The sequence below is a fragment of the Sarcophilus harrisii genome, chromosome X (assembly GCF_902635505.1).
Source record: "Sarcophilus harrisii chromosome X, mSarHar1.11, whole genome shotgun sequence".
NCBI lineage: Eukaryota > Metazoa > Chordata > Mammalia > Dasyuromorphia > Dasyuridae > Sarcophilus > Sarcophilus harrisii.
In genome coordinates this window covers 57,149,722-57,210,046 of record NC_045432.1, presented here as the reverse complement: position 1 = coordinate 57,210,046, position 60,325 = coordinate 57,149,722, and the positions used below count along the sequence as shown (strand labels likewise).

Here is a 60,325-nt window from a genome sequence, read left to right as displayed (position 1 = left end):
GTGATGAGCAGGATGCTCTCATGAAAAAAAAAACAAAACATGGAAATTCCTCCATGAACAAAGTGAAATATACTGTATGCAATGTAATAGCAACGTTCTGGGATGTCCAGCTGTAAATGACTTTGTTATTCTCAGGAATACAATCATCCACAACTACTCTGAAGGACTTATGATGAAACATCCTATCCATATCCACAGAAGGAACCGATTGTGCCCGAGTACATATTAAAGAGTTCTCTCATTCTCATTCTCTCTCCCTCTTAATTTTTCTTGAGAGATTTTGTTTTGCGAGGGTAGGAGATCTGTTTTCTTTCACAATTTGACTTTTATGGAAATGTTGTGCATAGTTTCACATGTGGTTTCTTAATTGCGGGTGGGGATAAGGGAGAAAACATAGAACTCAAAAATCGTAAAACCAATGTAAAAAAAGTTGTTTGGAATGTAACTGGGGAAACTATTAAACAAATAACTTTAAAATTCAACTATGTGACTACTAAGATGCAGTCCAATGTAGAATATTATTTGCAAAAGTCTGCCTGTTTTGTTCTCAAACCTTTAATGGGGAATGACTGTGATGCCATGTATAGAGTTCCCCTAAAGATTTAATAGAAATGGGAAATCACAGGTATATGGGTTGATATTGATTATTTTCTCAGTCATCTATTTTTGGTAGTAATCTCTAATAAATTTAATAGCAAAAATCTGTTATTTTCCCTTGGCAATTGCTACCCTCTCCTCTCTTTCAACCATCTTCAGAATCAATCTCTGTGTGCCCTCGAAATTGTGTCAGCTCCAGGATGGAATTTCTCTATCTGTACAAGACCTAGTATGCTCCCATCCTTATTTTCTTTCCTGTTATTTTGACTTGAGCATATAGAACATCAAGGATTGTGATATTCAAACACAAGGAGTACACACACTGGTTTTGAAGGGGAAGAGAATCTTAGCAATCACAACCCACCTTTTTTCATTATTCGCAGCTTGCTAAACTCCAGGTTTATCCACAAAAGCTCTCAGGATGTTGGATCCAATGGGGAGGCATCAATAGGCTGATCTGAAAGGGTGGTGCAGCCCAGGCACTGGCCCAGGCTTGAACTACTCAGCATTTTCTTAGTTATTTGGATGAAGGCACAGATGGAATGCTTATCAAATTTTCAGATGACGAAAAGCTGGGAGGTGATGTTGTTAACACAATGGATGAAAAAGTCAGGATGCAAATAAATCTCAGTAAGCTAATATGATGGGTCAAATCGATTAAGATGAAATTTAATAGAAGTGTAAAATCCTACACTCAGGTTCAAAGAATCAACTACACAAGTGCAGGACGAAGACACTGTGGCTAGACAACACTGTGTGAAAATGTCAGGAGGATATTCGGGGCTATAAATTCAACTTGAGTCAAAAGCTAATGATTTCTTGCTGCAATAAGACCATTGGAATGTCTAGAAAAGGAGGTGGTGATTATCCTGCTATCCTCTTTATCACATTACACATTAAGTACGGTATTCAATTTTGGACTTCCTATTTTAAGAAGGCCATTGATCAATCAGAAAGCCTCCAGAAGAGAGCAACAAGGAAGACAAGCAAGACAAGACAAGCAAGACAAGGAACCCAGAGGTTATACAATACAAAGATGGGATGAAGGAATAGCCAGTAGGGATGCTGGAGACTTAAAAAACTCTAACAGTCTTTAAGTATCTCAAGGATCGCTATGTGGAAAAAGTCTTACACTCCTTTGGCTTGGCTTTTTTTTAATAACTTTTTATTGACAGAACCCATGCCAGGGTAATATTTTACAACATTATCCCTTGCACTCACTTCTGTTCCGATTTTTCCCCTCCCTCCCTCCACCCTCTCCCCCAGATGGCAAGCAGTCCTAGACATGTTAAATATGCCACAGTATATCCTAGATACAATCTATGGGTGCGGAACAGAACAGTTCTCTTGTTGCTCAGGGAGAATTGGATTCAGAAGGTAGAAATAACCCGGGAAGAAAAACAAAAATGCAAACAGTTTACATTCATTTCCCAGCGTTCTATTGGCTTGGCTTCTGAGGTCACAAGTGGGACTAACGGGTGGAAGCTGCAGAAAGGGAGATTTAGATTAGCTGCAAAGAAAGACTCCCTAAAACCTATCAAGTAGAATGGGTCATGTCCAGGGGTAGTAGGCTCCCCCGTCCAGAGAGCTGGGTGCCTGCTTGTCAGAGATGGGGCACAGAGGTTTTGTGTACCTGCTCAGGTACAGACTCCAACTGTTAGTAGTCTGTACCTACTCCTGGTAGGAGTAGGAGGCCCCCTTCAACTCCAAGATGTCACAGGTGTGCAGAATTCACAGTAACAATATCATGAAATTTCAGCTAGAGACCACATAGTCCAAACGTCTAAACTTCCAGCATGGCGAGGAGAAATGATTTGTGCAGTTATACAGCAAGTCGATGCCCGGTCCTGGTTACAGACCCAAACGTAGCCAAGGTTTCTTAAGCGACTACACTACAGAGAATAATGTGCTAATGTCCTGAGAGAAATAGAAGTCTTAGCTGAGACACATTCCCTGTTCTCAAGAACCTTAAAGTCCAAGAGGACAGAAAGCCAATACAGCCAATAAAATACACGATATTTTAAAAGTGAGTTACAAAATCAAGCGTTAACGTGAGGTCTGAGGGGGGAGGTCCTTAACAACTAGGGCATGGGGGAAGGTTTACAAAAGGAATTCCTGATTAGTTACAATTGTACCGATGCCGATCCTTTCCTTGCCCAGTGTCGGGGTTATGACCTTCATACTCCAGACAGGGAATATGGAGAGGATCTACTTACATGAGAAATCCTTAAGAAACCTGTTCTCCGTGATATAATCTTGGCTCAACTATCATGCTCCAGCTGCGAGTTCCCTGATTTATGGCGACAAAATTGTACAAAGATCCCTTTCACTACCAATGCAACTCAAAGCATTGTCTTGCACAGGATATTAAATGTGAACGTGCTCATATGACAGGTTGGATGATATTAACAGCTGACATTTAGGGTCTGCGAAACACCTGGCACAGTGCCTGACCCGGAGCAGATATTTAATAAACTGCTTGCTAATTAACTGAATGATTATAGAAGCAAGTAACGATGCAGGCATCATAGGAATTATTGTCTCTATTTTACAGATAAAGAAACTGTGGCCCAGAAGGGCTAAGTGACTTGGCCAGGGCCATACAGCTAGGCAGCATCTGAAATACTGTTCAAATGCATGTCTTCCTGAATCTAATCCCAACTCTGCTTCCATTATTCTAGCCCCACAGAGACTCTCTTTTGCCACAAAACCAGTTTGCCTCACTCATTTCTTTCAGAGATGGGGAAGAGAATTTGCTTTATTCTAGTGACTTTTTTTTAGGTATAATTGTCATGTTATTATATTAGCACAGTCCACCCATGAGTAACTGCTATTTGTCCAGTTGTTTAGATCTGACTTTATTTGTGTGAAAAGTGGTTTGTGATTGTGTTCATACGGTTCCTGGGTTTGTCTTAGCAGGTAGACACCCAAATATTTGATTTTTGTCTACAGTTATTTTAAATGGAATTTCTCTATCTCTTCCTTCAGGGCTTTGTTAGTAACATACAGAAATCCCGAGGATATTCTAGTGACTTGGTGCCACTAAGGTTTAGTTAGAGGAGTATAAAGGAGTCCTAAGTGAGGAAATCCCTTCACCAGTATAGCTCGGCACTATCTCTGCAATTTACAGTCTTCAGAAAGCTGCCTAGAGCCCAGGGAATTAAAATGACTTGCCAGAATCACACCGCAGTATCTGTCAGAAGCAAGACACATCGGAGTTTCCCCGTCTTGGAGGCTAGCTCAATCTATCCCACCATCATGTCAAAGTGACTTCCTGGAGCTACCGGTTGAAGCCACATTGTTCTGCCACATAGCTAGGAAACAAGTTGCCCTTTTAGAGATACACTTGCTATCTTTCATTCTGTTAGAGTATTTTTACTTCTTTAAAAAGTAGCTACTAGTTACCTTCATTTGTGTCGAGCTGGGTAGAGAATATGGTACCCATTCTTTTTAACAGCTAAAGAAACAGGCTCTGAGAAGGGGGCTGATTCCTGAATTCAGACAGCTAGGAAGTGGTACTAGCCAGAACTAGAGTTTGGGACGCCTGACTCCCTAGTGTAGTGCAAGTTCTATTATACAAAAATGCAGAATAATTTATCATCCATGAGATGAGAATTTGCGGTAAAAAAAAAAAAAAACAAAACTGCAAGTCTAAAGAACACATACATCAGATTCTAAACCTGGATCCAAAGGGAACATCTTGACATTAGAATTCTAATTGTGATTGTTAAAGTACATCTTCACCTTTTAGGAACAACAGAGAGAAAACAAAAGGCAAGATTTTCAAGGCTGTCATACATTTTTGCAAAACTGAAACTAGAAAAGAGAAATGCTGAGATTTTAAAATTAGTGTGAAAACTGAATACTGAATTTTACTCAAAAGGTTAAAATCTAAGGCAGAAAAAGGTCTTAGCTGTTTAAAGATTTATCCAACTGTCAACATAAAAACCTATCGGAGGCATTATTCCTGAAGCCAAATGCAGATAGATTTTTCCATTCCTCCTTTTGAACCCTTCTTTCTGGTAGGTGTGTTTGCAAGTAAACAGGTGCTGAAGTGAATACGGTTCTCGTTGCACATGTGGGGATTGAATAACTTAATGGCATTTTCCCATTTCTAGAAGGATTCCTCAAAATTGAAATGATGCAACCTTTACAGAAAAGTTATGAGACTTGTGGACTGAAATCAGGCTTTCTAATCCCAAAATAATATCATCTACAGCTGGAAGAAACCTCAGAGATCAGTCTCAAGGGTTCAAAAGTAATCACTGACTGTGGTCAGGGAAGACTTTGCTTTATACTAACAGTTGGCATTTATTGAATGTTTTAAGGTCTGCAGAGTGCTTTACATAAAGGGTTTTAATTTAATCATGCCGTGTGGATCCTATGAGCTAAGGAGGTGCCTTGGGCACAGATCTCCTCATTTGCAGATGAGGACTTGGGCAGTGAGAGAGATTAAGAGATTGCTCTGGGTTATTCAGCTAGGGAATATCTGAGTGGGATTCAAATCCTTATCCCATCTCTCACTTTTGACACAGAGGTGACAGATTCCAGATGCAGAATGATACATACATTTTTGGACACGACTAATACAAGAATTTGTTTTGCTTGACTGTGCATATTTGTTACAAAGTCTTTGGTTTTTTAGAATTCCTAATGGCATGGCCGGGGGGGAGGAGAGAGAAAGAAGGAAAACCCGAGAACTAAAAAAAGATAAGTTTTTTTTAAAAAGTACGATCCCAGAAAGCACAATGAAACATACCCAATTCCCTCACAGCAAAGAATAAGATGATCACAAGGGTAAAATACTTAAATATTTAATCTGTTGTCAGATGTGGTCACTTCTGATCGGGGTGGGGGTTGTAGTCTACTTTTTCTTTATCATAAGGGAGGATTTGGTCTGAAATGGCGTGTGTGAAATTACCGTGAGGTAGAGTCAACAGATCTCCATAAGACAGAAATATATGAAAATCTAAAACAGTAAATTAGAGGGGGGAGACAAATTAACATGTTGAATTTGAAACACATATATGAAGTCCATGAAGATCTGCGTAGCAAGCAGGTGGCGATACAGGCTTGGCGCTGCAGAGAGAGATTTGGGCTGGTCCTATTGATTTGAGGGTCATGTGCAGAGATTGTAATTGAATCCATGGAAACTGATGAGATCACCGAGAGAAGGAAGCAAAGAGGTTTCAAGAGGACAAAACCATGGAGGATAGCTCCATTATGGAGGCAGACATGGATAACAATAAGCAAAGGAGACTAGATAGAAACGGTCAGACAGACCCAAGAGCAGAGATTATCCAGGAAGAGAGACTGCTTGAGAGGGTCCAATGCTCTAGGGGATAGCCTAAATTTATGGATTTAGGAACGAAGAGATCTTTGGAAAGCTTGAACTGAATGTGTGTTACATTAAGTGGAATGGCAGAAGTTGTTGGAAAGGGAGGGGAAAGATGAAGGACAGACTCTCTCTCTGTGCATAGTTACAGGCTAATTATATTTATATGAACCTCAGTTTATTTTTAGCCCCAGCAGGCTCCACCCACTACCTTCTCTCCCTACTAAGCTACCTCCTTGAGACATTCTCTAGCTGCTGGTTATAGCAGCGGCCTAAGGTCCCAAAGAGCAGGGTGGGGACCTATTGACTGGACCCCTTCCATATCTTTGTCCTTTCTAATTTCAGGCATGGAGTCCTGGAACATCCACTGCCCCTTTAGGCAGAATCAAAAATAAAATAAAAAATATTAACAACAAAGGGGGAAGAAGCCATCTCAATACTGTACTAGTTTAAGGTACAGTACGACTGTCCCAGGAAAAACCTTATCCTCATTCTACCATTTTGAACAATAATACAAAGCCAATGTGACGTGCCATGTAGGATGTCGGGGTGAAGTTTCCGAAAAGGAGGTGATGGGACACAAAAACCCCAGAAGATCATGAGGATGCTCAAGTGAAAAACAATCTACAAGTTCTTAGTCAATTCTGGAAGAAAATTTCCTTCTGTGGATCGTCTGCGTGCACAATCCTGTGCGTATATTAGAGACAGAGATACATACACATACGTGCATATATAATATATATTCTGAGTTTTATAAATATACACATATGTAATATATGTATATTTATTCTGACTTGAGGGTAAGCGATGGTTCTAGATGACTTCTACGGCCCCTTAAAATTCGATTCTGTTTTGTTCAATTGCACAAGCATTATTAAGGACCTATTATGGCATTGGTTATTGATAAGCATGGCATTAAGAAGTTGGCGAGGCAAAAACAGAAATGAAAGCAGTCCCAGCTCTCAATAAGCACATATTTTACTGCAGAAAAAGGATAAACAGTAAAAGGATAAATAATACAAAGAGTCTACCAAAGTCTACCCAAAGTCAATATAAAAGCAGGGGAATTCACTACAAACTGGGATTGCAGTTCTGAGAGCCTTCTGGCAAGAGGGGTACATGAAATGATGCTGAAATGGAGGGAAGCAGGAGAGCATCTCAAGCATGGGGCCGACAAGACGTCCCATTCTGCCAGGAGACAGAATGGAGAGGAATAATATGGAATAAATCTGGATTAATGGGTAGGAGACATTGGGAAGAGCTTTAAATGCAGATACAAAAAGGAGTGTATAATTTTTCTTCCAGAAGGAATCTGTCCGTCTTTGCAAAGCTCGGAATTCTATGAGGTTTTCAGCTGCATTGGAACTGCAGATCTGGGAATTTAAAAGCTTTTGGTTTTGTTTTGTAATTTGCAGAGCTGCCAGAAACAAAGTGCTGTGTGGGTGGCAGAATCCTCCTCCTGCCTCTAGTTTGCCCAGAGTCATTACAACATCTAATAGGGACTGCCTACCTAATCAGCAGTCACCATCTCTTTCTAGCCTCCTCCAAGCTTCCTGGAGTTAGTTCCGAGCTATCTCATTTTCTCCAGGGAGAACAAACTTCCTGGGATGCTCTTGAATAAAAGCAGATGATTATTTTCTTAATCGTGTCCTTTTCTATTGTTCGTAATAATAATTCCTTTATCGAAATGCCTAACGATTCCCATTTCCATAGCATCTTCAAGGTTTCCCAAAGATTTCCCCTACAGCAAGCCTGCATTCTAAATGCGCAGGTATGATTATCTTCTGTTTACAGATGAGGAAAGGGAGGCTCTGATAAGGGAAAGTGACTTGCCTAGAGGTCACACAGCTATGAAGGGTCTGAGACAGGATTATTCTGCCCCAGGTTTCAGCACTCCAAGACTGGCATTCTTGACGTAACACTACACTGCCTCCACTTTCATCGACCATCAGCAAAAGAAAGAGAGTTAACATCTGTAAATACCCATTTTCAAGCGTAGGTCCAGGATCACATACATATAAGTGATGGAAAAAGGTGGCAAGGACCTCAGATCTGGTCACCAAAAGCAAAGCCCGAACTTCTGCCTGTCATCGATATTCTTTGCACAGTACTACACCAGTATCAGTGTTCCTAAGTTACTGAAATTACCACTGTTGTTGGACCTCAAACTTCATACCAGTAAGCAGGATGAATGGGAGGCGGGCTTCGGGATGGGTTTTTTTTCAAAATCGGGATGGGCCAGAAGCCCCTCTGGCTTCCACCTGTTCACACCAACAATGTTCCGTGAAATCAGCATTTCAGAGTCCAGTTGGTAGAAGGCATTTAGAAATCTGGGAGGCGAAGAGGCTGACATTCCAAAGAGGAGGGAGACCATTCCTATCCGTATCATAATTTAGAATGGTCTTTGGAATTTACTGGCTTGGCTATCTGATATTTTAAAACACCATGAGCCAGAGCACAAAGAGGAGTAACGAACAAAAAGTCTAAAGAGTCGGGAAGGCTTCTGGCCCATAACCGTTGCATGAGCATGAGGAAATCCCCGAACTCAGGAGCTGCCGATCTGCAGCAATGGACTGACATTCCATACCCAGAGTTTCCCAAAATAAGGAAAACCCAGTTCTGGATGATTTATAGAGCTCCATAGATTTCCAGGGTGTCCCCAAAGTCTTAGTGCAGTGTAAAGCTTTAATAGTTTATGGTTATTTTACATATCTATGGATGGATGTGCTGTAGCAAACTACAGTACACATATGCAATATGTGCTATTTATACAGTACACAGAAGCAATAAGATACTGAAATAATGCCAGGTGTTCTCATCACCCATGCGATGATTAAGCAAAATTAAAACCTTAAAGAGCTCTCAAGTTAAAATTTCAGAAAAGTCATTTTCCCTTTGTTAACCACCAAACCAGAGCACATACATAACAGAACGGTCCCTCCCTGTCCTCTAATGCTTGGGTGAGATCTGTTCTTCACGCTCTTCTCCGTGTACTTTATTAAGTCATCGGTAAATTTCAAAGATCATACTGAGAAGTACAACGTTCAAATGCCCAGGGCCACTTACTTGCCAGGTAGTTCTCTCCACCATCCTCACAGAACCAACGGCGGCGACGAAGAATTCGATTTTCGTGGAAACGCAGGTCACTACTAGCTCAACTAGAAAAGCTTTTAGGCAAGCTGAGAATGAAAACAACTGTTCCTTGGGTCTGAAACATTACTTCCTATCAACCTGGAGTTGCAGTTAGGAGATTCCCAACAAGGACTTTCAAATCATGACCTTCAAACTTCTCTCTGATCACAGCATGGGTGGAGTAATATCATCAGCTTAAAGGCAATCCATATTTGAGCCTTCATTTGCTGTCTGCACTGCTGGTCTCCATATTAGGACCTGTTCCAGTTGTCCCAAATGCCTGCTGGACTTGGTTGGGGGTCTGAGATTTACTTTGGGATCTCATAGCATTACTGCATTTCAGAGCTGGAAGGGACCTTCTAGAGCTAAATGGTCCAATCCCCCCATCTTATAGCCAAAGAAATTGAGAATCAGAGAGGCAAAAGCATTTGCCTAAGGTTACACAGGAAGAAAGGAGAACTGTGATTTGAAGAGAGGTCCTTTGACCTCAAATTCAGTGATCTTTTTCCATTCCATGAGGTGTTAAGTATGGTATGCTTTAAAGAAATTCCATGAAATTCCAATTAAGTGAAAAATAGAGGAGAAAACTGTATCCCTAGCATTTAGCACAATATCCTTGTACATAGCAGACATTTAATAAAGGTCAAATGACTGAAATAAAGTGCAGTACAGAAATATTTAAAAGTAAATCATGTGACAAATTGCAAATTTTGTTTTCTTCAACACCACAGAATCCGAGTTAGAGAGGAACTCAGAGGCATCTAGCCCAAACTCTACCTAAATAAAAATACCCTCTGCAAATCCCTGCCAAGAAGTCGTCCAGCCTTCTTCAAAAACTCCAAGGAGAAAAATCCACTACTTTCTGGTGACATGCTACTCCTGAATGCCTCTGATTGTTGAGAAGTTCTTCCTTACACCAAGCCTAAGTTTTCCCCTTTACAGTGTAATGCTCCTAGTCTTCCCTCCCCGTTTTACTAAGCAGAAAAAAAAAATCTCTTCCCTCCTTCCAAATCTATTCCTCCTTCCCCCCTTCACAAACTTTAAGCATATCCCCTCTGAGTCAAATTTCTCCAGGCTAAACACCCCCAGTTCCTTCATCCGATCCTCTCATGGCAAGAAATCAAAGACTTTTACTATTTGGGCTGCCCTCCTCTGAGGGCTCTCCTGGGGACATGGCGACAATACTCTAGTCTTGGTCTGAAACAGGCAGAATACAGTAGAACTCTTAACTTCCCTCTTCTTAGATACTATACTTATCTTAATGCTGCCAAAGATCATTTCGCGTTTCTTTGGCTCCCAGTTATCACACCACCAACTGATTTTGATATTGCACTTACACTGTCTCAAATTCTCAGATTATTCTTCACGCGAAATGCTTTTTAGTCATGCCAGATCCCCCCCTTCCCCAAATCCTATCCTTCACCTGCGAAGTTGATTTTTTGAACTGCCTTGTAGAACTTTACATTGAGATCTGTTAAATTTCACCTCACTCATTTCAGCCTAACATCTGAGTATGTTGAGATATTTTTGGATCTTAACTCTCCCATTGAACCCCTCCCTCCCTGGTCTATCCTTCCCAGCTACATACCTACCATCTGTAAGTCTGACAAGCATATGCTATCTATGGTGATCTGATGAAAAAGTTAAAGCAGTGAGCTTGGAGGTACTCTCCTAAAAGATCATGCCACAGTAAGGCTTCTCAACCCCAGTTGTAAACTGCTTTTTTAAAAAAATTCTTAAATAGTTATATTTCAATACAATTGGTTTCCATTGTAATCCTATCTATTTTATTTAATGAATTTAAAAACACAATTCTGAAAAGGTCAGAAAAGGGGCCAACTGGCTTTACAGGACTTCCAAACAGATTCATGACACAAAAAAGGAGAAAGCCACTGGTCCTACAAGTTGACAAGATCCATAAATAACTATTCTTTGGTCTGATTATTTAACCAGTGATCACACCTAAGTGCAGCATTATTTAGCCCACATCTCTACATTTTGTATACATTGATAACAGCAGTCTTTGTCAAAGGCTTAGCTAAAAACTAGTTATAAGAAATTTACAGCATTCCTTTTATCAACCAGTCTAATAACCCTGTCAAAAAAGGAAATGAGGTTAGTCTGGCATGACCTGTTCTCGACCAAAGTGGGAAATGAAGAGTTTGGTTCACTAGAAAAGCAGAACACATGGATAGAAGAATAATCAATTCAGCAATAGTTGATTAAAAATTGCAAATACCCTTATATATCGCTTTCCCCAGAAGGTCGCTCTAAAAGTCACTTAAAAAAAATCCAAACCAAAAAACAAAACATTTAATATTATTTTGAACTACATTCTGGTAGACTGCGGCTACTACCAAATAGGCATATGAAAGAATTCTCAGAAGGTTCCCTGGCTATACTTGAGACTCTTGTGTATATGACCGAAGGTTGGAACAAGTATGCAAAAAAAAAAAAGTCTGATCAGATAAATCTAAGACTGTCAAGAAAGCAGCAAAAAAAAAAAAAAAAAAAAAAAATCACCAAGGCTAGGCTTAGAGGAAATCAGAATTCCAGCAAGATTATACTTTGGGACAGTCTCCTTAGATTTGTCTCTCCAAATAAGAAACAATTTGGCCTCATTCAAATTCTTTTGTTTTTTTTTTTTATGAACTAAAGAGGAATGGAGAGTGGGGTGCCACTGCTTGGAAATCTTGAGCCCATACATGCATGGCCACTTCATTAATCTACCCTAAGGAAGAAATGGATTTTTATACCTAACAATAATAAAAATGGACATTTCTCTACAGCTAAGTTCACAGTTCTATGGTTTAAAAAGCGCTTTCCTCACAACAACCCTGTGAGGTAGGTAGATAAATTGTTATAATCTCCATTTCACAGATGAAAAAAGGGGGAGGTTCACTTAGATGAAATTACTTACCTTGTCGTCACAGCCAACAATTCTGAAAACCTGGGATTTGAACCCAGGTTGGGCTCTGTTGTCTCCAAAACCAGCTCTTTCCACTGTATTCTTCTGCTAAGTTAAGAAAAAAGCGATCGCTCCTTTGCTCATTTTCTTATAGCTTCCTGAGAGAAGCTTAACTGGAGTCTCGGAACAAGGAGCTGTTATACAAAGTGACGGCTGCTTCTACTGACTTTGGTCAGCAGCTATAGATCTGATTTTAAGCTCTGGTTAAGCATGTAGGGAAATAGTTAAGATGGTTTCTATAAAGATCAAAACCCCACTCCAAATTGTACCCAGAAATAGACAGGGTGCTGCTCTATGTAATCTGCTGACTAAGGACGTTGCAAAGCTCTGGAGTAATATGGTCTATGATTATAGCCTGCAGTATTTCACAGGTGGGTCGTGTGACTTTTTTAGTACTGAAGTCAGAGGCTTTTCAAAAGTAGTTCTAAAGCAGTTCACTGCAATCTGAGCAGGCTGCTTTAGGACTACTGACAGGGTAGAGGTCCCTTACAAGGGAAATTGCTTTTGGGGTACAAAAAAGACACTTGGAAATGACGAGTTAACCAAAACTCACACTTTGTCCTTATTATGGTTAGGCTCGGATCGAGCACCATAGCAGGCCACTCTTCAAGGTTCCTAGAAACCTAAGCAAGCTCTGCCCGTGATGCACCGGGTCCCTCCTCTTTTAGATCAGGGTTCTTAGAATCTGACCACCCTAGAAAAACCTGGGCCCATAGTTACCAGCTTCCCAGAGCGAAGGGGAAATAACTGGTGTACACATTCTGGTGGGGAACGTCCCGGCGATAAATGAATCGGGTATTATTTTAAACTTGGATAGAGTGGGGTTTAGATTCTTAGCATATTAAAGCTTCTTTGGCTTATAGCTGGCTGGGTGTTTGGGGCACAGACTTGGTTTTTAGGTTTTAAACAGGCCCTCTCTTGTCTTAGGTAGTAGGGCTATTTATAACCCCCACATACTAGCACATCCTAAACAGGGCGAACCTCACGTAACTGAATGCTGTACATGTGCGACAGAGATAGAGAGACCATAGAAAACCAGTTTTTTTTGGTGGGGGGGGGGGTTCTCCTCATATTTTGGGGGGGAAAAAACGAAGGCTTGCTTTACTTTAAACAAGACTCTAACCAAGCGATTTCTCCTTCACGGTTTAAGTAGGTCTCCGCTTTTGGTCTGGAAAATTACGTTCCCCCTGAATTTTTAAGCTAAGTGAGGTCCTGAAGTAGAGTGACTATAAAAGAATTTTCAAGTTAGCGCCTCGTCTTAGACTTGTGCTTTTCCTTCCTTCCCTGCTTTGCTCCTTTCCTTCCTTCCTTCCCTCCCTCTCTCTCCCAGTTCTTCCAACTGCTTTGCATCCACCCCCACCCCAATACATAGCCTCCCTCCACCCCCCCCCCAGCACACAGGCACAGCCACACACATACCCCTGCCACCCAGCCCCCGTGGGAGCCAAGGGCTCAGCAGTTGCAGGAGGGGAGGGGGGAAGGGGGGACTCAGAGCCTGGGGTTTGGGATTCTTCGAGTGTGGGGGAGAGAGAGAGAGGCGGAGGGTGAGCCCTAGAGAGCTGCTAGACGTCCCCTTTCATTGCAGAGTGGCTCGAAGCCACGGTGGCCATTTGGATGACATTTGGGGAGTGGGAGTGGAGTGGGGGGTCCGGGCGAATGTGTGCGGGTGCGCGCGCGTGTATGATGTGTGTGTGTATGTATGCGCGTGGGTGTGTGTGAAGCTCACAACTCACGTCGCAAGCCGCTGGGGGCCAGCGCAGAAGACTTGAGGGCTGAAGACTCCAGGCCAGGCCGGGCCGGGCCAGGCGCGGAAGGCTACATGGCGCTTTCTTCGCACTTGGCCCCGAGCTGCGGGGTGCAGGGGGAGGGCGAGCGGAAGGCGGAGGCGGTTCGGAGGCGATTGCCGCCAGGATGGACTGAACGACGGCGGCCGCGCCGACGGATGCTGCACTGCCTCCCCTCCGGCTGGCTGGCTCACCGGCCGGCCGGCCTGCCTGCCTGCCTGCCTGCCGGGAGGGGGCGGGGCGAGCCAGGCCCACCCCTGCGTGCAGGCCCCGCCCCACCCCGCCCCATTTCGCACCCGGCAGCGGGCCGGCCTTAACTACATCTCTCTAGGTGGAGGCGGGAGCCAGCCACTTGCGGAGGTCGGCTCGGAGCTGCGAGCAGCCCTCTCCCGTCCTCTCCCGCCCCGTCGTCCTCCTCCCGTCCTGTCTGCTCATCTCCGTCCTCACTCGCCTCGCCGCCGCCTCTGCCCACCCGCCAGTCCCTCGCAGATCCGCGTTCCCGGTCGCAGAGCCGTGCCTTCGTCGCCACCGCCGCCACCGCCGCTGCCGTCGCCAGCCTCCGCTGCTGCCAAAGGCGGAAGATTCATCATGGTGAAAATCTCCTTCAATACGCCCTTCGTGCAGAAGCCGGGCCCCAAGAAGGACGTCGAGGCCCTGGTGGCCGAGAGGGTAAGGCCGACAGGAAGCCCGTGGGGGGCGTGGGGCGGACCGGGGCTGAAAAGGGGCACTTGTCGAAGGACAAAATGGAGACTTCCTCAGAGCGCCTCCCCCCACCCCGTCTGGCGGGCATGGGCACGGGCACTCGCCAGCTCCTGCCTTTGTACCCCCTCCAACCCCCTCAGGGATGGGGAAGTGAGACGGGAGAGCCCCCGGGTAGGGACCCGACACCGTTGTCCCCTCCCTCTCGCAGGGCCCCGGGGATGCTTTGAGCTCTTGGACCCAGGTGGGGGGGGGGGAGGAGGAGAGAGAGGTAAGGGGGTAGAGGGATGGAGGGGCAAGAGGCTCAGCTGGGCAGGGATGGATGCGGGAAGATGCTGGCTGGCCTCTCTGCCCTTGAGAGACTTCAGACTCTCCGATCCTGCTCCCCAGGTACGGCACTGGGCGGGCTGGGGCACTGGAGGGGCATCCTGGACACCTCTAACTTTGAAGACTTTGTGAGTCTTTTTCTCTTCCATACAGAAAGAATCCCCTCCCTGAGGAGAGGCTCTCAGACCATCCAGTCGAGGAGCTGTTAGAGTTAAAAGTTTGTCTTGATATAAATTTGGGGTGTTTACTGTTCTTTCTTCCTGCGGGGAGCCTTGCATGTTTTCCTTGTGGCGTTTCTAAAAGAAAACACTCTTCTTCCGCAGAAAGGAACTTGAGTTTCTCCGCTCCCCCTCCCCAATAGCCATCCTTCAATCCCCAACTCAGGTCCAAAAACAGGTCTTATTTTCAGCTTTCAGTCAGAGGATTTCCCCCAAATCTTAAGATATTATTATTCTACTTTGTTTTTCCTGTAAACACTTAAAGGGCACCTAACTTCCAAAACACATATTCTGTTCTTAGTTAAAACTTTGTTTTACTCGAGTAGGTGTTCTCTCTCTCCCTCTCTCTCCCCCTCTCTCTGACTCTCCCCTCTTTCTGATTCTCCCTGTGTGTGTGTGTGTGTGTGTGTATGTGTCTCTCTCAAAATCGTTGTATTCACGGATCCTTGTAAATTCTAACTTCCGTATTCAGCAACTTAGGTTAGAGAAGCGAACTGGCCGCTCGCTAAGATCAGGTCCTCTGAAATGTTTAGATGCTCCCTACAGAATTCTCATCCACAACCCGCCAGGGCTAGCATTTTATGTGGACCTCAGTGAAATCAGCACAAGTTCCTGAAAACATTCTGAAATGTTTTCAAAAACATCTTTTTGCAGGTTTGGAAGTTTTTTGATTAAACTACAGCTCCAACATCTAACTGTCACCAAATTTACTATGAGTGAAACTTGGCCAGATCTTGGGAGGCCTAATGGGACTAGTTAAATATAGTTATATACTAAAACATATCAATAAATAACCATATACTTCACTATAGCCACCCAGCAATCCTCTTAAATTTTTCCCACTCCCTGAAAGCCTGACTTGTTTTTGGCTTAGCCGAATATACAAGTAATTTTCTTAGTCCTGTAGGAGAACAATGAGAAACAAACAGAAGTAACCCTTTGTACAGTGACTGTTTCTATATCAGGTGTACAATCATCTCCCCAGGGATTCTGATCTGGCCTCTTTGGGAGACGACTGACTTAATACCTGGCAACATATATAGCGATGTATTCAACCTCTGAACAGCTTTCAATACAACTATTATAAAAACAGTCCAGAGGTTGTGACTTGTAAAAACAGTTCAGAGATAAAATAGCAGCCAGTCAGCCCAAAGCTCAACAGATTGAAATGTAGGCAAAAATCATGATTCCTGGGTTGCAGAGACCCAGGGAGGAACTGAGAAAAAACAGTAGAGTTCTATAATATGTTTAGTAATAAGTTTTGAATTATTAGAAGGAGAACTGAAAGTGAAGGGAAGTTTTGTTGTGTTTTTTTCAGGAGCAATAAAGGAAGGTTCCCTTGTCAGTTTCCAGTTTCCTAACTTATTATGTTATCTTAGACCAGTCACTCATCTTTCCTGGCCCTCAAAGAATCTTTCTCTAAAACCATCCTTTGCTATAAAATTATGTGTGTGGGGGGGGGGGGGGGGGGGGGGGGGGGGGGGGAGACTAGAAGATCTCTAAGGACCTGGGTTGGTTGTGATTCTAAATCTCACTCCACAAAACTTGTTTATTAGGATTTATATACCTGAATTTTGATTTTAAATATAACTGTTTAAGTTGGATAAGTAATCATTCAAGATAGCCGAGTCTATTAAATGTCTTTTAGCCATGAACATATAAATCCCAATTCCTTGAACTTTCTAGAAAGAAAAACTTATTGTTTACCCTTTGTCAGAGGGTAAAACATTTGATATGTGCCGTCTCACTCCTCATCCCCCTCCACCCCTATAATCCCTCAGACTTATTTTCATAAAGTTGTCAAGGTAGGTACCTCTTACAGATGTTATCTTGTCGTGGCAAGTACCTAAATGAAAGAAATCTTTCAGATGAATCTATTGAGACTTAACAGCTTGAATGATTTACTCACCGATTACCAGTAGCTAGATTTGCTGACTTCATACTTCTATCCTCATGTCATCATACTGCTACGGTCATATTGTGACATACAGAACGGGCAGTGAGGGCCTCCAGGTCCTCTGCCCTGGGAGGTTACTTTCAGTTAATCAGTTACTCAGTTGCTATGGACCTTTGAGAGTAATTCCTAAGAAAATGATTGATTTCACTGAAATATAAAAGTCACTTTATGCAATTAGTTTTATAACTGGCCATCTTAAATATTCAGATTGGAAAAAGAGAGCTCTTCCAGACTTAGAATGCGTTTCTCACCATCGCAGTCAGCAAAATAAATTAGCAGTCGCATGTCCTTGTATTGGTAACTTCTGTAACTGTGAACATTCTTGAGTCTCTATGAAAGATACATAGGTAATTTCCAACAAAAAGAAAAAGAAAAATTCCCTGTCATGGTATGGGGAAGGGAATGGAAGAGAGGGAGAAGGATAAAACTTTTACTTAAACAAGTATCAATATAACTAATATTCTCTTTTCCTTTTTCTGAGGATTTAGGACAAAAGAATTCCTTCCTATCCTTAAGGGAGAGATTACTAGTGGTAAAGCTAATCTGGCTACCTTCAAATTTTTATCTATAAAGTGATCTCTAGCCATCGCAAAAACTTAATAGTTAAAAAACAACTCTTGAAGGAAAATCAACAAATAGACTAAAGGATGAGTATTTTCTCATGAGAGCCCAGACAAGTTTGATTTTCCATTAAGAGAAATTTACTTCATCAAACAGTGATTAAATAGCTACTACTGGGCTAGACAGAGTTCCCATCTTCCATCCCCCCCCCATAAAAAAAATTAGGTGAGGTGAACTTTGCACTCAAGGAACCTATATTTTATTGGGCTACAAAACCACTAAAGAAGCATAGTCATTTCTAGAAGTGTCACAGAATCATAGATTTAGGGCTGGGAGGAATTTCAGAGGCCATCTAATCCAATTACCTCATTTTATAGATGAGGAACTGAGACCCAGAGAAGGTAAGTGACCTGCCAAATGGCACACAGCTAATTTCGGGGGTGGGATTTGAATTTACAGCTCCCTGACTGTAGTTTTAGCACTTTAACCACCACATAGTGCTGCCAACTTTGACAAGCACTACCTCTTGGGGTACTCTTGGGTAAGGTAATTGCAGACCAGTAAAATGAGGCTGTTAGACTAGGTGACTTCTCAGGAAGGCTCTTGCCAGCTCTAAGTCTGTGAGCCTATCAAACCCAAAGTAATCAGATAGAGCGGATAACCTGACGTACAGCCACCACCAATACTGATAGGACTAGTGAATGTGATTGCTAATGTATCTCAACGTGCTTTCAAAGATCTTGGCAGGAAGAGAGGAGGAGAAGGGAAAAATCTTCTGATTTTTCAATAAAAAAGAAGAGTAGGGTGTGCAAACTCCAACAATTTGACTTTGATTCTTGACAAAATTTGAGAATGCATTAAGGAGCTAGTGAAGGAACAGCTAGAAAACAAAGTGCTAAACACAAAAGGCCAACTTGAGACTACCGTGGTATGCCAGACCAAGCTTTCGTTTTTTTTTTATTTTTGACATAGTTATTAGATCAGATTACAGGAAGGCGTCATGTGTGTATAACTGTAGCTACATGGGGCTTACATCGATTTGATTTGTTTGTTTACCTTAGCAAAACATTTGACACAATTTTTCATGCTATTTTTGAGGACAGAGTGGAGTACTGGAGACTAGATAATAATTAATTAGGTGTGTTCATAACTGGTTGAACATGGAAAGAGAGGTTAGACTTGTTTGGCTCAGTATCAGAGGACCAAACTTGTCTTGATGGGTGAACACCGGACACAGGCAGATTTAGACTTGAACAAGGAAGAATTTTCTGATCATTTGAGTTATTCAGTAATAGAAGGGGCTGCCTTGGGCAATTGCTAGTTTCCTTTTACTAGACATTTTCAAGAAAAGACCAAGTGGCCTCTTGATGATTTTATAAGGGGAAATCTGGAGTCTGTTATGGACAGATTGGACCAGATGGCCTTTGAGGTTCTATAGATGTTCAAGAAGTTAGACAAAGGATTTCAATAATTAATACATAGGACTCAAAAGCTGGGAGATGCTTAATTGTCAAATGGACTGCCTAGACAGTATCTGCTGCAGGAACTCAGAGGAGAGCAGCTTCTTTAGAGTTGGGATAGGCAGGGAAGGAGTGGAGATCTGTATTGAATCTGAAAAAAGAAAGGACTGATGGGGTTCAAGAGAAGTGGGGAGTACATTCCCCTCTGAAGCAGCTTCTATAGAAAAAAGCATAGACACAAGGTGTGTTTTAGAGGCACTAATTTTCACCATTCTGGTTTCGTGCTGAAAAAGTATGTTGGGCCAGACTGAAAGAGGTTTCTCAAATACCACCTTAAAAAGCTACCGAAGGCTTCTAAGCAGGAGAATGTAGCATGAAAAGAAGAGAGAATTGGCCTTTGCATTTAGGAACTATGGGTTTGGGTTCCAGCTCTGTCATTCAGTTAGCAGTGGGATTTGGGGCCAGACATTCTGTATCTATACCTCAGGTTCCTCCTTCCAAAAAAAAAAGGGGGCTAGCTTAGATGACCTTTAAAGTCTCTCTTGACGCAAAGAACAATTCTCTGATTCTCTGACCAGTCAGATGACTTAAGAGAGAAGCTTGGGGGAAAACATCAGAGTGCCCCGGGAAGGAAAGTGCTAAATAACCTCAGAACAAAAGAATGATTTATATCTAAGGCATGGCACTTTGGGACAAGAAGCCAGTCATCAGAAGCCCCCAAATCAATCCATGGCTTATATCACAGTAGCCTGCTCCCCGAGACCCTTTTATGTGCAAACAAGTAGTTGCAAAGAGCTGTATGAAAAATAACTCACTCCCTTTGTTAGAAGAACCTGAGCACTTTGCTGATGCTGACCTAAAAGGATCTCACTGCATCTCTTCAGAGTAGGTAGTGGCAAGAATTATTCCTCTAGGCAGCTTCTTTTCAAGTAAAAGTATGTCCAAAGGCTTAAATCCTAGCAGATGTATGGATACAACTATTTAAGAGAAGGCGCTGATAAGAATTGAAAAAGATAAATCCGTGTGCTAGGAATGCGTACACATTTTCTCAATGATGATGAGCTTGGGAATAACTAGAAAAGGCTAGAGAAACAACACTGATTGGAGAACCACTAGGAACATCAAAAACATCTACTCAGTACAAAAGTTTCTACTGTCAGCTTTGCTGGCCCCATCTGTCTCTCCTCATAAAACAGTTTACACAGACTTGGGGTAGATTTTATGAAGTGTGCAATATGGCAGCAACACTATGAATGCAATAGATTCTTTCCTTCTCCAAAAGACGCTTAAAATGCCTGGGTGCTTTCTTGAATGATTTTTCCCCCTGTCACTATTTGGAGACTGGTGAAATTCTATGGGCTTTTTTTTATTAACTAGGCTGATATAAATTGTAGATGGTTAAAGATGGCAGTTTTAGTTCAATTTCAGGCCTCTGTGTGTGTGTTCACAATAACCTAATATCTACATTTAGTAACTTAATACAAATTTTTTATCATTTAGAATTAAAGGTAAGTCTTCTACACAGAAGCATCTAAGTTTGTTTTATTCCTTTATCTTCACAGGAGCTAGAAATTCTGACACATGACAGTTCATCTGGAAGATGCTTGCTGACCCTCCTGGGTCTTGCATTCATTTTAACAGGAGTTATTGTTGGTGGAGCTTGCATTTATAAATACTTCATGCCAAGGGTAAAGTCATTTTAGTTTTTTAAAGTTTAGCTGGTTTAAGGTTGTTTTTGTTTTGTTTCGTTTATTTTACTAGGACTTAAATCAAATAAGACCTAAAGCAAAACTTCATATAGTTCTAAAAGGAGCAACTTGTAATTTCTCCATAATATAAAGGTTCATTATAACATAATTATGAAATTTAAGATTACCATCCAAACCGACTGCCATAAAATTGATTTGTGCCAAATGTCAAGCCATTGTCTCAATGAGGCCTAAGAGATAACAACAATGTAGTGAATTGATAGGAATTCTAAGTTTTCACCGTTTTAAATGTTGGAGGGTTTTTTTTTTTCTATTTTTAGCACAGAGTATTCCGTGGAGAAATGTGCTACTTTGAAAATGATGATAATGGCATGGATGGTGAAACAGAGCCCTATTTCCTCCCTGTTTCTGAAGAAGCTGACATCCGGGAAGATGAAAACATAGCGATCATTGATGTACCTGTTCCCAAATTCTCTGATAGTGACCCCGCTGCTATTGTTCATGACTTTGATAGAGTAAGTTGGATATTCAGCATTTACTCTGATACTAGCTGCTTTTTGCTTTGTTTCCTTGGTAATCATTTACATCTTTTCATCGAGTTCACACAGTAGTTCGTTTCTCACAGCTCCTAAATGTTCATTTGCAGCCAACTGTGAGCTCAGGACTAAATTCCACATAAATAAATTTGGGCTTAACATTTTGTTAGGCTATTTGTTACGTACCTTAGCTTAAGTCCTTTCATGAAAATAAAACATTTGCCAATAGCCACTAGAGAGCTCCTGTGATCTCTCATGTGACACGCTAATGACAAAGCTATTTCTCCTAAAAATGATTTTAAGTTCTGATTTTTACATCTAGAAAGCCAGATGAGAACTTTAACAGAAACCAAGGACACATACAGAGTCCACTGGTTTTGTTCTGCTTACAAAATCTCTGCCAAAATTGGGGAAATAATTCAAAATCGAGCAAGATTAGTTTATGACTGCTAATACTTATGGTTTTGACCAGTACCTGAAGGAATTATAGAATTTAGCTCGGCAGAGTGGATGTTACAGGCAGAGAGAATTATGTGAGCAAAAATCAGAGAAATAGAAATGAATTTTGTGAGTACAGGACGCAGTATATTGGGTCTGTATTTGATAGGGAGGCACAAGGTAGGATGGGACAGTTGATGAAGCACCTTGAATCCCAGAAAAGTTTGAATTTGAACCATAGTAGGTCTTTAAGCAAGAGAATGACATGAAAGCGACATAGGCAGTTTGAACTGATGAGGATATCCTAGGTGATACTTAGGAGGAGAGAATGGAAATCACAAAGCTTGTTAGGAAGCCAGCTTTGTTTTCTTTAAAAGAACTTATATCACTGGCGTGGGCACTTCTCCACAGACACAGATATCAGCTCCTCCATTCCTCACACATTGGTTGCTGTGACCAAAACAATATTCATCACCTGGTGGCCAACCTTCTCTTTTTAATGAGCCTTTTGGAACTTAGTATTTTTCGGCCAAATCTCAGGTGACAAACATTGTTGGGTCTCTTCTTGAAGTCTTTCCTTTTTGACAGAAGCTGCATTTTGCTAGCATAGTCTTTTAAGAACCCATGGATCACCTTCACGTCTCAATGAATCATCAGAGTAGTGTTTTGGTGGGGGATTCAGAAATCACCACTGTAGCTGGGAGGTGGTGAGATGAAGACTCCATATTGGAGTTTTTAAAAAATCCAAAAAAAAAAAAAAGATTTAAAGGAGGAATCGATATAATCCACGTTGCCTAGAAGGGTTAAGAGCAAAGGGGAGGGGATGATAAAGAAAAGGAAAGAGTCAAGGACGCTTCCAGGTCTCGAGGCTGGAGAGTGTTGCTCCAGTGACCTGAAATTATCCCTGACTGTTCTTCCCCCCTTAACATTTCCCAAATCATCCCAAGGAAGAAACAGTTGAGTTTATCAATTAAGAAATACGTTCTCATGGTTTCACCAACAATTTGAATGTTTTACCTTGACCCACAGCTTAGTTGACTTGGGCTATAGCTGTTTAGAGTTAATAACAGAAATTTCATTGTCAGCACTCTGATGCATCATTATATTGATCATGACTAACTTTTTCAATAGCTTCTGACTGCTTACCTAGACCTGCAGCTGGGCAACTGCTATGTAATCCCTCTCAATACTTCCATTGTTATGCCTCCAAGAAATCTTATGGACCTCTTTGCCAAACTCTCGGTATGTACTTTTTGGATAGAAGTTTTGGTGTAAGTATAGTTTCAAATTGATTTGTCACCATTTTTATTTGGAAATATGGTAAGAGATCCTTAGAAAATAGATTAGATTAGAGACATGATTTCTAACATGGCTTCTTGAGATCATTTTGAAAATTATCTCTAAAACATTATTTTTCATTAGAATTTCATTGAGCTACATGACGAATATGAAATAGGCTCTTCTTAATTACAGCTTATCAGAACTGGGAAGGACCCTCTTAGAAATCATTGAGACAACTCTCTAATCTTACGTTTGAAGGGAAATGAGAACGCTAGAGAGCATAAATTGACTTGCCCAAGATTCCATAAATAATGGCAGAGCACGAGGTCCAGGAATCAAGCTGTTAAGTCCCCAGGTCACCACCCTTCATTGGTCAGTGTTGGTAAACTTGCTATTTCCCTGGAAAGCTAAAGCTCTGACCTTTGTCCTCATCACAGCCTCTAACACCCCGACATTCTTTTTTTGCTTTACGATTCAACACTCCTAAATTGTTCATTCATTTCACCATACGTTTGTGTTATCGGAAATAGTCACACATGCTCTCCAGAGCATACTTTGGACATTTTATTACCTGGGTGAGAGCCACCTAAGATGCTTTCCCAGCAGCAGTCAAATACTGTACTGGAAAGCCTGTAAGTCTCCTATTTTTGGTAGAAATGTTAAGATGATAGGTAGAAAGGACTTCCATTTTTTTTATAAAAGTTCTTGGATTATGGAATCTCTAGCCTCAAGTGATTCAATGACATCTAGGATTTCATGAATTCTTTCGACCACAGAGTAATACACCAGGATGACAGAAAGATCACTGAATTTTAGATCCAAAAACCCATTTTCTGGAATTCCTCCCTCTGCCACTCAAGCAGCTCTGTGCCTTGGGCAGTCCTAGGCTCTCTGAGATTCATTTCCCTCATCTGTAAACATTGGGCCAATAGTCCTTTATCATCTACCCCATAGGGTCATTATGAGGATCAAATGATAGAATGGATGGAAAGAAATTGGTTAAGAGCTTTTGTTTTTAGAGCTGCTTAATGACTAAAGATTAAACTTCAGTTAATTCATGAATTGGGTTTTCATTTAGCCTATTGCCAAAGCTAACTGGTTAAGGCCTGCTGCCTTGGTTTTATTCCATAGGGAATAAAAACATGCTTGAATTTCACAAGTTTTCTTACCAGGGAGCCAGACTCTGCACTTTTCTCATATGCTAACAGTTCTCATTAGACAGAGGGGCTTAAAAATGTTTGGCAATAGAAATGAACAGTTCATGAATTGGCTATATAATTATTGTTCTTGTACAGTGGTCATAAACAAAACAGAGACCGGCCCTCCTCTGCAAACAGGCACTGCTTCAGTTGTGGAGAGGAAATAGATCAGATGAGGTTGTAATAACTCTTGACAGACACAACCAACCATATCGTTAGTCTTGGGTAACTAAAGTTAGATGGTATGTAAGTAGCACGATTCAAGTGTGCCGATGGCATCTGGTGTTTTTGTTGGTAAAAATCATTTAAGATAACTTAAATGTCTATGTTCCTAATACTTTTACTGTATTTGGTATGCTATAAAGTTCATATTAACTGTATTGTATATTTTGCTGTCCATTACCATTCCAAGAAACCATGTGTTTGGTAACCAATCCAAAATCTAGTCATAGCTATGCTTATCGTTGGGGTGAATTTTCTTGCCTTTGTAAACAGTGATGCACCCCTGAAACCTTTAGGCTGTTTCTTCCGGCCTTCACAGATCAGAGTAGTATCTCTTCTGCTGCTTGCCATTCATTCCAGGGCCTTCCCCATTTATTATTTCTTTGACCGCAACATTGGCTTCAAAGGTTGAACCCAAGGCAAGCCATATAGACTTTGCCCCTTCAGTAGCAGGTGGTATTGCTAGCTTCACTGGCTTGCCTTTTTTGGTGTGGATGAGGCTGTGACCTAATCAGCCTGTTTTTATTTAGTCTGCTCAGGGTAGTCATGAGGAATGACAGAACAGAGAACCTAGTATTTGACCCTCAAGCTCTATTTCCATCGATTCTACTTCTTTTTGCTCTTTCATTTCTCTAGATTAAGACCAGTAACAGAAATTGGTGGCTTGACTAATCCCAGGAATGAATAAATATTGAAGATTATGCCCTCAGAGTGTATATATATATATATGTATATATATATCCATGCATAACTAGATAGCAGCTGACTGATGCAAGAGTAGAAAATAAATTTGCAAACACCATCTTGTCTTTTAAAAGACTGGCAATTGATCAGTAGCCATCAAATAGGCAAGCTGGGTTTACAGAAAATGGGAGCAAGTTTCTTTTAGAGACAAGAATTCATACAGATCACAGACCTGAGGCAGAGTAACAAACATTAACAGGAGTAGCATCAAGAGCAACTACAAATTGGTTTCTGAGTGTAGGCAGCAATTAAAAAAAAAAAAAAAAGACCTCATACATACAATTGGCAAATCTTTCTTTTGGACAGCGGCCATTATAAAATAGTGCCCTCTTTAAAAGTGAAGGATCAAAACACAGATTCCTTGCAGAACTTAGATAATAGGTAAAAAAAAAAAAAAAAAAAAAAACTCTAAAACATCGCAACTGGAAAGGACCTTTGAGATCATGTACTCCAAGGCTCTTGTTTTAGAGAAAAACTAAGTAAGCCATGCAAAGAGATCTTCCAATGAGTGGTAGAGCTGAAATTAAAACTCCCAGGCCAGGATTCTTTCTATTGCATCAGCATGTCACAGAGGGGAACATAATTTTCGGTCTCCAAAGCTACAAAGCCTCAATTTAACTATTACATGAAGCATATTGCCTCTGTTCTCCTTAAAGGAGTAACACACGTTCTGGCTGACACAGATTCCCTAAAGATAGTACATACTTTTCCATTGCCTGAGATTTTTTTTCCTTTTCGCTTCCTGGTACTAGGGCTGTGATCTGAACCTTTCTCCATCCCCCCATTTGCAACTCTTCCCATCTTCAGAATCCAGAGAATTTATATACATGCTCCTTCTTGTTCACTGCCCCTAAATGGTTGTGCCCTTTTGTAGAACAGTCTGTTTAAATAGGAGCTTGAATGGCCTGACAGTAATGAAATACAGACATATGCAAAGCAGTGCATTCACCCCTAAATTCCCCCAACGTTTGGGGATAATTCTGCTCCTTTCAAGCCTGTGTTTAGCCATGCTTGTCTTACGATCTGGGGTGCTGAATGTTTCAAAGTATAACATAGCCATGTCCCCGTACTTAACGAATGGCATAAACTTCAGGAGGAAGAAGCCAGTAAGGCAGATACCAAATACTCGAGGGTGGGACATGTTAGGTTTTAGAAGGAAGGGAATCAGCCCATAAAGGGCTTTCCAGTCGAGAAGGAAAATAGAGTTGATGAAGTCTGCTCCTCAAGATTAGAAGCCAGACTTTGTTTTGCTCCCTTCGGGCTCTAAGATATGACTAACTCACTTAATCCCATATGTCAACCCTTGGCTAACCCAGCCCTCCTGCAAAAAGGGTATGGAATGTGGGGCACGGTACCTGGCAATTGGGGCTTTTAGCAAAAGATATTCCTGAAGCATCTCTAAACTACATAACTTCCCTCTGAATGGCCAGACTCACTGTTCTTGGGACCCATACCATTCAGTGGGCCAGAATTTAGGCCAATTTAGAGAGATTATGGCAGCACTTTCACCAGGCTTCCAAAAAGCAATACCCACAACTTGAGATGTGAAAGGCAACAATTAAAAGTGTAATCTAGAAACACACAGCTCTCCATTCCAAAGGAGAGAATTCCCAGATTGAAAACAGAATACAACTTCATTAATTTGGACACCCTCCATTAATTTAGAATCTGCTCCCTTCACTTGGACTTAAGGTTACTTCTGTGCTATCAATAAAAGGCGTCACTAAGCAAATAAATGTTCTATCAGAGAGTCACGCTCATCTACTTAAAGAGAATAAAACCACTTTTAAGGATAGCTTTTAATTGTCTACTAGTAAAACTTACAGAACAGCACTTTGTGGTTGCAAAAAAAAAAAAAAAAAAACAGGTGCCCATCCTTTCAGAAATGCCTGAACAAACTATTATAGAAAGTGCAATGAAAAAAATCACACTGTAAAAAGCAATAAATATGAGTTATTCAGAGAAACTTGGAAAGACTTGTAAATGAACTGATACAGATCTAGGAGAATGATGGCCATAAGGAGGCAGTAATGGATGACTCCAGGGACCCGTAGCTCCGTTTCAGAGGACTGATGAGGAAACAGACTTTTTGGGTAGAGAGGTGGAGAGCTATGGGTGTGTAATTTTGTGTACACTGACAGCTACAGTGACTTCCTTGGTTTTGCTTAACTTTCTCTTTGTTACAAGGAATGGGGGAGAGGGGAAGTCGGCCAGGTGGCCTTGCAGAAGGGGTGATATACAATATAATCGGAAATGACTATGGTGTAAAAACAGAAGGCATCAAAAAACAATAGGTTGTGTTCCTGACCTTTTGTTTTTAAGTCTTTTTGGAATCCTCAATAGTTTCTCCCTAGGAACAGGGTTATAAATGGCAGCCAGCAACCCAGGTCAGTTCACAATAGCTTTAATCCAATGTACCTGAATTCTCTCGTCTAAAACTATAATTTATAACTTTATTTTCTAAGTATTTGTACCCATACAAGACAAGGTATCCTCAGATGATATGAGCTGGAAACGAGACTCTGAACTCAGGAACCAAGTTGTATTAGCCAAGCCAGATGGATGAAACAACAGGACAGCCCAAGTCAGGAACTACCTGTCCTGATAATATTTTGCTACATATAATATATTGCAACTATGGGGAATCCCCCAAAGAGCAGTGATACTATATAATCAAAGTATCCATGTCATTCAAGGTTTTTCAGAATATAGTTACCTTTTCAGGGGCATGATTTGATTTGTGTTTTAGATATGACCTCATTTTTCATTAATGGGCTCATTATATTTTATGTAATAATTGGTCTAACTTTTTTTTTTTATTAATGGGGTCCTGGTTTATTTAAGACTTTTTATGCAATGATGCTTATATTAACCTTATGAGTTGATTTCTATTATGGGCAAAGTATAAATGATGGTACCTTTAGGAATTCATCAGTTTTAATTTGATTGTTTGTTTGTTTTCTTCTCTTAGACTGGATCTTACCTCCCTCAGACTTACTTGGTTCGTGAAGAGCTGGTAGCTGCTGAAGAAATAGAGGACGTTTCTGATCTGGGCATCTTTATTTACCAGATTTGTGGAGGGAAGAAGACCTTCAGACTGCAACGCCGGGAGCCAATAACTGGTAGGTATTTATTTTTGTGGCAAAACCCTCCTTTTTCTACCATTCACATTTTGGCAAGTGAACTAAAATTTCTCTCTCCATTCATATTTGGGCTCAATCTGTTGTAGCAATTTCCCTATAGTTCTATAAAGAAGTTACAGTGACTCAATTGAAACAAGTCACCACTGGAGTCTGCTTAAAGGCTCAAAAAGTGAAAGCATTGCTACCACATCAATAGCAGCTCTTCCCCTCCCTCCAAATCATTGGGTTTCCTTTTTATGGGAAATACTTTTTTGAGTGTGGTTTAGGCTTTTTCGGTTTGTTTTATTTTTAAATAGTTCCACTGCAGAGCAGTTTCATGGGCCATTCAGTTGGGCATGAAAAGTAAGGACTCAGTTTCTAGTGGTGGTGAACACTACAGACCATTCTGTGGGAATATGTGGTGGGTGGGTGGGTGGTCTTAGAGTAATCATTAGCAACTCAGCATCAAGAAACTCCTGTGTACAGAAGAAAGGAGAGGAGAAATAGGGGGAGAAAAAACTGTTTCTAGAAGAAGCTGCAGCTGCATTGGTAATACTTGTGACACACATGCCAGAATTTTATCAGAGGTATTTAACAGTTTAATTGATTATTGCTGTTTGAATTTGCATGTGGTTTTAACTAAAAAAAGGAGGATTTGTATAATTCCAAAGTAGAGTGGAAAATTTACCATACTGGGTAGATACTTAGTGAAGTCATATTTTAACACTCATTCTTCCTCAACCTTCTCCTAACAACTCCCCCCCAAAAATGTAACAACTGCTGCTTAAATATTCAAGAATATCTACATTCTTGGATACAACCCTAGACACGGTCTCCTTTTTGGTAATTTAATCAGTAATCTTTTACCTATTGAAGATATTTCCATTTGGAATTCAGGACCGGAATTATATTCCTTCTGTCTCTTCCCTTTCTCCATAGCCTGAAATCATGTTCAAATCCCAATGCCAGGCTCCTTTTCTCTAGGACATTTTTGTTAACCTTCCTAACCTCAAGTCATCTTTTTTTCTTCCTCACACCTGGTATATACGTCTGCATCCCTTGCTGCTTTACATTGTTTCATGCCTCATTTATTTCTAGGTTGTTATTCCTTCCTTGAGGTCCAAACATAAGTCTCATTGTTTCCCATCACTCTTGGTGCCTCCAACCTAAAACCCAGAATCTGAATCGTAATGGACAGGGGCCATCTCATCTAAACTGTATCTGAACAGAATTTGCCTCTACAGTATACAAATGATCAGTGCAGTATTTGCTTAAAGAACTTGGATTAGAAAGGAATCCCCTACCTCCAAAAACAGCCCATTCTACTTTGAGATAAAGCTTTGTTAGAAAATTTTTTTCTACAATAAGGCTTAACTTCCCCTTTGTACTTTCTGTACCTATTTGAACCTAATTTTATCTTCAAATAAGTAATGCTTATTAATTAACAGTATTAAACTACATTGACCCAAAGGCAGTTTCCTAGCACTCTGCTAAAGACTACTCCCTCCAAGGTGACATTAATAACTGTTTACTGGGTTTGGCTTTTATATAGCCCAGATTTCTTCATGCCCACAAGGACAAGATATCTCAAATTCAGGCACAGTTATCTCTAGGATTCTTTAAATTGGCCTAATCTTGGTGAAGTTATACTAGTTCTTCATGATCACCATATAGTTTTATAGTGTTTTTATACCATCCTCTTAATATCTTTTAGAATTTTGCCAGGAATTGACATTAAGCTTACTAGCCTACAGTTTGAACATTCTACTCTTATTCCCTGTTTTTTTTTTTTTTCAATCGAGGCATTGTCTATTTAGTCCTGAAGTACAAAATAAGTTCTCCATACTAGAGGGATTTAATGACTTTTAATGACTTTTGTCAACAAATGAGCCAGTACTCTTCTTCATACGAAGAAAAGTGCTAGGAAAAATGGGTGAAATACACCTAATTTAATTTTGACATCTAATCATCTAACTCAACATTGGTTGAAAATGGTTTAATTTCTAATTTGGTCTTTAACTAAAACTTACCTTTCTCCTCAAATTTCTCCTGTGTAATACTCAAGTATAACACTGTCAAATGATGTTCATCAGTTTCAGTTTAGTTCCGCTCCTTAAACGTGCTGAAAAATGCCATCAAAAGAGCACAGTAAAAGAATTTTCCGTTTTTCTTAACTGAGTTTTTTTTTCCTTGGGTTTTGGAGGACAGCTGTAATACTTCTTAAAGAATGAAGTAGATGAGCTCACTGAAATTGCCCCAGATTGCAGTTGGCTTTATATCCTTGAGATTTGGTGTGAATGTTTACAATCAGAATTTTTAGAGCTGGAAAGACCTTGGAGATCTAAGGGAAGGTCATGTGGTGTATTGGAAAGAACAGGAGTCAGGAGAATTGGGTTCTATTCCTGGCTGTGTTTCGTGACTTTGGGCAAGTTACTTCACATTGTTTTTAAAATGAGTGGGTTGAACTAAGGTCCCTTTCAGCTCTAAGTTTCTGTGATACAACATAGAGTGGGAAATACTTTTATCTTGCTTCCAGCTATCATAAATTATTTGAATTTGTAAAAAAAAAAAAAAAAAAGAGTGCTACTCTGCATCAATATTGAGTTACTCTGGTGAATTTTTTTTCTGGAGAAAATACTTTGAATGTATATTTTTCTAATTAAATGCTCAACTTTGTTTATTTTCACATAGGCTTCCAGAAGCGTTCTGCTGAACGTTGCCTGAAGATTAGACATTTTCCCAATGAATTTGTTGTTGAGACAAGAATTTGTCGGCAGTAAAGGCCTCCCGGTGAAAAAAAAATCACATAGTCGTAAAGTGGGGCTTTACAATGTGACTTCAAAATTAAATTGTGCTGTGATAATCAAAAGCCTTATTTGTTATGCTTTTTTGTGTGTCTTGCTTATACTTTTTTAATGAAAATAAAAAGACTCCCCACTTGAAGTTCTTGCTTTACTTAGTATGATTAGCATCTGTAGTTGCTTGAAATTAACATAGAGAATAAGCAAACTTAATCAGTGACTAATACAGGCTTTAGCTTTTTCTAATAACCGCATAAATAAATGTTAGTTAGCATCTTGGTAAGAATAAACTCTAATCTTTTTCTTAAGAAAGAAAATCCAAGCCAGAATAAAGTTATGTTATTTGGTTTGCCCATGCTATATAATTCTCAGAGTGCTTCCTCTGGCTTTTAATACAAATGTTAACTACAGATAAGATTTTGTCAGGCATGTAAAACTACCTAAGGTTACACACCTTTATTTGGGGGATTCCATCTTGTACATTTTACTGTATTTTGTGATTGTCTGCATTTGGTAACTTCCCTGAATTCTCCACAAGTTAAATCTTTTATCTGTCAAGTGTTCTTCAGCTCACCGGTTATGTTCACTTACAGATACTTTGAAGAAGTTTTTATCCAGTCTATTTGCTTACAGAATTTTTAATAACAACTTGTTGTTAATTCCAGGAAGGCCCATTTTATGAACATGATTGCATTCATAAAGTTCTAATTCTTCTGGCCTATATGTAAACTTTTTAGATCAGCAGAATTTCTTATGAGCAAGTCGTTTTCACTGCGGTCTGTTTTTAATAAACTGATTCTTCTTCACTGAGATCTGTAGCGTAAATCCAGCAAAGAATTGTATGTGTGCTACACACTGTAAAGGCATTTATATGGGTACATAAATTTGATACCCTTACAATAAATGTTTCTCCAAAAGAAGTGGTACTTTTATTTCATCACAGATACTATGTTTGGGGCACAAGAAACAATTCAGTTATATTTTATCTAGTCAAGAAGAGAACTCTAATATTTGTACTTTTTATGTCAACCTTTTCATCATTAGTGGAATATTGTCCCAAGCCTTTTGCCTATTCTCCTTCCTCCTGTCCCATCCCACAAGCTTTCAAATACAGATTCCCCTTGGATCTTCATTTGTTCTCTTCTCTACAAAGAATCCATGGTTTATGGGTTCTTGATCTTTAGAGTATCTCCAGGTTTCAAGTGTTTCAACCTTTCTCTCCACATAAGGAAAATAAGCGTCTCTGTAAGCTACAGTAGGTCAATAAGGCTAACTTTGCCAACTGAACCCCAGCCAAGGCAGCTGCTCTTCTAGGAGCCTCATGTGGGGTGAGTCCTGCTGATCATCCGCCATAGGGTATAGACTTTCCTCCCAAATTGGCGTCACACCAGGGCGGCTAATACTGTAATCTATTTCTGTTGTGCCTAGGATCAAGTTGCCTTTTTACTGTTCTGACCCCTGATAGTGTATCTATGGGCTTGTTTTGATAGAAATGTCTTCCTTCAGATCCTGTATCATTTCTTTTGTATAACTGTTCAGAGAACATAAATCCTTATAAACAGATTCTAATAACTCATTTAAAGCATAGATCAGACAATTTTCCTCCCACCTAGAATGGCACCGCTGCATCCCTGTCTACCTGAGATTTTGAACATTTCAGTTTATTAGTTAAATGAAGACTAAGTATATGAGTACACAAAAACTAACCTCCCAAAATGGCTTCATCTTTTCTTTGGATGGAACCCAAGGCTTTCAAAAACTAGTAGTGTTGACCATCATATTCCTAATTTTCTTAAGAATGAGTCTCATTCCCCACATTTTACTGTCCAGATAATTACATTGCTTCAGTGTTTCTCTCCTGTGTTTTATTGCATTTCTTTTCAATAATTTAAAAGTGTCTTAAAATCCAGCCTAACTCTAATCTCAAAACCTTCAATAGCACAACAAACATTCATCAAGAATCCTTAGGGTATATGATTCCTCACTTGGAGAAGATAGTTTGGCATACACATGAGCTCTAGGCAGTAGGTCTAATTTTACCAACATTAGGCTGGAGTCATCTCACAAGTGAAGTCAAATTTACTGTTCAAGCTTTTGTGTTCAATTATTTAAGGGGGGGGTATGTATTTATGAACAGAACTGGATGGTTATCTTTACAAGATAAAAAGAAGCGTTTGAATAAAGGAGAAAATGGCAAAAAGAAAACCAGGTAATAGGAACTTATGATGATCCCCTCATTTGTACTTGTAGAAACCTTTTTGTAGACGAAAATGGTTGGGGGGAGGGGGAAGAGAGAGAAAACCCACTTGTTTAAAATTTACACTCATTTTTATCTTTTGCCTGTGGATTTTTCAGCCTAGGTTATAGCCTTCATAGTATGAGTGAGAGAGCTGGTTCTCATTCTTTTACCTCCAATGGTGGAAGCAATTTTAAATTTCATTTTCCCCGAGGTTTACAGATTTCCATGCAAATCCAGATGTTATTTTTTCAAGTTATTTATAAATTGCAAGTAGTGTTTTACCCTGATTTTTGTCACTTTCAGAAGAATAAGTACTATTTAATAAACTGATCGCGTCAATCATATGAGTGGATAAGCATTCTTTCCCTTTTTTTTCTTCACCAAGAAATTCAAACCAAGTTAACTATCCAATAAAGACAACTGCAGCTACCTATTTAGTAGGTATTTTCTCACAGGATGTGTTTTAAATGGCAGGAAAGGAAAATGTGAGACTAATGTAGGAGGGGAAACAGTCATTAGTCCAATTCATCTGAGTTCTTTCATTGGTTCTTACATTTTTCCCTCTCTCTGGGTCAAGTGAACAACATCCTCTGCCTTACAGAGATGTTATAATGAAAGCCCTTTGTTAACATTAAAGCCCTATATTTTATTAAAGTTTTATTGATCTTTTTTATATCACCTTCATTCCCAGATATGTCCCTTTCCTTCCCTACCCCAGAAATTCATCTCTTCTAACAATAAGAAAAATCAGCTCAGCAAAATTAATAGATCAACAGGATCAACAGATCCTGAGAGTTTATTCTACATCCTTTGTCTCCTACCCCTTTAAAAAAGAGAGGAAAATACTTTTTTCTCCTCTCTTCTCCACGGCTGAACTTCATCACAATAACGAGAAAGCATTTTTAAAATTTTTTCTTCCTATTTACAATTCATCATTTTATATGTGGTCATCCTGGTCCCGTCTACTTCATTTTACATCAGTTCAAACAAGTCTTCCTATATAGATAGAGCTCTCTACTTCAGTTTTGACTAGTACTAATTTACTAATACTGTTGTCTACATAATGACATTAAACCAGCTTTTTAAAAAAATTATTTTCAAAAAAAAAAGCAAGTGGCATGTAACAGAGATTCCCACAATGTTATATACTATAAAAAATATTTTCATTTAGGAAAAATGTCGATCATAACTGAGCAAAGTTTTTAAACAGTCCAGCTTTTTTCTTCTTTTATTGCTAGGCTAGGTAATTATATATGAAAGAGATCTCCAAGAAATAATTACCCTGTCCTCTCGATGTGAATGTATAAGTTAATAAGGTTGATTTGTTTTTTTAACACGCACACATCAGAACTTAATTAAATGAATGTCACTACCTTCAAAATAATTACCTAGGAAGGTCATCCATTTTTTTCCAAAAAAAGCTGCTGTCTTTTAGACTACTTTCAAAACTCTTGTAGAATAAATATGTGCATAGTCTTTTGAATCTTCTGAAGGACTAAATCTTTGACTTCCGACTGATTCTAAAAATAATAACCACTCTTGAAGACCATGCAGAACTGGCTCTTTTGAATTAGTTTGAGTAATCTATTTGCTTAATTCAACTTTTGCCTCAAGGAGGTATAATTATCAAGTAGCCCTGCTATTGTGGGATATATCATAAACTACCTATGAATTAGGAAACCAAATGTGTCTTTTGTGACCTAGACACTACTAATAAAAAGATTTTTTTTAAATAAGTTAAGGACCTGAGTATAATTTTGGAAAAGTTCAAAATGATAGATCTCTGGCAATTGTTTAATGACAAAAAAAACAGAAAATATACTTCTCTCAGATGTACATGGTACCTTTTACAACAACTCACCATGTACTAGGGCATAAAAACCTCATAAGCAAATTCAGAAGCACAGAACTACTAAACATATGCCTTACTAATTACAAATGAATAAAATTACATTCAATAAAAAGCCTTTAAAAAGCCATTAAAAGTAACTGGAGACTAACAATTGAAAAAAAAATCATTAAAAATGAAAAAAAAACCTCCAGATACTCAAAATACATATTTTGGAAGAAAAAGAATTCCCAGCAATAAAGAGGAAATAAAGAATATTATTAAAAACCATTTTGCCGAATTAAATACCAATAAAATGGATCGCAAATGAAAGAGTAAAGACTTAGAAAAACCTAAAAAGCTCAGATAAACCTAAGCATAAGAATTTAAAGAACCCAGAAAAAATGGGTTGCACAAACCATAAATGAATTCAAAAAATGAAAAAATAAAAGGGGATGAATCGACAACGGAATTATATACAACATTCAAAGAACAATCAGTGACATCATCATACAAATTGTTTGTGAAGATAGAGAAAGAAAGTATCCTACCAGATTCCTTCAATGAGACAAATATGGTCCAGACACCTAAACCAGGGGGAGATAAAGTAGAGAAGTAAACCTAAAGATCAATATCTTTTATGAATATTGAAAAATATATTTGCAAAGAGGTTACAGAATAAAAGGAAAAAGATTATATACTATGACCAGGTTGGAAGTTTATAGCAGGAATGTAGGATTGGTTTAATTATAAAAATAATAAAACAAATAATAAAACAATACAAATCACATGATTTTATCAAGAGGTGTAGGTGTTGAATGAAATACAACATCCATCTTTGTTATAAAAAATGAAAAAATAGGAATAAATGACCTTTCCTTAATTTGGGAAATAGTATTTATCTAAAACTAAAAGTTGTAATGGAGGAATACTAGAAGATCTAGAGCTAACCTTAATTTCCAGGAAAAGCTACTATATCTACTATTGCCACTAGAATTTCAAATAGTTTTAGAAATTTTAGATATAACAATAAGACAAGAGTTAGAAATTGAAAAACTAGCACTGGTAAAGAATCAAAAAAAAAGTTTTTTTGCAGAATGATATGACACTAAGAGAACTCTACAGAGACAACTAAAATTAAAACAATAACTTCAATAAAGTAGTATGAAATAAAACAAATATGCAAAATCATCAATTTTTGTATATTGTTAACAAAATTACCAGCAACAAAACATAAAAAAAGAAATTGCAATCAAAATATATCCTGAATGTATAAAGTACTTGGGAGCCAACCTACCAAAACACATATGAATTACAAGAACACAACCACAAAACATTTTAAGGGAATAAAGGTAGACATAAATAACTGGCAAGATATTCATTGTTTATGGTTAAGGTCACACCAATGTAATAAAAACATCATCAAAAGTGATTTACAAATTCAGTACCATACCAAACAAAACAATCGACAGGTCATTTGATAGACCTCAAAAATCATCATCATCATCATGATGATCATTATTGTCAATTATTATTGCCATTATTATTTTTTGCAATAAAGATCAAGATTTTCAAAGGATAAAGTCTAAGAGGTCATATATGAATTGATTCAGAATAAACAGAAGCAGAGAACGGTTAATACAGTAACATCGATATTAAAGAATATAACTTTGAAAGGTTAAGAACTTTGACCAATACAATGACCAATCATGAGTCCAAAAGGCTGATGATGAAGCATGCTTCTCACTTCTTGGTAAAGAGGTAATGGACTATAGCTGCCGAATAATACATATTTTCAGACGTGACCAATGTATGAATTTGTTTTGCTTACTGTACTTATTTGTTTAAAAAAAAAAAGGAAGGCTTTTTGGGGGGGGCGGGGAGTAGGGTGGAAAGAATTGTTGAGGGAGTATAGTGGTACAAACATTAATGCAACATTAAAAAAAAATACACAGAAAAGAGCAGAAGGAAGTTCCAAAAAGGACACAGACAAGCAGAAAAGTGTTGTTACTATTGTGTTAACTTTAATATATACTTAAAAAAACAAGCGGCACAGAATAGAGTCATGGTTTCATATACAATCCTTTCTCTGTTCTTTGTATATGGAATGTTCATGTTTGTTGATGTTTCATTCATAATAAAAAAGAAAATTTTTAAGTAAAATGAAAATATACAAAATAATAAACTGGTTCTGAAGATAATTTCAATGGAGAGCTTCCAAACATGCTTTGAACAATGGCAACATCTATTCGTGTTTGCTAGGATTACAGATTTAGAGCAAGGAGGGACCTTGAAGGTCTAGTCCAACCCTTCATTTTAGACAGATAGACATTGAGGGACAGCTAGGTGACACGACAGTGGCTAGAGCACCAGTCCTGGAGTCAGGAGGACCAGAGTTCAAATCTGACCTCAGATATTTCCTAGCTGTACAACCGTGGGCAAGTCACTTAACTCCAATTGCAAGAAGAAAGAAACTAATCTAGGATGTCATGTGAACACCTAAGTTTAGGTTCAAGACCTGTCTCTACCCCTTTCTGGCTGTGTGACTCTGAGCAAGTCTCTTACCTCTTAATGCTCTAGGCAGCTCTCTAAAATTATAAAGTGAAAGAAAAGTACAGAGCTGGACTGGTAGTAGTATATTCATCCGGGAGATCCTTTTCATCAGTAAAACCAAGTCTATTCTCTATCCATATGAACAAATACTCTATTTTCTAGTCTTAGAATTTAGCTCATTGAAATTGTTAAAAACAATAGAGTACCTAAAGAAGTCCTTGGAAATGATGGCATCCTTCTCTTCTTCCCTGTAAGGGTGAGTCCTGGACAACTTGTAGAGGGTACTTTTAAAACACAGATACCTAGTAAAGTCTAGTTCTTCCTGACCAGCATCATATAAACAAATAAGAGTGTCCCTTCCTACTGTAGTTCTGGCTTCTCTTCTGCACAAATTGCCATGTATGCCATTCCTAGGTGTGTACCCTATGTCTCTTTCCCCAACAATCCAAGTACCTTTCCTAAGTTAGAATCCAACTATCAGTTTGCTTTAGGTAAAAGGGAAAATATTTAATAATCTGAGCCCCTTGAGGAAGCCACCCCACCATTATTAAATTTGCATAGCTGTATCAGGCTGTTTGTCTATGTCCCTTTGCCCATCTGTCACACTCTGTCTGCCTGTCTACATCTTCGCCCATCTGTTGCTATCCGTCTGCCTGTCTGTTGGGCTCTGTCTATGCCTGACCACATTCCTGTGGCCAAAAAAAATCATCACCTGGTGGCCAACCTTCTGGTGATGAACCTCTCCAAATTTAGCCTGATCCTCAAATGACAGCCCATTCCCAAGCACTGCTACTCTTCCCAGCTTGGTATAGCCTGTCAGAACTTGAGTTCCACTATTATAGCCTTCAAGAACTCAAGACACGTCCATTCCATACAAAGGCATCAGAGGAAGAATTCAGCATAGGATATGCTACAACACAGTTAGACATTTACATGTGTGCCAAAGAATGAGAGTGAGCTGTTTATGGAGCATATTTTATAGAACATTATCCAAAGCCTGTTGGAATTATGATATGACATTCTTTTAATAATTTATTATATATTATATAATATTATATTATATATATTATATAATAATAATTTATTAATAAATAATAATTTAATAACACTTTTGTTATTAAGCCTCATATCTTGATTTGCTCATTTATTTTTGGCTGGTCTAAGATCTGGGATTGCAATGGTGTAGACTACTCCTAATGTAGGAACACCCTTCAATAAACATTAGAGTCTACCTAATTTGAAGCACAGTGAAGTGTGGAGCAAACTTTCTTAAACTGTAGATTATAACCTCATTTGGGGTCTTGTATCTGAATGTGGGGGTCGCAGAATTATGATTCACTATCAGTTGGATTTGTATCATGCTTGATTTGTATTCCTATTTTATGTACTTAAATGCCTGGGGGTCATGTAAAAGTTTCTTGGGTGAAAATGAGTGGAAAAAGTTTAAGAAGCCCTGCTCTGCAGCAACTCTATCACAAGGCTTTTCTAATAAGAAGGAAAATGATTTAAATACGATATGTTCTCCCCAAAAGCCTTTTTTTTAAACCAATTATCTAAAAAGTTAGAAACTCATCATTCTTTTCTCTTTAAATAGCAGTGGAATGCTGCAAAAGGTAACAGATTTGTAATTCGAAGGAATTTTTTGGAAGCATCTGTTTTCCCCTGTATAGTGTTTCAGTTACAGTAACGCTATAATCCTTAGCAGTTCTTATGAGTTTCTTTGTAACTTAAAGATAAAGTTGATTATTGGTCATCTGCAGTCAATGGATGGCCGGTTGGATGGTATGGATAATTGAAATCCCAACAACCTCCCATTAAGCATTTTTTATAACTGCTATTAACTAGCACAATTATCTGATTTGCTTCACTTCTCTTGTGCCTGTATGATGCTCAAAATGTCTGAATGTAAAAGAAAAAAAAATCCACCCTACCATTTTATATACATTTTTCTGCCTGACTCCCAACAACTAGGTATTTGGCGGGGGGGGGGGCAACGAGGGGAGGGAGAAAGAATGCATTTAGATGGACCATTTTATAAGTCAAACGGAAATGTCTGGTAGATTCAGAAAAATATGGAAAGATGAGCATTAAGTTTGGAATCTGAAACCGGATTTATTTCTTAATCTCAAGTCTTCTACTTACTAGTTGACTTTCAAAAAGTCATTTTCTTCTTCTGGGACTCAAATGCCTTCTCTGTAAAATGAGTTGGACTGGGCATCTCTAAGGATTCTACACAACTACTGTTTTGTAGACAGCTTGTTTTGCTCATGTCTGCCATCTGGTGGAAGTGCTAATGATCGGGGGAAACAACCCAAGGACCAGCGGCAAAGAGGAAGGGAAAACAGCCAAAAGCCATCCAGGAAAGGGCTCCTTACCAACTTCAAAGAATCAAAAGTTACCTTCTTTGTACGATATCTTTTGGTACCGTATGGAAGGGAACTTAAGAATCTCATCTAGTCCCCTCATTTCACAGTGAAGAAAACAGAGCAGGGGAACATAACTTGGACAAAGGCAGTGAGGCAGTATAAGAGTATGGACAGAAACAAAGGTCTTCTGATCTGTGGTTCTTGTTCTTTCCATTCTCCAATGCTGGGTCAATGACCAACTATGCCTCCATTTCTGCTAAATTGTAAAGTGAGTTTTTGAATGAGAACTTTAATTTTAAAACATGAATGACTGGCAGGTTGGCAACCATAGGAAGAATAAAATGAGAAGAAAAGATAATAAAAACCAACTCAAATGGTTGTATGCTATAATCAATGCGGGCATTCCTTCCAACCAAGCAGCTCATAGCTGCCCAGCCATACCTACCCATCCCAGGAGACTTTTTTAAGTCACCAAATGAATACTACAGTGGGAGCTTGCATTTTCTACATTTTTCCATCAACTGTGCATTCTACTGGGTAATATTACTTGCCAAAGCTTACCTGTACCCTTCTAATACCTTCCCCGTAGAAGGGACTGTTCTCATTAAAATTCTATAGATAGAAGAATCAGCAAATAAATGCATAATTGTTGATGTTTTCTCATGTTGTCAACATTTCTTGGCATTAATACCATCCCAGATTTTTCCCTCTCCTTGCTATCTTTCCCTCCTTGTTTTGTTGCCTTAAAATTGATCTCTTAATGCCTCATATCACAGATTTCTTTGATCCATTATTTGGCCTAGTCGGCTGCTTTACTTCATCTTTCTAGCACTGTTTCTATTTCTTACAAGCACATTCATGACTGGCATGGCAAAGTCTCATCATAGTAGCAACACCACCCTAGATAATACAAAGAGTTTGCCCATAGCAATCTTTAGATATCTTTTTTTACACTCTTGTCTGATTGTTGTCTTTCTTCCAGATTCAACCTTAACTGCCCCAGGATAACTTTGCTTAGTTGGGCCTCTTGCCAAGCTTTCTTTAAACTGGTTTCACCCTTCACTGCTTCTCTCTGTTTTATGAGGTGATACTGCTCATAATCTTCCACTCTCCTTGTCCATAAGATTTTACATACAAGTTTATGTTCTAAGCCACTGTTGCCCTTGGCTGCCCTATCTCCGGCTTGGCAAGTAAGTCAAATGTTTGCTGGCTAAGGCACTCTTTTAGGCTCTTTTGGACTCCTTGTTACCACAGTTGAATTACATCAGTTGAACTTCTGTATGAAATTATTATAATGAATGTCATGGTCCTGAGTTAAAAAAAAACATAAGAGATTGTATTGTCTAGAAATGACTGCTTCCAAAGATCCCCTTTGAACTTTGTTCCAATGTATTTAATATGTATTTGTTGCTGCTGTTATTGTTGTCTTTAATTATGTAACTGCAGTCTGTATTAATAGTGTTCTTTTTGCTTCTGCTTTCTTCATTCTGTGTCACTTCATAGATCTTCTTACCATGTTTTTTTTCAATTTTTAGATGCACTCTTTCTTATGACAAAGTAATATGACATTGCCATTCCATTATTAACTAATATTCCATTATTCTTGTACCATAATTTGTCCTGCTATTCCCCAATCATCAGATACCTGGCTTGTTTCCAGAGTTTTGCTATTAGAAATTGTACTGCTATGAATTTTTAAATAGGCCTGTTGTTCCCTGGCAGTAATCATCTTGGTTTATAAACTCAGTAGTGATACCACTGGGCAAAAGTTTATGAATATCTTTGTAATTGATATAATTCTAGATTACTTTCAAAAAAGATTGAACTAACTCACATCTTCACCAGTAGCACATTACTGTACCTCTTTTATTATAGCCACACCAGCAATGAATTTTGTCATTATCTTTGCCAATTTGATGAGTATATGAAGAAAAATCCTGATTTTCATATTGTGTATTTCTGTAGTAATTAGAGATTTTGCTTTTTTATTTTTCTATTGTGAAGTTGACAAATGTCCAATGAAATATGCATTTCTTCAAGCCATTCTCCAATTGATAAATGGTCAAAGGATATGAACAGACAATTCTCAGATGAAGAAATTGAAACAATTTCTAGCCACATGAAAATATGCTCCAAATCATTATTAATCAGAGAAATGGAAATTAAAACAACTCTGAGATACCACTACACACCTGTCAGATTGGCTAGGATGACAGGGAAAGATAATGTGGAATGTTGGAGGGGATGTGGGAAAACTGGGACACTGATACATTGTTGGTGGAGTTGTGAACACATCCAGCCATTCTGGAGAGCGATTTGGAACTATGCTCAAAAGGTTATCAAACTGTGCATACCCTTTGATTCAGCAGTGTTACTACTGGGCTTATATCCCAAAGAGATCTTAAAGAAGGGAAAGAGACCTGTATGTGCCAAAATGTTTGTGGCAGCCCTTTTTGTAGTGGCCAGAAACTGGAAAGTGAGTGGATGCCCATCAATTGGAGAATGGTTGGGTAAATTGTGGTATATGAATATTTTGGAATACTACTGTTCTGTGAGAAATGACCAGCAGGAGGATTTCAGAAAGGCCTGGAGAGACTTACATGAACTGATGCTGAGTGAAGTGAGCAGGACCAGGAGATCATTATACACTTCAACAACAATACTATATGATGATCAATTCTGATGCACGCGGCCATCTCCAGCAATGAGATGAACCAAATCAGTTCCAATTGAACAGTAATGAATAGAACCAGCTACACCCAGCGAAAGAATTTGGGGAAATGAGTGTGAACCACTACATAGAATTCCCAATCCCTCTATTTTTGTCCGCCTGCATTTTTGATTTCCTTCACAGGTTAATTGTACACTATTTCAAAGTCTGATTCTTCTTGTGCAGCAAAATAACTGTATGGACATGTGTGTATATATACATATATATATATATATATATGTATATATATATATATATATATATATATTGTGTTCAGTATATACTTTAACATATTTAACATGTATTGATCAATCTGCCATCTGGGGGAGGGGGTGGGGGGAAGAAGGGGAAAAATTGGAACAAAAGGTTTTGCAACTGTCAATGCTGAAAAGTTACCCATGCATATATCTTGTAAATAAAAAGCTATAATAAAAAAGTTAAATAAAAAAAAGAAATATGCATTTCCACAGACAATGCAGAATAGGAGGGGATTATACATGATATTTCCAGTCACTTAGAGTTGGTGGTTTTTAAAGTACATTAATAACTTTCAAAACTATCCTGATTATGTTTCCTTTCTCTTCTTTCTTTCCTTTTCTTCTCCTCTCCTATATCCCTAACACCCTCTTCTTCCAAGTTATTAGAGATTTTAAACATTTTCATGTGCTTGATAATTTGTGTATCTTTGAGAACTGTCTTCCATTGGAAAATGGCTTTTAATCTTAAAATTATGTGTCAACTGATACATTGTTGGTGGAACTGTGAGGGGATCCAGCCATTCTGGAGAGCAATTTGGAACTATGACCAAAAAGTCATCAAACTGTGCATACCCTTTGATCCAGCAGTGTCTCTACTGGGCTTATACCCCAAAGAGATACTAAAGAAGGGAAAGGGACCTGTATGTGCCAAAATGTTTGTGGCAGCCCTGTTTGCAGTGGCCAGAAGCTGGAAAATGAATGGATGCCCATCAATTAGAGAATGATTGAGTAAATTGTGGTATATGAATGTTATGGAATATTATTATTCTGTAAGAAATGACCAGCAGGACGAATACAGAGAGGATTGGCGAGACTTACATGAACTGATGCTGAGTGAAATGAGCAGAACCAGGAGATCATTATATACTTCAACAACGATACTGTATGAGGATGTATTCTGATGGAAGTGGATTTCTTCAACAAAGACAAGATCTAACTTAGTTTCAATTGATCAATGATGGACAGAAGCAGCTACACCCAAAGAAAGAACACTGGGAAATGAATGTAAACTGCTTGCATTTTTGTTCTTCTTCCCAGGTTATTCATACCTTCTGAATCCTATTCTCCCTGAGCAACAAGAGAACAGTTTGGTTCTGCACACATATATTTTATCTAAGATCTACTGTAACCCATTTAACATGTATAGGACTGCTTGCCATCTGGGGTAGAGGGTGGAGGGAGGGAGGGGAAAAATCGGAACAGAAGTGAGTACAAGAGATAATGTTGTAAAAAATTACCCTGGCATGGATTCTGTCAATAAAAAGTTATTAAAAAATTATGTGTCAATCCTAAAACTATATTATAAAGCAGTGGTCATCAAAACCATTTGGTACTGGCTAAGAAAAAATAGCTGATCAGTGGAATAGCTTAGGCTCAAAAGACACAACACTCAATACTATAGTAATCTAGTGTTTTCTAAACCCGAAGACTCCAGCTTCTGCAATAAGAACTCGCTGACAAAAATTACTGGAAAACCTGCATTTTTGATTTCCTTCACAAGCTAATTGTACAATATTTCAGAGTCTGATTCTTTTTGTACAGCAAAATAACAGTTTGGTCATGTATACTTATTGTGTATCTAATTTATATTTTAATATATTTAACATCTACTGGTCATCCTGCCATCTGGGGGAGGGGGTGGGGGGGTAAGAGGTGAAAAATTGGAACAAGAGGTTTGGCAATTGTTAATGCTATAAAGTTACTCATACATATAACCTGTAAATAAAAGGCTATTAAATAAAAAAATAAAAATAAAAAAAATTACTGGAAAAATTGTAAAATAATATGGCAGAAACTAGGAACTGACCAACACCTAATAACCTATACCAAAATATGTTTGAAATGATTTAGACATAAAGGGAGTCATTATAGGCAAAATAGGAGGGCAAGGGATAGTCTACCTCTCAGATCTGTGGAGAAGGAAGCAATTTGTGGCCAAAGAACTAGAGAACATTCTGAAAGGGAAAAGAGATAATTTTGATTATGTTAAATTAAAAAGGGTTTGTACAAACAAAACCAATGCTTAATGCTTAAGTAATAAACAATGCTTAGAAGGAAAGCAGGAAATGGGGGGGGGGAGATTTTTATATCCAAGGATTCTGATAAAGGCCTCATTTCTTATTTTTAATAATAGTTTTTTTTATTTTCAAAATATATACAAAAATAGTTTTCAACATTCACCCTTGCAAAACCTTGTGTTCCAAATTTTTCTCCCTCCCCTAGACAGCAAGTAATCCAATATATGTTAAACATGTACAATTCTTCAGATCAAAAAGGAAAAAAAGTGAGAAAGAAAATAAAAAGCAAACAAAAAATAAGAAAAGGTGAAAATACTATGTTGTGATCCACATTTAATCCCAACAGTCTTTTTTCTGGATGTAGATGGCTCTGTCCATCACAAGTCTATTGGAATTGTAAAGGCCTCATTTTAAAAATATTTAGAGAATTGACTCAAATTTATAAGAATACAAGCCATTCTCCAATTGATAAATAAATGGTCAAAGAATATGAACAAGCATTTTTCATGAAGACATTAAGACCATTTCTAGTCATATGAAAAAATGCTCAAAATCATTATTGATCAGAGAAATGCAAATTAAGACAACTCTGAGGTACCACTACGCACCCCTCAAATTAGCTAAAATGACAGGAAAAGATAATGATAAATGTTTTGGGGGATGTGGAAAAATTGGGACACTAATGCTGCACCATCAATGCATCCAATCATTATGGAGACCAATTTGGAACTATGCCCTAAGGGCTATCAAACCTTTGATCCAGCAGTGTCTTTACTGAGTCTGTTTCCCAAAGAGATCATAAAAAAGGGAAAAGGACCCACATGTGCAAAAATGTTTGTAGCAGTCCTTTGGTTGCTAGTAGTGGCAAGGAACTGGAAACTGATTGGATGCCCATAACTTGGGGAATGGCTAAATAAGTTATGGTATATGAATGTTATGGAATATTATTGTTCTACAAGAAATGACCAGCAAGATTTCAGAAAGGCCAGGAGAGCCTTACATGAACTGATGCTGAGTGAAATGAGCAGGACCAGGAGATTATTGTACACGGCAACAAGATAATGTGATAATCAATTGTGATTATGATGGACTTGGCTCTTTTCAACAATGAAGTGATTTAGGTCAATTCCAACAGACTTGTGAGAGAGAAAGCCATTTGCATCCAGAAAGGGGACTGAGGGGACTGAATGTGGATCACAACATAGAATTTTCATTTTTTATTGCTGCATAATAGGAAGCAATTTGTGATTTTTTATTTTTTTCTCATTTTTAAATTTATTTGATTTTTCTTATGCAACATGATAAATATGGAAATATGTATAGAAGAATTGCACATGTTTGATCTATATAGAATTACTTGCTGTATAGGAGAGGGGGAAGGGAAGGGGGAGAGAGAGAGACAGACACAGAGAGAGACACACACACACAGAGAAATAGTTACATTAATCCATTTTAAATAGTATTTGCTTTATTTTGCTGCCTCATTCACATATATGTATGTATATGTGTGTGTGCTTATATATGTATACATATGTATGAGTATACTGCATGTGGTTCTCACTTAATATTATCTAATCTAATTATCTACATTTTAATCTAGTCCTGAAAAGTTTAGGTACTTAATGCTTTATAGAATAATTTGACACTCTGACAATGCAAACCCTCCTTTAAAATCTTCCTTTATATTCTTGACAATTTGTTCTTAACATATGAATTTTATTATTGTTTTATCTAGTTCTACAGTATTTTGCTCAGTACAGCATGAAAACCATAGATTGTTTTGGTTAATTGTCATCTTGACTACATTAATTTAATATAATCATACACATTGGATTTCTCTCCAATTGTTTACTTCTTTTTCATTTCCATAAAAATACTTCATACTTATCTTTATATAAGCCCTGTAGCTTGGTAGATTAATTCCCAGCTATTTAATCTATCTCTAATCATTATTGTGAGTACTTTTTGTACCATTTGTTCTCTTTGGGAGGGAGGAAGGAATGATACATGGAAATATTCAGCTTCCATTTTGTACCTTTGTTAAAATCATCTATTACATAACTTTGAAAATTTGTTTTGCTTCTTTCTCCAAAACAAACCATCATATATCATCCACAAAAAGATATCAAACAACAACAAAAAAACTTGAAACAGACATGGTTCTGTCCTTGTAGGCACTTAGCAGTTGCAAATAACAGGGACATGAAAGAACATTATAAGAGTGTTCAGATGCAAAGAGTACTGAGTGTTCTCAGAAAAAAAAAAATTACTGACTCCTCTGGCCATTTTACACAGTACTTTGCCTTATTTTGCTAACGGACTCTTTCTTTTTTAATGTAGCTTTACCATCAAAAGCATCTTAAAGTGAACTTTCACTTGAGACAGTGTTCACTTGAGAAAAAGAGGCAAATATCATTAATGCTGCGGCTTGATATTCATTCCAAATACCCCATAAGTCAACACAGTATCTTTACTGCTCAGAAGCTGGACACTAAATTTTAGGTTGTTAAAAAAAAAAAACCCTCCCTTAGAAACACTTGTAGGGAATAGATGCAGGAGTAAGCCTATACATAGGAGGGAGTTTTTCAGAGATGAGATTTCTTTTAAAAATGAAAATGCATAACAATCATAGCAATATTTTCTGGTAAGCAAGTTGTCCCTCACATAATGCCTCCACTTCCCCCCAATTTGACTGGCATTTGGGCTCTGTCCATTAATTAAATCTAACCTTTTGGGGTCAATTTGCTCCCTTATTATAGAACTTCCCTTACATGTTCCTTGGAAAAGACAGCTGTAGCCTCAGGAACCCTGGGGCTTTGCACCTAGCAAACAGGGTAACCATGTCAGTCCTAAATTGTCACTGTCCACTTTAGAGATTACCAGCTGGCTGATTCTCTTTTGGAATGGTCTGAAAAAAGAAATCCAAGCTGAGGAAAGAGTTTGCCCAGTTACAGGAGGCAGAAGGGGAGACTAGCTTTGTTAGAACCCAGAGGTAACTTTGTGAGATCTTTCCCTGAGGCTTATAACCTTACTGAACTACACGCTTCACATAAGCAGGAATCCAATCTTGTCTAAACCTTGGTAAGCACCGATCATTAAACTTCTTATTAGTGTTGATTTTTTAATTCTTGGTCCCATCCCAGGGGCAATCACCAAAGTTGTCTTTCCTACTTCTAGCTGACCATAAGTGCCTCAACATTTGAGCATACCACAAATGACCAAACTTTGCAGTGAAAGGACTCGAATGGCAAACCCTAGGAGATCCTTTTCCTCTCCCTGTCCCAGGCCAGTGGCAGAGAATGGAGTGTTAGATCACTTAAAAAGAGATCACTTCTGACTTTTTTTCTTTGACTTCCATATGGCAAGTAGGCTTTCCATGAGGGGTTAGAAATGAGCAGTGCTGTTCTCCAACTTGTAGCTGTTCCCTCATGGAACATAGACTCAACTAGTCAAGCTTGTGTCTAGACTGCCTGCCTTTCTTGTTCTGTTTTCTCCTTTCCTACGTATCATTCTCAAGGCTTGGAAACCAACTTGTGAGTTCAAGAGGTCTGGAGGTTCATTGGGTCCAACTGATTGGCATGAAGGGGAGTTTCTTGATCACTGAAAATTATCTAGGAGGATGACCATAATTTGTTTAGGATAGTGCAGAAGTGAGGTGAAATGTGGCCATGTTTACTGAGTGGTCAAACTGCTCACAAACTGCTTTTTGTTCTGATGAAGTTTACCAGTCTCTCAAGCTATTAAACAGTAGTTAAAAATTAAGTTAATGAATCCTGTTTCAAGTTATTCTGTCAACGCAAGCTTTGAGTCTTTCAGCATTTTGTGACCTACAGGAAATAAATATCTGTCCCATATCCGCTTCATAGTTTATGTTGAGTACTTTTCTATTTTCCATTCCCTTTTCCCTTTGGAAAGACCCTAAACCTTAAGCAAGTTTCCCCTGGTTGGGGAATGTAAATAGTCAAAGCGTGTGAGAAAAAGGAGTCTGACCCCTTCCAAGTGTCCAGATTTGCTTCAAACTTGGGGTAGTGAACTTGATCCAAACTGGATGCATGAGTCTATAATGGAGAAAAAAGTGGTTTCACTGCTTGCAGTCCTAAAGGCACAGAAGTGGTTTCTTAATAGTATATTTGTTTTCTTTTGTCTTATGTATCAAAAACTAAAGCTGAAAATCCTAGCTAATCTTGTTAAACTGCTGTGTTAAATCTTTCATTTGGCTCCAATGCAAAATTCCACCAGGAGGTGGCTCTTGCAGCAAATACAAATAACTTACATCAAATAAAGCCATCATTTGATAGTTTTAATCTTACCCCCTTCAATATAATTCATTTCCATTGAGACCATGCAAAATGTAGGGAACAGAATAACAAAAATCAATCAGTCCCTGCCCTCAAGTAGCTTACAGTCTATAAGAATTGAATGAATAAAACCTGCCAGGAAAAAATGGCTTCATGGGCACTTAAAAGAATTCTGGTCACTACTTGTTTTAGCAATACCAAAGGATCCATTTCCATTCCCAAATCTTGGGCTCTTTATTTTACATTGTTGTTGTTGTTGTTAATTTCTTACACTAACAGAAGTCAAAAGAAGAAGGGTCTTAAGTAACAATGAATTAAATAAAACAATAGCAACCAGCAGTTTATCTTGCTCCCGAGGGTACCTGTAATCATGGGTAAATTAGGGGTGAAAATAATAAAAGTGAGGCATTTTAGCAAAGTGGTTAGAGGGCCAGTCTTGGATACCGGAAGTCAGTTGAGTTAGCTTCGGACAGCAAGTCTCTTAACTTCTCAGGTCCTTAGGCAACACACAAACCTGCAGATCTGCCAGGGCCAAGAAGTTTCCAGACAATGAGAATTCCTACACTTGTGAAATCACAAATACAGACACCAATACAAAAATCCTATTCTTCATCTCCCTACTCCTAATACTTTTACTGAGCTACAAAAACCAGTTACTGTATCCATCTCTGCAACAGTTCATTGAACATTAAATGTAAAGCAGTACTAACAATAGGACAACTGCTTGTCCTAGGACTTTTTCTATCTGAACTTGATATCTGAAATAATTTTGAAAAGGAGATGGGAATACTCAGCTGGAATTTTTTTTTGGCATTTTAAAGTTTGACATGATGAATCCAATAGTAGAACCATTAACACTCAAAAAGAATAATTTTGAATGGCTGGATTTTTTTCTTCTATAAACATCATGAATAAATGCATATTCCCATAGTATTTGACAGAAAGTGTAAAAATATTTTAGACCAGTACTCAGTCTATGTAACAGGCATGGATGAGGTAAGAAGCAAAGGAGGAAAAGAGCAAGTATCAAGGAATACTCCTAAGGGTGGATTATCAAATACCACTGTGGCAAAGACAACATTGAAGAAGTTCAGAAAGGAATTAGATTACCACATGTATCAAGTAGTTATTGATGCAAAGTATGTGAATGGCAAATTATCCAATTAAATGCAACAATAATAAACACATGGAAAGGAAGGCAGAAAGCAAAAGTATAGAAAACATTGGATTCTCTTAATCAACAATTGAAAACAAAAATCACAAGGTTATTACATAGAGAGAAAAAAACACTAAGAACAAAGCAAGCAATTCAATATCACTCAACAACTTTACTACAGAGACTTGAGAATTTTTTTAAAAGAGATAAACCCCAAAAGAGAAAAAAAAATAGAAAAAAAATTTGGTTGTCTCCATGGCCTCAAGGCTACAAAAAATAAATTCGATCAAGGAAAAATAAAGCTTACATAAAGTTAATATAACGAATAACAGAATGGTTCTGTCAAAAGAGGGAACTAAACTTCTTCCTCTGGAAAAGTGGAAAGTGGTTACAATGAATAAAATGCATAATGTTGGCTCAAATACTTCACAGTTGCATATGAATTACTAGCTAGTTCTTAGACAAAGCAGCTTTCCCCTCAGACACAAAATTGATCCCACCTTTCTTAACAGAAAACAAGGAATTATCATTTCAGAAGGTGGAACACCAGCAACCCCTCCAAATAGAGGTTGCAGTCATGTAACTCCTACTTAGCATTCCAATTGTATCACTTAAAAAGAATATCACATAAATACTTCCAAGAAAACAATATATTGGCTGAGGAGCAAAAAGAAGATGCTAGAAAATCCCACTGGTGGAAACATCAACTTATAATTGCTCCAGTAATTATTAGAAAAACTTTCATAAAATGCTATAGCATGAATAGTACCTTTGGTGATTTTCATGATGCCTTTGACTCAGTTCCTCACTCATGGATTATTCAAGTCCTGCAAATATATGTTTTTTAAAAAAAGGTATAAGTATAGGGGAAATGCTAGAATATCTGATGTCTACAAGGGAAACTATTCTCTATTTAAAACATGCCACCAATGTAATCATGTCAAAAAACTGATGGAAAATAGGGCATTTTTTTCCCCCAGGGAGACAGTTTAAAATATTATGGCTTTGCCCAGCTTTAAATCCATGGTCACTTCTCCCAAATAGAAGTAAATAAGACTTTTTAAATCAAATAGAGAGTTGAATAAAAACAATTTGTTTTTAGTAAGTGAAATGTACACGAATGTCACCAAGCTATTTGGCCCTAGGGCAAAATACATTAAGCAGTTCCTTCATCAAACAAAGGATTGAGTCACACGGATTTGTTTGTAGAAACAGATTTATGATGGCAATTCAGGACCAGTTTATCATCACCAGACTTAGCAATCAATGTAGACTATTCAAAGAAAGGCTAGAAACTTGGCAACACAATATTGTAGACTGTGAAAATTTACCATCTACCAGCAAGCATTTAAATGATCAATCAAAAAGCATTTATTTAGCATTTACTGAATACACTGCAGGTATTGGACTGCCTGAATTTTTCAGGAACACAAATCCATTCCACAAAGAAAGACATACCTGTTCACAGGACACCGGGGAACAGAAGAGTCGATTTGTTTTGGAAATCTGGATAATTGCTATTTGTGATGTGATTTGGCTTCTGATTTCATCATTCAGCTGAAATTTCTCTTTCTAATGTTATTGACAATTTCATCAATTGCCAAATCTTATGGCCTTTCTTCAGTCTTCATCCTTCCTGACCTACATGTAGCCTTTGACACTAACAACCTTCTCCTCCTGATACTCCCTTCTCTCTAGGTTTTCTTGATACTGATCTCTCTTGGTTCTCCTACCTATCTGACCACTCTGCGGTCTCTTTTATTGTTCCTTCATCAGTGTCATGCCCACTAACCACGGGAGTCCTCTAAGGAACTCCCCTGGACTTTTTCTTCTTTTCTGTCTCTGTTCTATCTCTTGGTGATCTCATCAGCTCCCATGGCTTTAATTCTTATCTCTATGCAGATGATTCTAGATCTATTTACATAGACCTACATTTTCTCTTGACCTTTAAGTCTGTCATCATCAACCATTTATCAGACATTTTAATCTGGATGTCCCCTGGGCACTTCAAATTCAACATGTCTAAAACTGAACTCATAATCTTTTACCCAAAACTCATGCTTTTTTGGGTAGCTAGGTGGTATACCAGATCAAGTGCCCAACCTGGAATCCGGAGGACCTGAGTGTAAATTTGACTTCAAGCACTTACTAGCTGGAGAAGGAAATGGAAAACCACTCCAGTATCTTTGTCAAGAAAACTCCAGATAGGGCCACAAAGAGTCAGATAGAATGATCAATTAAACAAAAACAACAACACCCCTCTTCAGAAACTTATTACTAATGTGGAGATACTACTCTCCTTACAGATGCCCAGGGTACCACAACCTTAATGTCATCTTCAATTCCTTACTTTGACCCTGTATATTCAGTATACCGCCAATCTTGTTTCTTTCTCCACAACTTCTGTATTTGTCTCCTTTTCTCTACTCACATGGCCATTACACTAATCCAGGTCATCATATCACCTCACTTTCCAACAGCCTCCTAAATGGTTACCTTGTCTCAGGTTTCTACCTATTTTGATCTATCCTCCACTTAGCTGAAAAAAGTGATTTTTCCAATAGTTCAGATCTAAGTTAACCCCAATAAACTCCAATGACTTATTCCTAGGATCAAATCTGAACTCTGGTATCCACATCTCTTCACAACCAGGTCCTTTTCTGTATTTCTTTCTTTTCTCCTCCCCCCTCCCCCTCTCCCTCTCTCTCTCCCTCTCCATATTACTCCCTTGCATTCACCCTACCTGGTCTAATTATTATTCCTCATACACGACACTCCAGCTCCAGTCACCATGCCTTAGTATAGGCTGTCCCCCATGTCCCTGGAATTATCTCCCTCCTCACCTCAACTACTTAGAATCCTTTCAACACTCAGTTCAAGCATCATCTTTCAGGAGGGTCTCCTAGTCCTTCCCATCTATGAGTGCCTTCCCCTCTAAGATTACCTTCTATCTACTCTGTTTGGTCTTGTATTTAAACACATATCCTTTCTCTCATTAGATTGTAAGCTCCTTGAGGGCAATGACCTTTTCTACCTTAGTTTTTGTTTGTTTTGCTTTTTTGGTTTTATCCTCAGGAGTCAACATAATGCCTGGCACATAGTAGTAAGATCTTAATAAATGCTACTTGATTGAACTCTAAAATACTTGGAGAATAAAGTGCAATAGATATAAGCTCTTCAAGGATAGGGACTGTTTCATATTTATCTTTCTATCCTTACAGAGGATCTGGTACATAGTGGGTGCTTAACTAATGCTCGTTAACTTGAATGGAGCACCAAGAGAAAAGATCATTGGGTAGCTCCAAACTTCTGAGCCTTGCTCCCTTTTGTGTAACAAGTCAGAAGGGGGCACTCAAACCTTTTGAAGCCCTCTGGGGCTGCCAGCTAGACCTTTCCGCGGTGCAGACACACAATGATGAAACCACATTATTACTGTTTTCAAATAATTATTGGGTGTTCCTGTTTAAGCAGTTACAGGAAACACTTCCTCTGAAGATAGCAAACCGAGTTTCAGGCCTTGCTATTTCTATTGAAAAGAAAAAAAAAAAAAGCTCCCTGCCTAGAAGTCAAGTTTGGAGTATAGGCAGATATCGAGGTTTAGGACTGGGGTTAAAGCTCTCTAACCACTCTCCAATCAACTTTTACTGAGATGTATAATGAGCTAACATTTATAGCATACTTTCGGCTCAACACACGGTTTGCCCACATTGGCTCATTTGGATCTCACAACAAGCCTGCAGGGTGGTCACTACCATTTTTACAATTTTTATTTTACAGATGTAACCAATGAGAAAGAGGAAGTGACAATGCAACAAAGGGTCACTCATAAGATACATAGTCGGGCTTGGGCTGACTCACTTCATGCCCCCATATTGACATGGTTGCCATGTTCAAGAATCTTACTATCTACTCACATAAAATGCCTTTGCCACATATGAAGGCCTTGGGGAAATAACTTTTTGCTCAAAGGAATGCCAATGTTTTGCTATTCCTCTGAACCTTTCCTGTTTGCAGGGTAGAGGAAGGAGAAGGAAAAGGAAGTGTTTTTCATCTAGTATGAAGAATGGTTTAACTGTGAATTGCAGTTATCTAAGATTCTCCTCTATCTCATGACTGGAAAATCACCAATATGTTAAGGATGGTTCTGATATCTCTTCTCAGGACGACCAGGGCAATCATGTCATGATGGATTTGGAGCCCAAAGACCTGTGTTTGATCTTATAGTTGATTAACCATGTGACCTTGCATGAGACAGCAGAAAGAACACTGAATTTGGAGACATAGGTTTAAAGCTGAAAGAGACCTTATGAGTCATCTAATCTAACCCCTTCATTTTATCGATGAAGAAACTGAGATTCAGAGAGGGGAAGGGACCGACTAAGCTCACAATGCCAGTTACTAGTAGAGCTAGTATCTGAACCCAAATCCAACGTTCTTTCTATTCCATCAAATGACCTCCTTCCCACACTTCCATCCCCAAATTTGCTCCTCTTTGTGACTTTTTGTTGAAGGTGATATGGTTGGCTCAGTTACCCTGACTGGAGAGATCAGAGAACTATCCTCAACTTTTTAGCTCTCCCATCATCCAATAAATCATTAAGCTCTGCTAATTCCACCCACAAAATTGTTCCATCTTCTAAGTCATGTGACAACCATAGCCTCTGCCTGAATTATCGTAGTAATGGTCTGAATTGTTTTTCAGTCTATCTTTTTTACTTTATTCCACATTCTGCTTTACTCATTCTTCTTTCCAAACTGGACCAACGGCTGTTACCCGACTTCATCTTACCTTCTCCCACCTCTGAACTTTTACATATATTATCTCCCATGGCAAGAATGAACTCCCCCTACTTCCTATTTCTATCCACTGAAGTCCTTTACTTCTTTCACAATGCCTTCCTCTCTGAACCATCTAGCTAGAAGTGTGTCCTTCCTCCTTGACTGTCTCCAGCCACTCTGATTTCATATGTTATAGTTATTTGCTTCCTCACCCTATTCGACTGTAGCCTTCCTTAAGGCAGAGATTATGTTGTCCTTCATCCTCATTCCCTTATCACCAAGAACAGGACCCTAACCATTTAATGAATTGAACTGAACCCAGCCCAATCCTCTCTCTTTCCAAATGATGTGATAGAGACCTTGAGAGACTGATGCCATAGCCAGGGTCACACTTTTGAATTAGTAGTAAAGTGGGTTCCAGGGCCCTAGTTCTCTTGATTCAAAGGCTGTTTCATTTTTAGATCACACTGCTACTCCAAGTCACGTTCAGGTGTGGCTTATTATGATTTGGTCATTGCTGGATTCCAAATCACACTTGCCTCTTTGAATCACAAAAATTGATCTTTCAAGATGGAGCCCTCACTCGGGTCAAAATAGCAATTCTTCTGTGGCTCCATCTCAGTTCCTGGGCCCTGAACTGCAGGGACAGAGTGAGCTTTTCCTATGGCTACAGGGGTCCTGTCTTATCCAGATGAGAAGATCCAACTGAAGTATCTCTAAGCCTGGTCGGTTTGGTGGTTCTGTTCCTTCTGATTAGAGGAGATAGCAGGGCTTATGCAACAAGCTATTATCACCAGCAACCATCATGTCTATCTTCATGGGCCCTTGCAGCAGAAAACTCAGAAGCAAAATATTTCTCCAAGGTGGGGGAAGGGAAGAGAGGGAGGGGGGAAACCTGCTGCTCTCTCCACATTACCAACCACTGTTTCCAATGCTGAATCGGGAGATTTGTTGACCAAAAAGAAAACAATCCTCAGGGAGCTTTCCGTTCCTGTCCAAACACTTCCCTGGGGACTCAATGATCAAAGTATACAAAAATAAACCTCACTTGCTGTTCACCTTCCCTCTGCTAAGAGAAATAGCTTGAAATTAAGTAACCTTCAACCAACCACAGTCTTACTGTTTTATCTTGAAAGGAAGCTAAGTTTCTGTAAATTAACCCTTTTTTTCCTCTTCTCTCTCATTTAGTATTTCACTTATTTCTTAAGAGGCACATGTTTTTTCCAGTTCCCAATAAGAGAGGTGCCTATTTCTCTGCCATCTTATAGCTCCCAAAGCAGCCCCTCAATCTCGCTCAGAACCTCTCCATTTCTTCACTTGCAAGGCCAGCACCCCAAGGCAGACCTTTATCCCCTTTTAACTAGAATATTCCAGTAGCTTCCCAATCAGTCTCCTGCTCTTCCTTCCAATTACTATGAAGATGCAAAAATAATCTTAAGGCACAAGCTTGACTTCTATCTCCCTGGTTCTGGAATACTCTGGGGCTCCTTATTGTCTCCAGGATAAAATGCTCCAGAATGCCACCTGAATATGTTACTGAATAGAGTTTTCCAATCAGATCATCTTCATCATAATAATAGCCACTTTAAAATCTGTTCCTTTGATTATACCTCCAATTAGAATCTGTGTTCTGATTTTCCAGAGAAAAGAAAAAGATCATGAGATAAGAATACTGGCTAATTAGGGTTTTATAAGCCTTTGAGATCACCTTGCTTTAGGACCATCCAAGTGGATGCAGCAATTGATCAGGGCTTCAGAGTGAAAAAATATTTGTTAACTGGGTAGGACTCAACAGAGACCAGGACAATATTCTGGTCATTTGATGCAGGCTTTGTTTCCATGGGGCAAAGCAGGCACCCATTCATCTGCAAGACCCAAATAGCTCTGTGCCCCTGGGGAAGTCATTGTTCTTCTCTGAGCCTCAGTTTCCTAGTCTGTAAAATTAGGGAGTTGGGCTTGATGACCTCTAAGTGTTCTTATACTTCTATGGCTCTTTCTTCTCCCCTTCCCCCTCAATCCATTTTCCCCAATGTTTTTATTCAGGATGAAAGTTTCATCATCATCATCATCATAGTTCCTATTTCTAAAGGTCTTGAATACTTAATTAAATGCTTTCTTCAAGGTCTGGAGACACTTACATGAACTGATGCTGGGTGAAATGGGCAGAACCAAGAGAGCACCGTACACAGCAACAAGTTTATGTGATGATCCGTTTTCAACAATGAGTCATTCAGGTCAGTTCCAATGGTCTTGTTATAGAAAGCTGTCTGCATCCACAAAGGGGACTGTAGGGACTGAATGTGGATCACAACATAGTATTTTCACCTGTTGAGTTGTTTGCTTGCTTGTTTTTTTCTCTCTCATTTTTTTTCTTTTGATCTGATTGTTCTTGTACAGCATGATAAATGTGGAAATATGTTTAGTAGAATTACATGTGTTTAGCCTATGTTGGATTCCTTGATGTCTAGGGGAGGGAGGTGGGGGGAAGAGAGGAAAATATGGAACAAGGTTTTGCAAGAATGAATGTTGACAACTATCTTTGAATGTATTTGGAAAAGTAACAAGCTATTATTATTTATTTATTTATTTTATTATTATAGTAACTTTTTATTGACAGAATCCATGCCAGGGTAATTTTTTTTTACAACATTATCCCTTGCACTCACTTCTGTTCCGATTTTTCCCTCCCACCCTCCACCCCCTCCCTAGATGGCAAGCAGTCCTATATATGTTGAATATGTCCTAGTATATCCTAGATACAATGTATGTGTGCAGATCCAAACAGTTCTCTTGTTGCACAGGGAGAATTGGATTCAGAAGGTAAAAATAACCCGGGAAGAAAAACAAAAATGCAAACAGTTTAACATTCATTTCCCAGTGTTTTTTCTTTGGGTGTAGCTGCTTCTGTCCATCATTGATCAATTGAAACTGAATTAGGTCTCTTTGTCAAAGAAATCCACTTCCATCAGATTACATCTTCATACAGTATCGTTGTTGACGTATATAATGATCTCTTGGTTCTGCTCATTTCACTCAGCATCAGTTCATGTAATTCTCTCCAAGCCTCTCTGTATTCATCCTGCTGGTCATTTCTTACAGAACAATAATATTCCATAACATTCATATGCCACAATTTACCCAACCATTCTCCAATTGATGGGCATCCACTCAGTTTCCAGACAAGCTATTATTATTAAAAAAAATGTCTCTCACAACAACTCAGAGGTAATACAAGGATGTTCTGTTCTTGTCTAGACCTGTGATTTCAGTAATCTTGGGTCATCTCCCAGTTTGAAAACTCCCTTCCCCATTGAAGATCAACACCTTTCCTGTAGTTGATAGTCTTAGAGAATCACTAAGGAACACCAAAAAGTGAAGTGGTTTGTATGGGTAGAAGTGGAAACCAAGTCTCTCTGGCCCCAAGGCCAACCCCTCTAACTCAGGGGTCCTCAAACTACGGCCCGGTGGGCCAGATGCAGCGGCTGAGGACGTTTATCCCCCTCACCCAGGGCTATGAAGTTTCTTTATTTAAAGGCCCACAAAACAAAATTTTTGTTTTTACTATAGTCCGGCCCTCCAACAGTCTGAGGGACAGTGAACTGGCCCCCTATTTAAAAAGTTTGAGGACCCCTGCAGTCTAACTACTACCTTAAGTTGTCTCTCATCCCAAATTTTTCACTGGGGAAACTGAGGCTCAGAGCCTCAGTTGCAAGGCAGGGAAGGGTTCATGTTCCCACAGCCCTGTGAGTCCTTTCCTCAGTCAGAACTGCTCTGTTCTCAGATGAAAAGCTTTTCCTTTTTTCCCCCTGTTGTTTTTGGTTTTGTTTTGTTTTAACCATCTGTTGATATTGCTCTGCTCGGAAATGCCTGGGACCAAAGCCCCAGGAAATAAGCATACAGTCCTCCAAAGGCCTTAAAGCCGCAGGAGGAAGCTCTGAAGCCAAGTTCATGGTCCACATAGACACACTGAGGTCAGACTCCAGAAATGTCATTGACAGCAAGTGGCCTGAAATAAGAGCCAATAGCCTAGTACTGTAGTTAGCTTTGCAAAGTAGGCTAGGACCAAGTAAATATTTTCACATGTGCAGGTCACCAATGGGAACCTGTGGAGAGCGGCCCCCAGTTCAAGACTGTCTTTGTGCACTTGTGACTGAAAGAAAAGTCACTGTAAACCCAAAGCCTGGTTGCTTGGGCAAAGTTTCCACTCAGCAGATGCCCACTAAGGGATTGAGAGGAATCGTTGAACTTGACAGCTGTAAGGGTCCTTTGAGATAGATCATCTGTTTCAACCACCTCATTTTATGGAGAAAGAAATTGAGGCATAGAAAAATTAAATGACTTCTCAGAGTTCCACAGTGCAAAGTTAAATGAAAGGTAAAGCAGTTTGGGTCATGAAACTTCGGGTGTAAGTACAGTCAGCTCCTTTCTAGAACCATGATTTTAAAGACACAAAATATATAGGATTGCAAAGAAAACCAATCCTATTAAAATATAGTTATCAAAATATTTTTTTAAGTTCACAGATTCCAAGATTAAGAATCCCTGATTTGAAGCCAGGACGCTAACATCCCAGATTTATTTGGATTTAAGAAGGAACCTGGGTCAGCTTCACCATTCCCCTCCCTCATTTTATACTGAAATTCAGAGACATTAAATGGTGTGTCCAGGGCCACAAGCTGGGATTTGAACTGAAATCCTGCCATTGCAAATGTAAGGCTCTTGAAAGTATACTGCTATGTTAGAATGAAGCTCTGGGGCTATCCAGTGCAGGGCTTATAGGTTGTTTCTTGTGGCCTTCTTCTCTAGAGTGATAAAGACCCAAGGACACATTAAAAGGGCCAGTGGAAGAGTGTCTTGGTGAGAAATCCTACAAAAGGCAGAGGAATTTTCAGGAAAGCCTATTTCTAGTATAGACATAAAAACTACCATTCACATGACCAACAGGATGATTTCAGAAAGGCCTGGAGAGACTTACACGAACTGATGCTGAGTGAAATGAGCAGGACCAGGAGATCATTATATACTTCAACA

At 38.9% G+C, this 60,325-nt stretch overlaps 1 protein-coding gene across 2 annotated transcripts; it reads left to right on the top strand.

Annotated features, from left to right (window-relative positions):
- The first annotated feature begins 14,131 nt into the window (after positions 1–14,131).
- Positions 14,132–32,007, top strand: ITM2A (integral membrane protein 2A). 2 transcript variants are annotated; one of them, XM_031944288.1, is made up of 6 exons: positions 14,132–14,485; positions 20,601–20,726; positions 21,068–21,262; positions 22,853–22,963; positions 28,139–28,289; positions 30,981–32,007. In XM_031944288.1, the coding sequence occupies exons 1-6, from the start codon at positions 14,405–14,407 to the stop codon at positions 31,067–31,069; spliced, it is 753 nt and encodes a 250-aa protein (XP_031800148.1). In that variant the 5' UTR covers positions 14,132–14,404; the 3' UTR covers positions 31,070–32,007. The 2 variants fall into 2 exon arrangements, with proteins under 2 accessions (XP_031800148.1, XP_031800149.1); XM_031944289.1 differs by lacking the exon at positions 22,853–22,963 and having other exon boundaries at positions 14,137–14,485.
- Positions 32,008–60,325: the final 28,318 nt, after the last annotated feature.

Excerpts from the sequence above, each read along its gene's own strand:
- ITM2A (XM_031944288.1), top strand. The coding sequence starts at position 14,405 with ATGGTGAAAATCTCCTTCAATACGCCCTTCGTGCAGAAGCCGGGCCCC. Across the intron at positions 14,486-20,600 it reads AGGCCCTGGTGGCCGAGAGG|GAGCTAGAAATTCTGACACA; the intron begins GTAAGGCCGACA and ends TTATCTTCACAG. Across the intron at positions 20,727-21,067 it reads ATAAATACTTCATGCCAAGG|CACAGAGTATTCCGTGGAGA; the intron begins GTAAAGTCATTT and ends TTCTATTTTTAG.